The 72,089-nt window shown below is 48.2% G+C and overlaps 1 non-coding gene across 1 annotated transcript; it reads right to left on the bottom strand.

Moving 5' to 3' along the window:
* Positions 1-33,204: 33,204 nt before the first annotated feature.
* TRNAS-CGA (transfer RNA serine (anticodon CGA)) lies at positions 33,205-33,277 on the bottom strand. The gene has a single exon. It is a non-coding gene; the product is annotated as a tRNA-Ser (tRNA).
* Positions 33,278-72,089: the final 38,812 nt, after the last annotated feature.

The raw sequence follows: 72,089 nt of genomic DNA on the forward strand, positions 1-72,089 counted from the left end.
AATGGAGATCTGCTCCTTGAACTGAAAGATAAATCCCAATATGAGAAAATGAACGACTTGAAATGCATAGGCGATGTAGCGGTCACTGTGTCCGCACACCGAACCATGAACACGAGCCGTGGAGTAATCTCCGAAGACGACTTCATGGACCTTACTAACGAAGAGCTGCTTGAAGGTTTTCAGGACCAAAATGTCATCAAGGTAGAACGAATTCTAATCCGCAGGAATAACGAACAACTTCGAACAAAGCACATCGTACTAACCTTTGGTACCAGTGTGTTGCCTAGTACAGTGGATGCAGGCTATGTCAAAGTACGTGTAAGGCCGTACATTCCAAATCCTCGACGGTGCTTTAAGTGCCAGAGGTATGGGCACGGTTGCCAGACATGCCGAGGACGGCAGACTTGCGCGAAATGCAGCTCGAACGATCATGCATCAGACACTTGCGACTCATCTCCACATTGCGTGAACTGTGATGGAAGCCATCCAGCTTACTCTAGAACGTGCCCTAAATGGAAGAAAGAAAAAGAAATCATTACATTAAAGGTCAAAGAAAATATAACATTTCACGAAGCAAGAAAACGTCTGTCTTACTTGAATCACACGAGCTTTTCCGAGGTGGCGCGACGGGGGGCAGCGTCACAAATCCCTCGGGAGTCTACCGCGGTAACTGACAGTGGCCCGGTAATCACTCCGCCTGCCCCACAGGTGGCTGCAGCAAGTGGTGCTCCATCAACATCGAAAGTGGACCTGCCGGCTCCAGTCCCGCAGGTCCCAAAGCTAATCCGAACTCCATGGCCTGGGACGCGAGTTTCAGCGCCTAGTTCACGATCCTCCAGCACCTCGGAAAAGGTTATGGAGGTCGATCAAAAAGCCCCTGCGTCATCGACGCCGAAAGATCAGCGCTCTCAGGAGCGCGCTAGGAGAGAGAAAATTCCTGTAACAACTCAAAGAAAGGGACCGGTAACCTAAACGGTTACCGCCCTAGTATACATATCCATCTATCTTTATCACGTGCTCTTGAACACAGGCAACCAAAATCTTCCTCGATATGGCTACACAAATAATTCAATGGAATGCTAGGGGCCTATTTCGCAATCTAGATGATATCAAAGATCTACTAGCGGAATATCAGCCACGACTGTTCTGTGTTCAAGAAACACATTTAAACTCTACACACCAGAACTTCTTAAAACAGTACATAGTTTTCCGTAAAGATAGAAATAATGGTAATTCTTCTTCAGGTGGTGTGGCAATCATAGTCCAAAAGTCAGTTGCATGCCAGCATGTATCACTCCAGAGTTCATTTGAAGCAGTGGCTGTTCGGGCTATATTGTTCAATCATCTTATAACGATTTGCTCCATATATATACCGCAAGATGAACGGTTTGACACAGCAGAATTTGAAAAACTGATTGACCAACTTCCCGAACCCTATATAGTAATCGGAGACTTCAATGCTCACAGCACATTCTGGGGTGACTCAAGATGTGATGCGAGAGGACGGGCAATAGAAAACTTCCTTCTTTCTTCTGGAGCCTGTATATTTAACAAGGCAGATCCAACCTTTTACAGTTCCACACACAACACGTATTCATGTATAGATTTAGCAATAGGGTCAGCGTCACTTCTCCCACACCTGGAATGGAGAGTTATCACTAATCCATATGGGAGCGATCATTTCCCGACACTCCTAGAAACCACAAAGTGGCACGATGGACCAGCTTACCCCCAAAAATGGAGACTTCATGCAGCAGACTGGTGAAAATTTAGAAACATAAGTAAACTGTGCCTAGAAGAAGTGGACCATTTAGGTGTAGAAGAACTGGCTAGCTACATCACTGAACACATCCTCTGTTCCGCTCGAAAGTGCATACCTCAATCCTGCACAGATAAAGTAAATCCAAAACCGTGGTGGAACAAAGAGTGTGAAACTGCAAAGAAACTCCAGAACAAAGCGTGGAGTAGATTCTCACGCTACCCAACCACTGAAAATCTTATAGAATTTAAGCGGTGCAAGGCAAATGGCCGCCGTATTCGCCGAGTATCGAAAAGAGAAAGCTGGACACGCTACGTATCCTCCATAAACTCGTACACGGATGTTAGCAAGGTATATAACAGGGTACGTAAACTAAAAGGACAACGTCCAAATCCTTTTCCTCTCGTCAATGGCTCTGGTGAGTCAATAGAAGATCAAGCAAACACTCTTGGCGAGCACTTTGAGAGAGTATCAAGTTCGGAAAATTATTCCGAAATTTTCTTAAAGCATAAAAGAATAGCTGAAAATATTCCTCTACATCCAAAAAAGACATCAGAAGGGTACAATAGACTATTAACGTTCCATGAACTCAAGCTTGCCCTAGGCTCTTGTGGTAGCTCGGCTCCATGTTCTGACACAATAACTTATGAAATAATCAACAATCTGCCTCATGAGACCCTAAACTGCCTGTTAGGCCTTTACAATAAGATATTTGCTACTGGTCATATACCTTCATCTTGGAAAGAAGCAATTGTCCTACCAATACTCTAACACGGCAAAGACCCTTCCTTAGTTAACAGTTACAGACCTATTGCACTCACTAGCTGCTTACTTAAAGTATTTGAAAAGATGATTAACCGACGCCTTGTCTTCTTTTTGGAATATAATGGTATATTGGACCCTCGCCAATCTGGCTTCCGAAGAGCGAGGTCTACTACCGATAATCTAGTTCTCCTTGAATCATATATACGTGATGCATTTGTACATAGCCAATACTGTCTATCTATATTCTTTGATCTTGAGAAGGCATATGATACTGCCTGGCGATACGGTATTCTGCAAGACCTGTCATCCTATGGAATTTGTGGTAGCATGCTGAGCATTTTGCAAGATTACTTATCTCAAAGGAAGTTCCGCGTAAGAATTGGCAAAGTATTATCGCGCACTTTTATTCAAGAAAACGGTGTACCACAGGGAGGTGTGCTAAGTTGCACACTTTTTATAATCAAAACGAACTCTCTCCGCTCTGTTATACCACCAGTGGTGTCTTAATCTGTCTATGTGGACGACATCCAAATCAGCTTTAAATCCTGCAATCTGTCCATATGTGAACGCCAGATCCAGTTGACTGTTAATCGGCTCACGAAATGGGCCGACGAAAACGGATTTAGATTCAGTGCAGAAAAGACTTCCTGTGTGCTGTTTTCCAGACGTAGAGGGGTATGTCCTGACCCTTGTTTTACGATGCATGGGAAAAACCTCATAAATAGAAAAGAACAAAAATTCCTAGGTGTAATCTTCGATAGTAAGCTAACCTTCATGCAGCATGTAAAACAGTTGAAGCTGAAATGTCTTAAAACTATGAACCTTTTAAAGATTTTATCCCACCAGTCTTGGGGAACAGATAGGTATTGCCTCTTATCTCTTTTTAAAAGCCTTGTGTTGTCACGCATAGACAACGGATGTATTGTTTACCAGTCTGCTTCAAAGACAACACTTAAGGTACTCGATCCTGTATATCACTTAGGTATCCGTCTAGCACTTGGTGCCTTTCGGACGAGCCCCGTCCAAAGTCTATATGCAGAATCTGATCAGTGGCGGCTGGATTATCAACGTACATATCTGGGAGTCGCCTATGCAATAAGAATCATGTCACTAAAACAACATCCATGCAAAGCACTCATAAATGATCAGTCCACAAATCAGCTGTACTTAAAAAGGCCTTCACACGCCCCGCCGTTCCCGTTAGCAGTAAATTCTGTTGCAGAAAAACTTGGAGTAGATTTCACAGAACTGCAGGAAAGCGACTACTTTGAACCCATCCCACCTTGGGATGAATGTACAGTGACCTGTGATTTGTCCTTTACAGAACTTAACAAAAAGAGCTGTCCAAATGCCCTCATTCAACAACATTTCTTGGCCCTTGAAGACAAGTATAAATCATTGGCATTTTTCACTGATGCTTCAAAGTCTGCAACTTCGGTATCATGTGCAGCCCACGGCCCAAACTTCTCCAACTCTAAAACCTTGCATAAAAATAGCAGCATCTTTACAGCGGAAGCATACGGTATTGTGATAACTGTTGAGCATGTAGTACAACACAAAATACAGAAGTCTATAATATACACAGATTCTTTAAGCGTTGTTACAGCCCTGTCCTGTGGCAAAGCAAGCCGAAACCCAGTTTTAAACATGCTCCTGAAACACATTCACGTAGCGTATAAACAAAACCTAGCTCTTGTTGTATGCTGGGTGCCAGGCCACTCTGGGATCGCAGGCAATGAAATGGCGGATAAAAATGCCGGACAAGCGGCTCATAGGAATACCGTTGATGTAAGCAGAATGCCTGGTGTGGACATGAAACCTGTGGTACGAAAGGCGCTCCGTATTCATTGGCAAGTTGAATGGGACAAGGAAGTGGAAAATAAGCTCCACCTGCTTAAACCGCAGTTAACCAAACCTTTCCCACTGAAGCTTGATAGACACACCGAAGTCACACTGGCACGACTCAGAATAGGACACACTTATGGCACACACAAACACCTCTTGACTGCAACTGACCCACCGACGTGCACACGCTGCGGTGAGAACTTAACTGTCCTACATGTCCTCATACAATGTCCTGAACTTCACCGAGAGCGAGTGGCTCATTTCAGGGAACCTTACGCAAATCATGTACCCCCCCAGCCATCAATGTTTTTATCAGCGGATGCATTTTTTAACTTTCAGAGAGTGCTTAAATACCTTGCAGAAGTTAATTTTCTAGACATAATCTCATATCATCCCAACCATCAGATTGTGCCTCACAGGTCAGGAACGGTCTGATGTACAAAGTATGTCTGAGCTTTCTTGCACTTCTTGCGTAAGCAAGAATTGTACAGCAAGGGCCTCGGGCTATCGGCAATAATTTACTATGTGTGCCTATAACCAAGCATTTCAGGCTTTATATTTATCTTAATAATAATTTTAACATTCATTTACTGATATTTATAGATTTGTCTTACGTGTAGGCCTCTATACAGCCTCTATTTTAAGCCATAGAACTAAACCCACAATTCTACTAAACCAAACCACATGTCCTGGCGCTCTTTGGCCTTGATGCCCTTGCGCCACCAAACCTCAATCATCATCATCATCATCAAGACCTAACTGCAACGCCAGACAAAGAACCACCGACCTCGACGTGCTTCTCGACGGACACGCGGTTACCGCCTTAGTGGACACAGGGGCTGATTACTCCGTAATGAGTGGACGCATCGCCGCCCAGTTGAAGAAAGTTAAGACCGCATGGGAAGGTCCTCAAATTCGCACCGCTGGAGGACACCTCATCACGCCGACTGGGATCTGCACGGCAAGAATAACCATTCATCACCGAACTTACCCTGCCACTTTCGTTATCCTCCAACAGTGTTCACGAGACGTCATTCTCGGTATGGATTTCCTGAACCAACACGGCGCAATCATCGACCTGAAGTCACAGTCAATAACGCTGTCGGAAGATAAAGCGATACCGCCGGAGAGCCCTCGTAGTCACCATGCCTTGAGTGTGCTCGAAGATCAAGTGAGCATCCCGCCTCACTCCAGCATTGTTATTTTGGTCGGCACCGAAACACCCGCTGACGTAGAAGGCGTCATCGAAGGCGACCAACGTCTTCTGCTCGACCGTGAAATTTGTGTCGCAAGAGGCATCGCTCGACTGCACGGAGGAAACACGAAAGTGTTGCTGACAAACTTCAGCAAGGAGTTCAAGCACATCAACAAGGGCACGACCATCGCATACATCGAGGAAATTGTGGAAACCAGCGATGCCTTTGTCCACTCGGATTCTGTCGCATCTACCCCGACGACTGTAGTTCCCGAGCCAGACTTCGACATAAGTCCAAGTCTCCCCGTGATTAAGCAGCAACAGCTCAGAAGTCTGCTTCGACGATACAAAAGCTGCTTTTCGACGTCATCGAGGATTCGACAAACACCAGTCGCAAAGCATCGCATAATAACCGAAGAATGCGCTCGACCACTACGCCAGAGCCCTTATCGAGTTTCGACGCGGGAACGTGAAGCTATAAGAGAATAAGTCGACGAAATGCTGCGCGACGACATCATCCAGCCGTCGAAAAGCCCGTGGGCATCCCCTGTTGTCCTGGCAAAGAAAAAGGACGGAAGCCTACGTTTCTGTGTCGATTATCGTCGACTGAACAAGATCACGAAGAAGGATGTATACCCCCTCCCACGGATAGACGACGCATTGGATCGGCTCTGCAACGCTAAATACTTCTCGTCGATGGACCTCAAGTCTGGCTATTGGCAAATAGAAGTCGACGAAAGAGATCGCGAAAAGACCGCCTTCATCACACCAGACGGCCTCTACGAGTTCAAGGTTATGCCATTTGGACTGTGCTCGGCACCTGCAACGTTCCAGCGCGTCATGGACACGGTTTTAGCAGGATTGAAGTGGCAGACCTGTCTCGTTTACTTGGATGACGTCGTTGTCTTCGCCGAAAATTTCAACGATCACCTTAGGCGGCTTGCAACAGTACTCGAGGCCATCAAGTCATCAGGGCTCACTCTGAAGCCAGAAAAGTGCCGCTTCGCCTACGATGAGCTTCTGTTCCTAGGCCACGTCATCAGCAAGTCTGGAGTCCGCCCCGACCCGCAGAAGGCAGCTGCCATCGCAAAGTTCCCGCAGCCCACCGACAAGAAGGCAGTGCGTAGATTTCTTGGCATGTGTGCTTACTACAGGCGATTTGTCAAGGACTTTTCACGCATCGCTGAGCCGCTGACACAGCTAACTAAATGTGACATTGCGTTCAAGTGGGAAACGCCGCAGGCCGACGCATTTGAAGAACTCAAACGACGCATGCAGACTCCGCCCGTACTTGCGCACTTCGACGAGCACGCCGATACCGAAATTCACACTGACGCCAGTAGCCTAGGCCTCGGTGCCGTCCTAGTCCAGAGAAAAGATGGACATGAACACGTGATAGCTTACGCTAGCCGGTCGTTGTCAAAAGCGGAAGGCAATTATTCCACAACGGAAAAGGAATGCCTCGCCATCGTTTGGGCTACAGCGAAATTTCGCCCCTACCTATATGGCAGGCCATTCAGAGTGGTCAGCGACCATCACGCGTTGTGTAGGCTAGCTAACTTAAAGGACCCTTCAGGACGGCTGGCACGGTGGAGCCTCAGACTACAAGAATACGACATTACTGTAACATACAATTCCGGACGAAAACACTCAGATGCCGATTGCCTATCACGCGCCCCCATTGACCCGCCGCCGCAAGATAACGAGGATGACGACGCCTTCCTTGGAATAATAAGCGCGGAAGACTTCGCTGATCAACAACGAGGGGACACGGAGCTAAAAGCCCTTGTCGAGATTTGGAAGGGCACACCGACGTTGTCCCTAGGGCATTTAAGCGTGGACTATCTTCGTTCACGCTTCAAAAGAACCTACTCGTGAAGAAAAACTTTTCACCAGTCCGCGCCAACTACCTTCTTGTTGTTCCGTCGGCGCTGCGTCCAGAAGTACTGCACGCCTTACACGACGATCCAACCGCTGGGCACCTCGGATTCTCCCGGACGCTGTCGAGAATACAGGAAAGGTATTACTGGCCGCGTCTGACCGCCGACGTCGCCCGTTACGTTAAGATATGCCGAGACTGTCAACGACGCAAGACACCACCGACAAGGCCAGCAGGGCTACTACAACCGATCCAACCTCTTCGTCGACCATTCGAGCAGATTGGGATGGATTTGTTGGGGCCGTTTCCGACGTCAACATCCGGGAATAAGTGGATCGTCGTGGCGACGGACTATCTCACCCGCTTCGCTGAAACAAAAGCTCTACCGAAAGGCAGCGCAGCCGAGGTGGCGAAATTTTTCGTCGAGAACATCCTGCTGCGACATGGCGCCCAAAAGTCCTCATTACCGACAGAGGAACGGCTTTTACAGCAGAGCTCACCCAAGCCATCCTGCAATATAGCCAGACAAGCCACAGGAGGACAACTGCCTACCATCCGCAAACGAATGGTCTCACGGAGCGCCTGAATAAGACCCTCGCCGACATGCTAGCGATGTACGTCCACGTTGAGCACAAGACGTGGGACGCGGTCCTGCCGTATGTAACCTTCGCTTACAACACGGCGGTGCAAGAAACAACACAGATCACGCCGTTTAAGCTGGTTTACGGAAGGAACCCGACGACGACGCTCGACGCCATGCTGCCCCACGTCATTGACGAAGAGAATGTTGACGTCGCTAGCTATCTCCAGCGCGCCGAAGAAGCCCGACAGCTCGCCCGCCTGCGGATCAAGAACCAACAGAGGACCGACAGCCGATACTACAACCTCCGACGACGCTCCGTCGAGTACCAGCCCGGCGACCGTGTTTGGGTATGGACCCCGATACGCCGACGAGGACTCAGTGAGAAACTACTCCGACGCTATTTCGGACCCTACAAGGTCATCCGACGCATTGGCGCTCTGGACTATGAGGTCGTGCCAGACGGCATTTCGCATTCACAGCGGCGCCGCGCACGATCTGAAGTGGTCCACGTGGTGCGCCTTAAACCCTTTTACGGACGCTGACAAACTTCGCCATTTTTGTTCTTTTCTTTGATACGAGTGCTTTTGTTCATTACCTTCGTTTCTTTGCAGCATCGGGTCGATGCTTTTTAAGAGGGGGGTATTGACACAACCACGTTTCGCAGCCTAACAAAAGTAATCGCACAGCGTGGGACGCGCCTGTATGTACCGAAGTTTCTGGAACGTTATCGATGCTTCTATCTGCTGTCTGTTGTCGCTGAACGTTATGTTATCTGATTGCATCACTTGACGCGAATGGTGTAGAACTTTGTGGAAGGCATGCGGGTCCGAACGATTAGTCTTGAACATTCGATGACTGCTCTATAAAAGCCGACGCGCTTGACCCGCTGATCAGTTTTCCGACGATCGCCGACTGTGTTCGCCGCTATCGTTGTGCTTTAAGTGTAGCCTGTTTTGTGGGCACAGGTTCGCCCAATAAAAGCTAGTTTTGTCTTTCACAGTACTGCTACTGTGTTCTTTCTTCACCGTCACTACCACGTGACAATACGTTAGTCAAGAGAGCGCACCTGCCTGCATTGCCCCGAGACGATACCAAGATCGTGGTGAGACCACGGGGGGTTCTGAATATCAGCAAGGTCGGCCATATGGAAGTTGGCCGGGCCATTTATGCTGCGGCGGGAGTCAACAAAGAAGAATGGATCCGAGACGTGATATGCCCAAATTACCAGCAATACATCGTTCTCATTATTACTTCAAAGCGAGAAAATGCTAACCGGTACGTTGGAGTCGCCAAGATTGTCGTCCAAGGAAATGAGCACGAGGTCAGCGCCTATGAATCGGCCCCCCATGGCATGACCAAGGGAGTCATACGAGGCGTCCCCCTCGGAGACACTGTTCAAGAAATCGACGAGAACATCGTCAACGAATATAATCCCACTGCTGTAGAGGCCAACCGCATCGCTAAGACGACGTCTGTGGTGATCGCCTTCAATGGACCCAAAGTACCGAACTACGTTCGTTACGGGGGCCTACTCGCCAAATGCTCGTTATACAGAAAACAGATAGATATCTGCTATCAGTGCGGTCGCCTGGGCCACCGCATGGATGTTTGCCCCAATCCAACAGACCGGATCTTCCGGGGATGTGGTGCTCAAAATCCCGATGAACAGCACAAGTGTACCCCCAAGTGTGACCTCTGTGGAGGAGAACATTTGACAGCAGACAAGGTGTGCAGAGCTCACTTCAAGACCCCGTACGTGGTACGGAAACGCCGGTGGGAGCGGAAAAATACCAACTACACGCCTGCAGAAGCCTCCAAACCGCCACGTCGGGAGGGAGCACCTACGTCAGGGTACCGGAATCACTCTCTTTCCCGTGAAGGCGGACGAGGGCGAAGCAGCAGCTGCACGTCAAAGCCGGGCTCGAGAGCGTCGTCGCTGGGTGACGTGGCTGGCAGCAGCTGCAGCGGGCGCTGCCGGGAGTCGCGCTCAAGGTCTAAGACCCGGAGCCAGACACCGTCGAGGAACGCCGCTAAACAGGTGGGCTGGGCAGTTAGATCTCCTATCGCTCTTAGCAACAAAGATCTCCCTCCCCTTCCCCAGACTCCCAAGAAAGATTGGGAGGAATGCATGGAACTCAAAGCGCTTGTAGTTAAGCAAAATGAGCAAATCAGCGCGCTTCTTGCGCGCATGGAGGCATTAGAAAAATCGAAAAGCAGCGAGGATGTCACAAAACACAAAATTGCCAAGAGCGACGCTCAACCGGAGCCCCCGGTAACAGCAATGGAGGCAGAGAAAATTGAATCGAGTCCATCTGAGGAACCGGAGTGGGCCAAGCCCATTGAAGCCCTCACCGAGATGGTCACAAAGCTTGCTAGCCAAATCGGCTTGATAACGTCCAAGATGGCCAAGTTCGACGCGCTAGAAGCTAATGTCAACCAGCTCATACTAACCACTCAAAAAGCTAAAAAGGGAGCCCCGTATGGAAAACCGTGCATGGCGAGTAGTCTCACGACTACCAACCTTAGCCAAGATGGCGGCCAGGCGTAAAAATAGGAAGGAAGATACAACGATCTTAGCCCAATGGAACTGTCGAGGAATTAAGGGCAAAATAGGCGAATTACAGCAATACATAGATAATGCGGAACACAAACCGGATATCCTTGCAATTCAAGAAACGAACTCGCGACCAAAACTCGCGGGGTACGTCACATACACCGATCCCAGTGGGAAAAGCACAGCCATTCTAATCCGAAGCAACATAGCTGCAACGCAGCACATTACCAGCCAGAGAGGGTGTGAACACGTTCTCTTGGAAATTCACAGCAGAGGCATAGGAAGCAAAGACAACATCTTTATACTCAACGCATACTGTCGGCCCTCCAAGAAGAACCTCGACATAGAGGGCACATTACTCGACAGCAAGAGAGAGGCGGGCAGCCGACCCTTATTGATATTAGGACATTTCAATGCGCCTCACACAATATGGGGCTACAAATTTTGCTCCAAGAGAGGCAGGGTGCTGGCGAACCTCATGGATCTGCACACATTAGCCCTAGTCAACGAGCCAGACACTCCCACCCGAATGGGCACAAGTACGACCCGGGACACCACTCGAGACCTTACCCTGCTGAGTGGAACCTTGGACGTGTCGTGGCAGAACACAGGTGCGAACCTGAGGTCGGACCACGATATCCTCATTATTACGATCAGGGGGCCCGCGTTCAAGGCCCGAATGGGAACAACAAAGATAACTGACTGGGACAAACTTCGAAAAAGCCAAGCAGCCGATGAAGACGAGGACACGAACAGCACCAAACCGTATGGGCAATGGACTAAGGAACAACTCGAACTGGTAGAAAAATACACCCAGAAAATTGCGACCACACTGCAGACACCCTGTGTGGACGCAAAGCTTGCCCACCTTTGGGAAGCACGACACAGCCTCACCAGACGCTGGAAGAAACAACGTGATGTGATGGACTGCAGGGCACCCTTTCTACGAGGAAGACGTAGCGCCTCCTTCGTCACCTGATCGATCCTCTCGGCAGCAAGAGTGCCACAAATCGAAGCCTCACGCGCACCCTCAACAACTATACTGGGGGTGCCGACAAACTCATCAACGACCTGAAGGCCAAGTACCTGATAACGGAGAAGGGTGATATCGCACCTCCCGACTGCGCAGGACCTACCAATGAAGCGTTAGACAAGCCATTCCCTGACACCGAGTTGATCTCGGCGACCATCACCATCACCTACAAGTTACTTAACAACCTCGAGCACAAGGCCCGCAGACAGCTGCTCGAGTATATGAGCCGGGTCTGGGAGTCTGGAAAACTCCCACACGAATGGAAAGAGACAGAAATCCGCTTCATACCCAAGCCTGGGAAGACACCTCACATCGACAACATGCGACCGATATCCCTCACGTCCTGCGTGGGGAAGGTCATGGAACGTCTGGTACTTAAGAGGTTGCAGCGCCATCTTGATGCCACCGATCAGATGCCAGAGACAATGTATCGCTTTAGGCAACACCTGGGCACCCAGGATGTTCTCGTACAACTCAGCGAACTGGTAATTAAGCGAGCAACGAAGCAGGCGCCGCGAGCGATACTAGCGCTTGGCCTCACAGGTGCCTTTGATAACTTCACACATGAAAGTGTCCTCCGCAACCTGCGCAACACGGGTTCTGGAGTGAAAACTTACAACTACATCCGAGACTTTCTTCGTAACCGAACGGCAAGGATCGGAATAGGAGAGGAGACATCCCAACTGATCTCCCTGGGGGATCGAGGAACACCGCAAGGTTCGGTCCTTTCCCCCCTCCTATTTAACATGGCTCTCCTGCCGTTGCCCAAGCTTCTCGAATCAATTGATGGTCTGGGCCACGCATTATATGCCGACGACATCACCCTCTGGACTGCGAGGGCAGGGTCGGATGGCTGGATGGAAAACACGCTCCAAAAAGCGGCTGACACGATCAACAGCTATGTGAAGACATGGGCCTTTGCTGTTCGCCTCAAAAATCGGAGCTGACCGTTGTCAGACCACGTGCATCAAGGACACAAGCCGATAACATAGAAATCACTTTGGAAGGGAGCCGGATCCTCCCGGTACCTCAACTCAGGATCCTGGGCCTCTTGATCCAGGCAGACGGCAAGGCAACAGCCATGATTAGAAAAATCAAGCTCACGTCAGACCAAATCTTGAACATGATCAGACGAGTGGCCAACAGGCGGAGGGGTCTCAAGGAATCGGACACCTTGCGCCTCGTTGAGGCCTTTGTTATCTCACGGATCGTCTATGCAGCGCCGTATATGCAGCTCCTCAAGAAGGACGTCTTACAACTTGACGCAATAATCAGGAAAGCAACAAAGCAGGCCCTGGGTATTCCCCTAAATTCATCCACGACAAAATTACTTCATATGGGAGTCCACAACACAGTAGCCGAGCTCGTAGAAGCCCACCTATCCAATGAAAGGGTACGCCTTAGCCAGACCAAGGCGGGCAGAAGCGTCCTCCGCAAGCTAGGATGGCAAGAATCGCACTACACCCGCCACGACCAATTACCCGAAAAGCTGAGTGACAAGTTGGAATGCAAACCACTACCAAGAAACACGAACCCCACAAGGCATGCCGGACGACGCAACGCCCGGGCAAGAGCCATCTCCAGGACCCTGGAGGAAGACGACACTGTCTTATATACAGACGCCTCTCTATCGAAACGCTCCACGAGGGCAACAGTCGTGGTCACCGGGCTAGAAAAGCTGGTAACCTGCACATCAATCTACACTCCGTCTTCGGAGGAAGCAGAAGAAGCAGCAATAGCTCTCGCACTCCTGCAACCAAACGTCACCAAGATCGTCACGGACTCACAAGCTGCATACAAGAACTACAGATCTGGCTGGGTGTCCCTTGTGGCACTAAAAATTCTTGGTAAAGCTACACCTCCTAAACACGCAAACGAATTAGTTTGTGTCACGGCTCACTCCTCAGTTGAGGGCAATGAATATGCTCATCAACAGGCCCGAGCGCTAAACTCCCGGGCCAACGAGGAGGAGGCAAGTGGATGGCAACCTATCACAAATTACAGAGATATAGTCAAATATTGCAGGGACGGCAGGAAGACGTTCCCGCAACCCCACCACTCCTTGCCCAGAGCCGAACAAACAATATACAGGCAAATTAGGCGGGATCTTTTCCCCACCCCTGCCTCCAGAACAAAATATACCCAGAGAGATATAAGAACACATGTCCTCACTGCAATGCATTAGGCACCCTTCGGCAAGTCATAGGAGAGTGCAATTTTTCCATTGACCACCCCCCACCTACACCCATAACTAACCCCCCTGCTATCCCCACCCTTTACGAGCGATGGGAGATCATGCTGTCCAGCCCCGCCCTGGAAGATCAGCTCCGACTGATCCATAGGGGCCAGGCGGCCCTGGAAGCATATGGAGCCCACGAAGAGGGAGCCACCCCATCAGACGCTTCACGCGTTTACTTTCATAATGGACCAGTAAAGTTGTTTCTCTCTCTCTCAAGAAGGCTGAGCTTTCTAGGTCTTCCTTTTCGTAAGACATCGGGCAATACGCTCTAAGGGAGCCAGGCAGCAGTGGCCAAGAATCTAGCACTGCGACTCGAAGCTACCCGAAAGAGAAGTCCCGATGCCACCAGGAGCTTTTAAACTGACGCCGACTCTTTTGGAATAATCAGTACCTCGATGGCTTTACATTGACACGTGTACTTGTCTTTATCGGGCAACACGTTTCACCACCTAACAAATGTTATTTGACAGCGCAGGACACGCCTGCATATATCGGAAGTTTCTGGAATCTTATCGATGGTTCCATCCGCTGTCTGTGGCCGAACCTTGTGTAATCTGATTGCATGTGTGCGCGATGAGAATAATGTAGAACTTTTTGGAAAGCACGCGGGTCCAAGCGATCACTCTGGAACATTTGACGACTGATGTATAAAAGCCGATGCGCTTGACCCGCTCATCAGATTTTTCGACGATCGCCGAGTGTATTCGCTGCTATCGTTCTTTAAGTGTAGCCAGTTTTGAGGGCACAAGTTTGTCCAATAAAATGCTAGTTCCAATAATCAAAGTTTTGCTGCCTTCTTCACGTCACTACCACTTGACACTTGGTGGAGTTGTTTTGCGTTAATGTACCGGACGTCCCCGACAAGCCATAATCCAAGCCCGGACCGCAAGAACAACCCCAACGTCGTCCCGGAACATCGAGCAAGCTGCCGGCTACAGCAGCTGCCCCTGCAACACGGTCTCCTACCAGATATGACCAAGAAGACATCCCCAATGGCACCCACAGCGCCACCAATAATTCTCCAGCAGCCCAGGGAACCACCGATGCTCCGCGTTTCCCCATTTGAGGACCCGGAAAGCTGACTGGAGACGTATTAGAGGGTTGCTACGTTAAACAGCTGGGACAGCGACGACAAGCTGCGACATGTGTATTTCGCATTGGAGGACACCGGCGAGGCGTGGTTTGAGAATCGAGATGCCACCTTGACGACGGGGGACGTGTTCGGAAGCGGCTTCCTGCAAACATTTACAAGCGCCGTGAGAAAAGAGTGAGCGCAAGCTCTACTGGCGACCAGAGCGGAGCCGCCGAATGACACGATTGCGATCGTCACGGAGATGAGCCGTCTGTTCCTCCACGCCGACCAGGAAATGTCCGAGGAGAAGAAAGTCCGCCTACTGATGCGTGGTGTAAAGGAGCAACTTTTCGCCGGAATGGTAAGAAGCCCACCGAAGACCGTCGACGAGTTTCTTCGTGAGGCGACGAGCATCGAGAAGATACTGGAAATGCGGAACAGGCAATTCGACCGCTGCACCAAGTCAACAAACAACGCCCGAGTTCAATCACTGGCCTCCGACGACCTGCGCGAGATTATCAGGGCAGTCGTACGAGAGGAGCTTCAGAAGATCGTGCTTTCATCGCAATCTCAAGTGGCTTCAATCGTCGAAATCGTCAAAGAAGAAGTCCAGCGGTCGCGTGGAGTTCCCGAGGTACAACCACAATCATCGCAGCCCCAGCCAGAAGTGATGACCCACGCCGCCGTCACCCGCCGTCAAGGTCCCCCTCCACGACCGCGCCAGGTCCCTGTAACGCCGCAGTTCCGTCGACCACCGCCGCCACCGCCAGTACGCCCACCCGTCGCCCAGCGCAGCTACCCGAGGAAGACAGACGTTTGGCGCGCTTTTGACCACCGCCCGCTCGGCTAGCACTGCGGAGAATCGGGTCACGTCTACCGACGATGCCCATACCGGGAGATAGGACTGCGAGGGTGGGACTGCGGTGGGACTGCGGGAGATGGGACTGCGCCCACTTCAAGGTGAACGCCCTCGCACTATCCGTCATGAGTGCACCCATCGCCAACCAGCTGAAGAAAGTTAAGACTGCATGGGAAGGCCCTCAAATTCGGACCGCTGGAGGACACCTCATCATGCCGACTGGAATCCGCACGGCAAGAATTACCATTCACGACCGCACTTATCCTGCCACCTTCGTTATCCTCCAGCAGTGTTCACGAGACGTCCTTCTCGGCATGAACTTCCTGAACCAACACGGCGCAATCATTGACCTTAAGTCGAAGTCGATAACGCTGTCGGAAGGTCGAGCGATACCGCCGGAGAGCTCTCGTAGTCACCACGCCTTAAGCGTGCTTGAAAGTCAAGTCAGCATCCCACCTTGCTCTAGCATTTTCATTTCCGTCGGCACCAAAACACCTGCCGACGTAGAAGGCCTTATCGAGGGTGACCAACGTCATTGCTAGACGTTGAAATTTGCGCTGCAAGAGGGATCACTCGACTGCACGGAGGAAAAACTAAAGTGCTGCTGACGCACTTCAGCCAGGAGTTCGAGCACATCAACAAAGACACTATGATCGCGTACATCGAGGAAATTCTGGAAACCAGTAATGCGTTTGTCCTCTCGGATTCTGCCGCATCTACCTCGACGACCGCAGTTCCCGAGCCAGACTGACATAAATTCATGTCTCCCCGTGATTAGGCACCAACAGCTGAGAAGTCCGCATCGACGATACAAAGAGTGCTTTTCGACGTCATCAAGGATTCGACGAACACCAGTCGCAAAGCATCGCATAATAACCGAAGAGTGCACTCGACCACTCCGCCAGAGCCCTTACCGGGTTTTAAAAAAATTATGGGGTTTTATGTGCCAAAATCACTTTCCCATTATGAGACATGCCGTAGTGGAGGACCCCGGAAATTTCGACCACCTCGGGGTCTTTAACGTGCACCTCAATCTAAGTACACGGGTGCCTTCGCCCCCATCGAAATGCGGCTGCCGTGGCCAGGATTCGATCCCACGACCTCGTACACAGCAGCCTAACACTATAGCCACTGAGCAACCACGGCGGGTACTTACCGGGTTTCGAAGCGAGAACGTGAAGCTATAAGGCACCAAAGCAACGAAATGCGGCGTGACGACATCATCAAGCCGTCGAAAATCCAGTGGGCGTCTCCTGTAGTCTTGCAGAACAAAAAGGGCGGAACCCTAGGCTTCTGTGTCGATTATCGCCGTCTCAACAAGATCACGAAGAAGGACGTATACCCCCTCCCTCGAGTAGACGACGCATTGAATCGGCTCCGCAACGCTAAAGACTTCTCGTCGATGGACGTCAAGTCTGGCTACTGGCAAATAAAAGTCGACGAAAGAGATCGCGAAAAGACCGCCTTCATCACTCCAGACGACCTCTACGAGTTCAAGGTTATACCATTCGGACTATGCTCGGCGCTTGCAACGTTTCAGCGCGTGCTGGACACGGTTTTAGCAAGATTGAAGTGGCAGAGGTGTGTTGTTTACTTGGATGACGTCGTCGTTTTCGCCGGAAATTTCGACGATCACCTCAGGCGGCTTGCCACAGCACTAGAGACCATCAAGTCATCAGGGCTCACTCTGAAACCTGTAAAGTGCCGCTTCGGTTGCGGTGAGCTTCTGTTCCTAGGCCACGTAATCAGCAAATCTGGTGTTCGCCCAGACCCTCAAAAGACAGCTGCAATCACACAGTTCCCGCAACCCATCGACAAGAAGGCAGTGCGTATATTCCTTGGCAGGTGTGCTTACTACAGGTGTGCTTAAACGTGTTGTTGAGTTCAAGTGGAAAAGGGCGCAGGCCGACGTATTTGAAGAACTCAAATGACGCATGCAGTCGACAAGTACGCCGATACACAAATCCATACTGATGCCAGTGGCCTAGGCCTCTGTGCCGTTCTAGTCCAGAGCAGAAACGGAGTTGAACAGGTGATAGCTTACGCTAGCCGGTCGCTGTCAAAAGCGGAAGGCAACTATTCTACGACCGAAAAGGAATGCCTCGCCATCGTTTGGGCTACTGCTAAATTTAGCCCTTATCTATAAGGCAGCCCATTCAAAGTCGTCAGCGATCATCACGCGTTGTGTTGGCAAGCGAATTTAAAAGATCCTTCTGGACGACTGGCGCGGTGGAGCCTCAGATTACAAGAATACGACATCACTGTAACCTACATGTCCGGACGAAAACACTCTGATGCCAATTGCCTATCACGCGCCACCATTGGAAAATGACGAGAATGGCGACGCCTTCATTGGAATAATAAGCGCGGAAGACTTCGCTGAACAGCAACGGGCAGACCCGCAGATAAATGGCCTCACCAAGTATTTGGAAGGGCTCTCCGACGTCGTTTCTAGGGCATTTAAGCGCGGATTATCTTCGTTCACGCTTGAAAACAATCTACTCCTGAAGAACTTCTCACCAGTCCGCGCCAACTACCATCTTGTTGTTCCGTCAGCGCTGCGCCCAGAAGTACTGCGCGCCCTACATGATGCTCCCTCACCTGGGCACCTCGGTTTCTCCCGGATGCTATAGAGGTTACAAGAAAGTTATTACTGGCCGCACTTAACCGCCGACATCGCCCGTTGCGTCAAGACATGTCAAGACTGTCAGTGACACAAGACACCACCCACAAGGCCAGCGGGAATACTACAGCCGATCAAGCCTTCTTGCCGACCTTTTCAGCAGATTGGGAGGGACCTGTTGAGACCGTTTCCGACGTCAATAAGCGGAAATAAGTGGATCGTCGTGGCAACGGACTACCTCACCCGCTTCGCTGAAACTAAAGCTCAGCTGAAAGGTAGGGCAGCCGAAGTGACAACATTTTTCGTTGAAAGCATCCTGCTGCTACCTGGCGCCCCAGAAGACCTGATCACCGACAAAGGAACGGCCTTTACAGTGGAGCTCACCCAAGTCATTCTGCAGTACAGTCAGACTAGGCACAGGAGGGCAACTGCCTACCACCCACAGACGGATTGTCTTACGTAGCGACTGATTAAAGCCCTCGCCGACATGCCAGCAATGTACGTCGACGTCAAACACAAGACCTGGGATGCCGTCCTGCCGTACGTAGCCTTCACCCACAACATGGCGGTACAAGAAACAGCACAGATAACGCCGTTCAAGCTGGTTTACGGAACTAATCCGGTGACTGCTCTAGACACCATGCTGCCGCACGTCTGCGACGAAGAGAATCTTGACGTCGCTACCTATCTCCAGCGCACCCAAGAAGCCGTAGAGCTCGCTCGCCTACTAATCAAAAACCAGCAGCATACCGACAGCCGACACTACACCTCCGACGACGCTACGTTTGAGTACCAGCCTGGCGACCGTATTTGGGTATGCGCCCCGATACACTGACGAGGACGGAGTGAAAGACTATTGCGACGCTATTTTGGACCCTACCAGGTCATCCGATGTATTCACGCACTGGACTATGAGGTGGTGTCAGACGGCACTTCGCATTCACAGCGGCGCCGCACGCAATCGGAAGTGGTCCACGTGGTGGGTCTCAAACCGTTTTACGGACGCTGACGAACTTCCTTATTTTTTATTTTCTTTGCTACGAGTGCTTTTCTTTATTGCTGTTGTTTGTTTGGAGCATCGGGTCCATGCTTTTTAAGAGGGGGTATTGACACGTGTACTTCTCTTTATCGGGCGACACGTTTCACCGCCTAACAAATGTTCTCGCACAGCGCAGGACGCGCCTGCATGTATCGGAAGTTTCTGGAATGTTATCGATGGTTCCATCCACTGTCTGTTACCGAACCATGTGTAATCTGATTGCATGTGTGCGCTACAAGCGACTGCATGCGTCGTTTGAGTTGTTGAAATGCGCAGGCCTGCGGGGTTTCCCACTTCAACTCGACATCACATTTGGCTAAATGTGCTAGCGGCTCCGCGATGCGTGAAAAGTCCTTGACAAAAAATCTATGGTAGGCACACATGCCAATGAATCTACGCACTGCCTTCTTGTCGATGGGCTGCGGGAACTTTGCGATTGCAGCTGTTTTCCTCGAGTCGGGGCGGACTCCAGATTTGCTGATGACGTGGCCTAGAAACAGAAGCTCAACGTGAGCAAAGCGTCCCTCGTCCGGCTTCGGAGTAAGCCCTGATGACTTGATGGCCTCTAGTACTGTCGCAAGCCGTCAAATGTGATCGCCGAAATTTCCGGCGAAGACGACGACGTCATCCAAGTAAACAAAGCAGGTCTGTTCCTTCAATCCTGCTAACACCGTGTCCATGACGCGCTGGAAAGTTGCAGGCGCCGAGCACTGTCCAAACGGCATAACCTTGAACTCGTAGAGGCCGTCTGGCGTGATGAAGGCGGTCTTCATGCGATCCGTGTCATGGACTTCTACTTGCCAATAGCCAGACTTGAGGGCCATCGAGGAGAAGTATTTAGCGTTTCATAGACAATCCAATGCGTCGTCTTTCCGTGGGAGGGGGTGTAGGTGCTTCTTCGTGATCCTGTTCAGTCTACGATAATCGACGGAACACCTTATACTTTCGTCCATTTTCAACAATAAGAGACCAGGAGTTGCCCACGGGGTTTTATACGGCTGAATTGAGTCGTGCAGCATTTTGTCGACTTGTCTTATAGCTTCACGTTCCCGCGTCGAAACTCGGTAAGGGCTCTGGCGGAGTGGTCGTGTGCACTCTTCAGTTATTATGCGACGCTTTGCGACTAGTGCTTGTGGAATCCTCCATGGTGTCGAAAAGCAGTCATTGTATCGTCGAAGCAAGCTTCTGAGCTTTTGCTGCTTAACGATGGGAGATATGGATTTATGTCGTAGTCTAGCTCTGGAACTACGCTCGTCGGCGTGGATGCAGCAGAATCTGAGAGGACAAACGCATTGTTCATTTTCAGAATTTCCTCGATGTATGCGATCGTCGTGCCCTTGTTGATGTGCTTGAACTCCTGGTTGAAGTTTGTCAGCAACACTTTCGTTTCTCTTCCATGCAGTCGAGCGATCCCGCTTGCGACACACATTTCACCATCTAGTAGCAGATGAGCGTTCCCATACAGTCTCAACCTTTCTTCAACTGGGCGGCGATGGGTCCTCTCATGACGGAGTAGTCAGCTTCTGTGTCCACTAAGGCGGTGACTGCATGGTCGTCGAGAAGCACGTCGAGATTGGTGGTTCTTTGTCTTGCGTTACAGTTAGGTCTTGGCGTCAGATCATGGCTGCGTCGTGTTGAACTGAAGTTGGAACGTCACGTCGGTAAGCCGCTTTCCGTCGGTGTTTTCTTGACTCTATGGCTTCGTCGGGATGGCGGCGTCTCGTTGATGTATCGTAGAGATCGACTTTTTGGCGTCTTCATCGGCGGCAGCGGATCTTCATCAGTTCGACGAACAGCAACCACACCTCCATCTGTTGCTGCTTTTAGTTTTCCGGATGTGGGCTCATGGACCCGCCCGGGCTGGGCCAGTGTATGGAAGGAGCCGCGGCATCAGGTAGGTGCCTGGTGACGGCGAACGGCACGTTCACCGAGGGCTCCACTGAGTAGCGGCGAGGTAGTCAGCGATGTCACGAGGGCGTTCACCTTCCCTCGGGCACGCTGCGTTCACGGCGAAGCCTCGCAATCCCAGGTCACGTTATGGGCATCTGCGCTACACATGGCCGGCTTCACCGCAGTGGCAGCAGAGCGGGCGGTGGTCAGGGGTGCGCCAAATGTCCGTCTTCCTCGCGTAGGTGGCTGGCCGACGGGTGGGCGTTTTGGTGGCGGCGGCAAACGAAGGAATTTGGGCGTTACAGGGCCCTGGCGCGGTCGCGGAGGGGGAACTTGACGGTGTGTGATGGCGGCATAGGTCGGTGCTTCTGGCTGGGGCTGCGGTAATTGAGTTTGCATCTGAAGAACGCCAAGCGATCGCTGAATCTCATCTTTCACGATGTTAGCCATCGAGGCCACTTGAGGCTGCGACGAAGGCAAGACCTTGCGCAGTTCTTCGCGCATAACTGCGATACCTCTCCTGTACCCATGTAAGTGGGAAGGATATTTGTTTAAGAGCGACAAGTATGTACATATTACCACATACTAAGTGACCCAAATTGGTCTGATGGTTAGTTCCGAACCCTGTTCTCTCAACAGAGGAGCTTGTTGAGGTATTTATTAGACCACGGACTGCCAGTTGGTCAAGGCAGACGGGAAAACCCGTAGATGTGCACATGCACACAAACATAGATATGTAGCCTCCGGAAAGTGCACGAAGTGCTCAAAGAATGCTAACTCATTAAAGAAGGCACATGTATCGTGTCGTGTGTCTCCTCGATTCTCTCTGATTTTTATCTGACACGCATCGACAGAGTTCGACTGAAATAGGCGAGTCACGTGTGTTACACATTTTTCCGTTTGTCGGCGATTATCTCGTACTCTGTAAAACCGGGGAAGACGTCTATGTTGATATTTTTGGCTTTTCATCCCCATTAACTGAGTGTGCGCACCCCCTGGTCATTACTCACGGGCATCGGCACAACCATACAATTAGTTTTTTAGACTTATGGCTGAGCTTTTCCTAACGAGGTTTCTGGGTGCATGAGCCTAGAGGGCTTTATCATGATCTACCGTAATGGTCTGCGCGCACCAAACTAGTAAAAAGTGGCAATTGATCCTTGAGTAATGACTTGGTAATGCGCTAAAGAAATCCTGCTCGCACTTACTATGAGATAGCTTCTGCCTGCAAATTAAGCCTTTGATGCAGTTGGCTATCCCCAGGATACGATATTAGCTGTAGAGGGAGTGACACACCGTAAGACGAAAGAAAAGGTGCGCAAAGTGAGCAAAGCAGGCAGTATAAGTGGAACAAAATGTAAGCTAGAACACGAGCAACCAAACTGCAGTTGTTCCACACGTACATACGATTTCGCACAACTTGAAACCCATTAGTGAGAAGGCAAAAGTAAAGGTAGTCATGTCGATTCCACGTTGTCAGCAATTTCTGAATGACGCGCTCAAATGCTAAAGAGGAGTCAAAATGATCTACGAAGCATCGTGTCCGTTTTGTAAAGTGCGAAAAAGGCTTTGGTATACACTTTCCCTTGGTCATGCAGTAACCGATATGTGGGACACACTCGGCGTTGTCTAAATGATCGCCTCCGTGAGCACATTTACAACATCCGTGGGCGAGAACGTCCAAATTGGGTTTAACAGCTCTTGCTGAGCATGTTTGAGGAGCAGTGGCTGCCAGAGAGAAACATGAGGACTTATCGTCCTTGAGATCTCTCTTCGCCTTGGTACTGTGGCGGAGAACGTTGTTTGGTGCGTTTGTCCCTAGCCGAGTTGGCAGTACAGAATGCGCGACTGACGCGGCGAAGTCATGCCAGAGGTGAGTTTGTTGCACTTTATTGTGACGACTGCATCATAAAATGTCATACTCCCAGCGTGTTTAGAATGGAACTGATGCGTCTTCTTGGACGACATAAATCGCAAAACATTACATCGTGACAATGCACTCTTTATTGGTGTAGTTTGTGTATTCAACTATTCGTAGTTTTAACTTGAAAGTAAGAAAACTGAACGTCGCCATGCAATTTGCTAGCCGTAGACCATTGTGAAAGCTGCACAGCAACACTGATTGACTACGTGGTACAAATGGCATAGATAATGGAACGCGTACTTAATCCTTGTACCGATTCTGTATGCGGGCGCGCTTAGTTCGTGGGACAAGGGCTTAAATAAAGAAAGTCCCACCCGAGAACACTCTGAAGGCCGGCCAGCGTATTCAATAAGAGTCTTGGCGCTTTCACTATGGCAGGAGACGTCACAGAAGGTGCGCACGTGTGTCACACTATATACCTTCGTAGTCTCACTTCTAGTGCCCGTGACTTGATGTTCAGATAAAATCGCATCTTGTTGAAATTTGTCATTGCACAATTGACTGAAAAGGTTGTATTGAGACCTTCGCCCGATCCTCGTATTCAGCCTGAGGGTCTTATGAGGGAAGGAAAACCAGACAGGCACTGGTGCTTGGCGTCCACATATATTTTAGCCGAGCGCGCTCAACAGGGCGGAATCCCGATTCCACTGACTCCACAGCTCGCGCACCGTCAGAGTACTGGGCGTGTTCTCGTCGTCTTTCGCGACCGCACGATTGTGACGCGTAGTAGTGCGCTGCAGAGCCCCCCTTCTAGCGAGCAAGTGATCAGCCGGAGGAAGGGCGAAACGTGGAAGGCAGGGGTGTGAAACGCATGCAGCGAGCAGGACTGGCCTGGTCGGGAGTGAATGTGACAGCAGAAGTGGCTAAAGCGTCAGAGTCCAAGTAGGCAGGCTTCAGACGGTCGACGGACACTGTATTTTCCAGGCAATTGATGAAAAATGAAAGGTGTTTAGGAGCACGATTAAGTATTTTGAACGGACCATCATACGGCGTCGCAAGGAAGGACGTACAGCATATTGGCGCCTAAAGACGGGCATGCAGTATTCAAGGCTGGGCTTGACGTATACACGCCGGAAAGAACGTCGTTGTTGTGGGGAACGACAGTACGCATAGCGCTGCGTAGACGGTAGGCATGGAGTTCAGTGTTTGACGGAAGCCCGTCTGATCGGGATGAAACATCGTGAAAAGGTAGACTAAACCCGGGGCACAACGCCGACCAAAGTAAAATTTAAAAGAAAAGCAGACGTTTAGGCTACCCCACGGGCGACTTGTTCACAGGTAAAATCACAGGTAAAATACTTGCGAACAAGGTTCCCGTGTGGGAGCCGAAACGTCTTCATTTCTTTTAATTTTTATTTTGCGCGGCGTAGTGCCCTGGGTTTTGTCAACATTTTCCCCAGACGGTAGCGTAACGGAAACGCCAGCATGTACGCTGGCCGAGTCACTCAAGAATTCGCCAGGGACTCATTGAGTGGTGCCAAACGTAAACGTGGTGACGCTATTGGAAGAGTCACTGCGAAGAGCGGTGCGGGTGCCAAGCATAAGGAAACGAAGATACTCGATCCATGATGAAGGAGAAGTCGAAACTATGAGTGAAGCCTTTAGCTGGCTGTGGAAAAATTCTACTCTCCTATTGGATATCGGGTGGTAAGAGGTAGTCTCGATGTGAATGACGCCGAGCAGCCGAGATAGATTAGCCAACAATGTTCAATTGAATTGGCGACCACGGTCACTCGTAATGGTGGAATGGACACTGTAGCAGCAGATTAAGATCCTGGCGAGTGCTCGAGCTATAGACTCCGTCGTTATGTCCAGGAGGGGCATCGCTTCATGCCATATGGTGAATCTATGAGTGAAAGGTAACTTGTAGTGATGGTTCCCATAGAGAGAAAGGGGGACAACAATACGGATACGCATACGTGTTTATCTTTATCGGGTGACCACGTTTCCCCGCCTAACAAATATTATCGCACAGCGCAGGACGTGCCTGCATGTATGGGAAGATTATGGAATGTTATCTGTGGTTCCCTCCGCTGCCTGTCACCAAACCTCGTGTAATCTAATTGTATGTATGCGCGGCGCTAATAGTGCAGAACTTTGTGGCAGACACGCGGGTCCGAGCGATTACTCTGGAACATTCAACGACTGATGTATAAACGCTAGCCGACCCACGTGACCCGCTGATCAGATTTTTGACGATCACCGACTGTGTTCACCGCTATCGCTGTGCTTTAACTGTAACTTGCTTTTGAGAACACAAGTTCGCTCAACTGAGATTTAGTTTCGCCATTTACAGTCTTGCTACTGTGTTCCTCATAGTCCCTACTACGTGAAATATGGTGGAGGTGCTGGCGTCTTCATGCACCGAAGGCGCCCGCAAAACTGCGATCCAAACCCGAAACCCGACGACAGTGCCAACGTCACCAAGGACCAGCGAGCTAGCCGTAGGCAGCAAGGACTGCTACTTGAATACGGACCTCTTCCCGAGAAAACTAGAGGGATCAAGCCCAAGTCAGCAACCCCAATGGCTGTGCCAGCGTCACCCATTCTTCTGCAACAACCTCGGGACCCACCATTCTTCCATGGATCATCGTCTGAAGACCCAGAAACCTGGCTGGAGACGTATGAACGGATCGCAAATTTCAACAACTGTGACTCTGGTGACAAGCTGCGACCTACATACTTCGCCTTAGAAGACGCCGCCAGAACGTGGTTTCAGAACCGGGAGTCGACCATGACAACGTGCGACCTGTTACGTAGCGACTTCCTGCGGAACTATACAAGCGCTGTGCCCAACGAAAAGGCCGAACATATGCTAGAAGCCCGAGCACTACTCCCCAACGAAAACATAGCGATCTTCACTGAGGAGATGACACGCCTGTTCCGCCATGCCGACCCCTAAATGTCCGAGGAGAAAAAGCTTCGTCTACTCGTGCGTGGCGTCAAGCTAGAACTTTTCGCCGGACTGATACGAAATCCACCGAAGGCCATTGAGGACTTTCTTCACGAGGCCACAAGCATCGAGAAAACTCTGGAAATGCGGAACCGGCAATTAAAATGCTGTGCAAGCCCAGCAAATTACGCCCAAGTTCAATCATTGGGCACCGATGACCTACGAAAGACCATCGGAGAAGTCGTGCGAGAATAACTTCAAAGGATGTTCACAAGATCCTGATCACAGGCTGCCTCGATCACTGTTGTCATGAGAGACAAAATCCAGCGGTCACGGGGACTTTCCGAAGGCAAGCCGGAATCGCCACTGGCCCAGCCTGAAGCGATGACCTACGCCACCGTTGCCCGCCATCAAATTAACCCTCCGCGCCCGCGCCGGCGCACTGTAATGACGCACTTCCACCGTCAACCGCCACCGTCATCTCGCCCACCCATCGTCCAGCGAAATTACCGGAGGAAGACAGACGTCGGCCGCACTCCTGACCACCGCCCGATCTGCTACCACTGCGGAGAAGTGGGTCACGCCTACCGATGATGCCCATACCGGGAGGTGGGACTGCAAGGGCTCGCCGTTAATGCAGCGCGACCACATCTAGGCGAACGACCTCGCGATATCACCGACAACCTCGCCACTACTCAGTGGAGCCCTCACCGATGGTTCATCACCAGGCCGCTACCTGTCGCCGTAACGACTACCATACACTGGCCCAGCCCGGGGCAGGTCTCCGAGCCCATATCCAGAAAACTCAAAGCAGCAGGCGATGGAGGAGCGGTTGCTGTTCATCGAACTGACGAAGATCCGCTGCCGCCAATGAAGACACCAAAAGGGCGATCTCTACGATACATCAACGAGACGCCGCCATCCCGACGAAGCCATAAAGTCAAGAAAACACCGACGGAAAACGACTTACCGACGTGAAGTTCCAGCTTCAGTTCAACACGACGCAGCCATGATCTGACGCCAAGACCTAACTGTAACGCAAGACAAAGAACCACCAATCTCGACGTGCTTCTCTATGGCCACGCAGTGACGGACTTAGTGGACACAGTAGCTGACTACTCCGTCGTGAGTGGACCCATCACCGCCCAGTTGAAGAAAGGTGAAGACTGTATGGGAATGCTCTAAAATTCGTACCGCTGGAGGACACCTAGTAACGCCGACTGGAATCTGAGCCGCAAGAGCTGCAATTCAAGACCAGGCCTACCCTCCCACCTTTGGTATCTTTCAACAGTGTTCGCGAGACCTCATTCTGGGCATGGACTTCCTGAACCAACACGGCGTAATCATCGACGTGAAGTCGAAGTCGTAACGCTGTCGGAATATCAAGCGATACCACCGGAGAGATGTCGTAGTCACCACGCCTTGAGTGTGCTCGAAAATGAACTCAGCATGCGGCCCCGCTCAACGATTGTCATTTTTGTTGGCACCAAAACACCTGCATACGTAGAAGGCGTCATCGAGGGGGACCACCGTCTGGTACTAGATGGTGAAGTTTGTGTCGCAAGCGCGATCGCTCGACTGCATGGAGGAAAAACGAAAGTACTGCTGACAAACTTCAGCCAGGTTCTCAAGCACATCAACAAGGGCCCGACGATCGCACACATCGAGAGAATTCGGGAAACCAGCAATGCGTTTGTCCTCTCGGATTCTGCCGCATCTGCGCCGATGAGCGTAGTTCCAGAGTTAGACTTCGACATAAATCCAAGTCTCCCCATTGTTAAGCAGCAAAAGTTCAGAAGCCTGCTTCGACGATACAATGACTGCTTTTAAACATCATCGAGGATTCGACGAATACCTGTCGCAAAGCATCGCACAATAACTGAAGAGTGCACTCGACTATTCCGCCAGAGTCTTTACCGAATTTGGACGCGAGAACGTGAAGCTATAAGTCAAGTCGACAAAATGCTGCGCGACATCATTCAGCTGTCTAAAAGCCCGTGTGCAACTCCTGCTCTCTTATTGAAGAAAATGGACGAAGTCTAAGGTGTTCCGTTGATTATCGTAGAATGAAAAGGATTACGAAGAAGCATGTATACCCCCTCCCATGGATAGACGACGCATTGGACCATCTCTGCAATGCTAAATACTTCTCGTCGATGTACCTGAAGTCTGGCTACTGGCGAATAGAAGTCCATGACAGGGATCGCGAAAAGACGGCTACAGACGGCCTCTATGAGTTCAAGGTTATGCCACTTGGACTGTGCTCGGCGCCTGCAACGCTCCAGCGCGTCATGGACATGGTGTTAGCAGGACTGAAGTGGCAGACCTGTCTCGTTTACTTGGATGACGTCGTCGTCTTCGCTTAAAATTTCGACGATCACCTTACGCGGCTTGCGCCAGTACTAGAGGCGATCAAGTCATCAGGGCTCACTCTGAAGTCGGAAAAGCGTCGCTTTGCTTACGATGAGCTTCCATTCCGGGGCCACGTCTTTAGCAAATCTGGAGTCCTTCCCAACTCACAGAAGACAGCCACCATCACAAAGTTCCCACAACCCACTGCGAAGAAGGCCTTGTGAAGATTCCTTGGCATGTGTGCCAACTCAGACGCTTTGTCAAGGACTTTTCACATCTAACTAAATCTGATGTAGATTTCAATTGGGAAACACCGCAACGCGGCGCATTTGAAGAACTCAAACGGCGCATGCAGTCGCCACGGTTACTTGCGCAATTCGACAAGCACACCGATACAGAAATCAATACTGACGCCAGTAGCCTAGGTGTTGGTGCCGTTCTAGTCCAGAGGAAAAACGGACTTGAATGGGTGATAGCGTACGCTAGCCGGTCGCTGTCAAAAGCGGAAGGCAATTATTCTGTGACCGCAAAGGAATGCCTCGCCATCGCTTGGACTTCTGCAAAATTTCGCCCTTTCCTATATTTCAGGTTGTTGAAAGTTGTCAGTTACCATCCCGCATTGTGTTGGCTAGCGAATTTAAAAGATCCTTCAGAACAGCTAGCGCGGTGCAGCCTCAGACTACAAGCATATGACATCACTGTAACCGACAAATCCGGACAAAAACACCCTTACGCCGCTTGCCTATCACGCGCCCGCATTGACCCACCGACGCAAGATGATGTGAATGACGACGCCTTCCTTGCAATAATAAACGCGGAATGCTTCGCTGAACAGCAATAAGCACACCCGGAGATAACAAGCCTCGTCGGGTATTTGAAAGGGTACACCGACGTTGTCCCCAGGGCCTCTAAGCAAGAATTGTCTTTCTCCTCGCTTGAAAGCGACCTAATAGTAAAGGATATCGTCAGAAGCCAACAAAGAGTGACACCAAAGACAGCATAGGGGAATTTACTTGCGCTTACTAAATGAAATAAAGAAACGTCAAATTAATGGAAATGAATGTGGATGAAAAAACAACTTGCCGCAGATGGGGAACAATCCCACAACCTTCGCATTTCGCGTGCAATGCGTTACCAATTGAGCTATCGCAGCGCCGTTTCCCCACCACTTTCTCGAGTATTTATGTTTCCTAGTAGAACCCTGGGAGTGTTAGCCAGCGCCCCCACTCACAAACCTTGGCGGCGGCCGTGGAACATCGTTTCGGCCGTAGGCGTCACGAGAACGTGATCTTCTTGCGTGAAGGCAGCCGGTCAATAAACCCACACTTGTTACCTCTGTCGCGTTACAGAGTCACATCAATCGCCTTGTCAAGCAAGGTATTGCGCCATCTAGGTGTTACTGTGCACGCGATGGCTAAAAAGCAGATTCTTCCACATTACAGTGTACCATCTATCACCTTGTCAGGCAAGGATTTGCACTACCTAGGTGTCACATGTGTACGCCAAGGCTGACAAACATATTCTTTCTCGTTACAGGGTACGACCTGTCTCCTTGACAAACGACGAATTGTTTTATCTAGGTGTCACTGTGTACGTGAGGGCTGACGAGCAGATTATGGCGTGTTACAGTGTACCATCGATCACGTTGTGAAGCAAGAAATCGTGCTTCCTAGGCGTCATATGTGTAGACGGAGGCTGACAAAAATATTCTGTCGCGTTACAGGGTAGGATCTATCACCTTGTCAAACCCCGAATTGCGCTATCTAGGTTTCACTCTGTACGCGAGGACTGAGAGACAGATCCTGTCGCGTTGCAGTGTACTATCCATTACGTTGAGAAGCAAGGAATCGCGCTACTTAGATGTCATATGTGTAGGCGAAGGCTTACAAACATGTTCTGTCGCGTTACAAGGTACAAGCTATTGCCTTGTCAAGCAAGGTATAGCGCTATCTAATTCGCGAGAGTTGACAAACACATTCTGTCGCTTTGCAGTGTACCATCGGTTGCCTTGCGAAGGAACGATTTGCGCAACCTAGGTGTCATATGTGTACGCGAGGGTTGACAAACATATCCTGTCGCGTTAAACGGTATGAGCTATTGCCCTGGGAAACCACGAATTGCGCTGTCTAGGCGTCACTCTGTACGCGAAGGATGACAAACAGAATCTTTCGCATTACAGTGTACCGTGGATCACGTTGTGAAGCAAGGAATTGCGCTACCTAGATGTCATATGTGTAGGCGAAGGCTCACAAACACATTCCGTCGCGTTATGGTGTACAAGCTATCACCTCATCAAGGAAGAACTTGCACTACCAAGGTGCAATATGTGTACGCGAAGGCTGCCAAGCCTATTCTGTCGCGTTACAAGGTACGACTATCCGCTTGTCATGCAAGGTATTGCGCTATCTGGGTGTCACTGCACGCGATGGCTGACAAACAGATTCTTTCGCATTACAGTGTTCTATCTGTTACCTTGTCAAGTGAGGATTTGCGCTATTAGATGTCACATGTGCACGCGAAGGCTGACAAGCATATTCTGTCGCATTACAGGGTAGGACCTATCGCATTGTGAAACCACGAATTGCGCTATAAAGGTTTCACTCTGTACGCGAGGACTGCGCAACAGATTATGTCGCGCAACAGTATACCATCGATCAACTTCTGAAGCAAGGATTTGCTCTGCCTAGACGTCATATGTGTAGGCGAAAGCTGACAAACATATTCTGTCGCGCTACTGGATAGGAGCTATCGCCTTGTCAAGCCACGAATTGCGTTATCCATGTTTCACTCTGTACGCGAGGACTGAGAAACAGATTCTGTCGTGTTACAGTGTACCATTGATCACCCTGCGAAGCAACAAATTGCGCTATCTATGTGTCACGGTGTACGCGAGGGCTAATATACATATTGTGTAGTGTTAAAGTGTACGAGTTATCCTCATGTCAAGCATGCAACTGCGCTATCTAGATGTCACTGTGCACGCGACGGCTGACAAAGATATTCTGTCGCCTTACAGGGTACCATCTGTCGCCTCGTCAAGGAAAGATTAGCGCTTCGCAGGTGCCACATGGGTTAGAGAGGGCTGACGAAGAGATTCTAGTACATTACATGATGTTTATGAAGTTTTAAAGCAAAAATTGCTCGCCGAGCTCGAGGCACTTTTTCGTGCTTATCTGACCTCTAGCACCAAAAGTGTCTAATGTGAATGGCACCATGGTAGGAGCCATGCAGTGAATAAATAATTTCCAAATTTAACGTTTCGAGCGGAGAGTTTCGCGCAATAGTTTTTATAGGGAACTTTGGCGATATTATCTACGAGAGCTGAAAGCAGTGGCGATTCAGCCAGCATTGGAATGAAATTGAGTCCCTTGATTTGCCTTAATATTTGTCCTTTCAGCTTCACACCTGCTTTTTAGATTTCATTTCATTTCATTTCATTTCATTTATTGAAGCCTTAAAGCCCCGGAGGCAGTACATAAGGCGGGGGCAAACAAAGTATGAGGAACTCTTCATCACGCAAAGGAGGGAAAGGAGGAAAGAAAGACGGACGAAGAATAGAAAAGGAAACGAGGCTCAGGAAGGAACCGAGCAAGCGGCACTATCATCAAAATTACTGTGTAATAAAAGAAAAAAAGAACTACTACACACAGCTAAACACATTCTACATGAATACTTCTAAATACATACTACGCATGAGACTGAATGAATAACAAATAATTACTGAACAGGGGTCAAGTAGCAAATTCATTTTTAACAAAACATTCTAGGTGATGTGGGTTGTTAGTTCCTCACGGAAAATTGTGTGGTCGGCGGAATCAGCAATACAGTCGCGAAGAGTGCTGCACAGCACTATTGCATTTGGAAAAAAATAACCCTTCATCAAAGACGTCCGGCACTTAATGTGCGCTATTGGACAGTTGTGCTTGAGGCGGGGGTTGTAGTCGAGGGTGTCTGGCGTGATAGTGGAAAGTGTGAAGCATGCAGAGGCGCGACGTGATTGGAGACTGGATAGATCGAGTGTGTGTTTTAGTGCAGGTATGCTGGTTTCACTGGAGTAGTTTGACATGATAAAGCGTGCAGCACGATTCTGAATGGCTTGTAATTCGCAGTCATATCATGAGAAGCCAACAAACACTGACACCAAGGACAACATAGGGGAGATTACTTGTGCTTAATAAATGAAATGAAGAAACGATAAATTAATGGAGATTAAAGTGGATGAAAGAACAACTTGCTGCAGGTGAGAACCGAACCCACAACCTTCGCATTTCGCGTGCGATGCTCTACCAATTGAGCTACCGCGGCGCTGTTTCCCCATCCACTTTCTTGGGTATTTATGTGTCCTAGTAGAACCCTGGGAGTGTTAGCCAGCGCCACCACTCACAGACCTTGGCGGCGGACTTGGAACGTCCTTCTTGCCGCAGGCGTCACGAGAACGTGATCTTTTTGGGTGAAAGGCAACTGGTCAATAAACCCACATGTGCTACCTGAAGGCATCAATGTTGCCAGATTCGAGGCCCTCGTTATGTAATAAACGAGAAGAAAGGGGGTTAACCGAGGGGCCCGATTTTTATTAGTCATATCATAAGAAGCCAACAAACACTGAGACCAAGGGCAACATAGGGGAAATTACTTGTGCTTAATAAATGAAATGAAGAAACGATAAATTAATGGAAATTAAAGTGGATGAAAAAACAACTTGCCGCAGGTGGGAACTGAACCCACAACCTTCGCATTTCGCGTGCGACGCTCTACCAATTGAGCTACCGCGGCGCTGTTTCCCCATCCACTTTCTTGGGTATTTATGTGTCCTAGTAGAACCCTGGGAGAGTTAGCCAGCGCCACCACTCACAGACCTTGGCGGCCTCCAACTTCACTGTGAGTTGTGACGTCTCTCTCTTCCCCGCCCTTAAAGTTGAGAGTATAGTATGCTCGTCGGGATCCCTCGCCAATGCGCATCAAAAATGTTGCGGCCTGAAGTTTTCGGACGGCAGAGTCAGTCCCGTCGCCATTGCAACTAAGTCAAAGTTACTTTTTCATACGGTCCAATTATGACAGTGCCTCCAATCGTGCCTAGTGTCATCGGTAGCTGCACGTAAGCTGTCACCAACCTTGTCATTGCTCATTCTGGGTTGCTACCAAAGGGATCATGACACACTTACTATCGGTGCATGCGCACCAAGAGATATATATGCAGCAGAGGCAAGGCCTGCGTGCCTCAAGGTTGGTTGTCTGGCCAGCTGCGCGGCACTCGTGTTGCTTAAGTAAAGCGCTCTTGTTCGAACTGAGGGCCCTGGTCTCTCTTTCTACACACCTGCGGACAAGCCACCAAACTCGCTTGCAGCTGGTGCGTAGGTTCATTCATACTAGACACCTGGTCGTAAGAAAACGAACCGCTGCCCCACTCTTGGCGCCATGTCGAGCAGCAGTAAATAACAAGGAGGCCCACTCTAACACTGCTAGCGATCGCGCTGGTTTGTGTTCCATGATGTCACTTTGTAGTTCGGAACCAAAGACGAGAAAGATGAGAAACGGCATACGAAAGTGCTAACTTCCAGCTTAAGGTTTATTTCTGATACAATAAAATTCATACATGAAAATCACGCGCATGAGTCAGTATACACACGCTTAAACTCACAAGAACCTAACCAACAAGGACCACCGCACATTATCAAGCATAAAAAGCGGGCACACTCAACTCTAGTTGACACCTACGTAAATCGAAGCATTGTTGTTGCTTGGCTCATGAACTACGAGTATGTGTGTGTGTCTGTATGAAATGTGATGTTCGCAGTATAAATATTGACATGGAACAGCAGCATTGCAGTGGATGTTACACAAGATGTATGCTACATACACATATTTACATGCAGCGTATCATATATATATATATATATATATATATATATATATATATATATATATTGACACGTGTACTTATCTTTCTCGGGCAACCACGTTTCGCCGCTTAACAACTGTAATCGCAGAGCGAGGGACGCGCCTGCATGTATCCGACGTTTCTGGAAAGTTATCGACGCTTCTATCCGCGTGTCTGTTGTCGCCGAACCTTGTGTTATCAGATTTCATCGCGTGACACGAATGGTGTAGAACTTTGTGGAAGACACGCGGGTCCCATCAGTTAATCTGGAACATTCGATGACTGATCTATAAAAGCCGACGCGCTTGACCCGCTGATCAGATTTTCGACGATCGCCGAGCGTGTTCGCCGCTATCGTTGCGCTATAAGTGTAGCCTGTTTTGTGGGCACAGGTTCGCCCAATAAAAGTTAGTTTTCTTGTTCACAGTATTGCTACTGTCTTATTCAACGTCACCACCACGTGACATCTGGTGGGGGTGCTTGTGCGTTCATGTACCGAACGCCCCCGCAAAGTCGCGACCCAAGCCCGAAGCCCGAGGACAGAACCAACATCGCCGAAGACCAGCGTGCTAGCCGCAGACTGCAAGGACTGCCCCCAGAGCACGGACTTCTTTCTACCTGAGACGACAAAGAAGATCGTGGTCAAGACAACGCCAATGGCTGCCCCGGCGTCCCCTGTTATCCTACAACAACCCCGGGACCCACCAACCTTCCATGGAGCAGCGACTGAAGACCCGGAATCATGGCTGGAGACCTACGAACGAATCGCAACATTCAACAACTGGGACTCCGACGAGAAGCTGCGGCATGTCTACTTCGCCTTAGAAGACACCGCCAGAACTTGGTTTGAGAACAGGGAATCGACCTTGACAACGTGGGACCTGTTCCGTAGCGGCTTCCTACGCACCTTTACAAGCGTCGTGCGCAAGGAAAGGGCTGAAGCTATGCTGTACGCCCGAGTGCAGCTACCAAACGAGAACGTTGCCATTTTTACGGAAGAAATGAGCCGTTTGTTCCGCCACGCCGACCTGGATATGGCCGAGGAAAAGAAAGTCCGCCTACTGATGCGTGGGGTAAAGGAGGAACTTTTCGCCGGGATGGTAAGAAGCCCACCGAAGACCGTCGAAGAGTTTCTTTCTGAGGCGACGAACATCGAGAAAAAACTCGAAATGCGGAACCGGCAATTCAACCGCCGTACAGGCTCTACCCACTACGCAGGAATTCAATCGCTGGCCACGGACGATCTGCGCGAGACCATCAGGGCCATTGTGCGCGAGGAACTGCGGAGGGTCTTGCCTTCGTCGCAGCCTCAAGTGGCCTCGATCGCCGACATCGTAAAAGAAGAGGTGCACCGATCGCTTGGAGTTCCTCAAGTGCAACCAGAACCACCGCAGCCTCAGCCGCAAGCGATGAGCTACGCCGCCGTCGCCCGCCGTCAAGGTCCCCTTCCACGACCGCGCCAGGACCCCGTAACGCCGCAATTCCGTCGACCACCACCGCCGCCGCCAGCACGCCCACCCGTCGCCCAGCGCAGCTACCCGAGGAAGACAGACGTTTGGCGTGCTCCTGACCACCGCCCGCTATGCTACCACTGCGGAGAAGCAGGTCACGTCTACCGACGATGCCCGTACCGAGAGATGGGACTGCGAGGTTTCGCCGTCAACGCGCCGCGTCCACAGCTTGGAGAGCGCCCACGTGACATCGCCGACTACCTCGCCGCCACTCAGTGGAGCCCTCGACGACCGTCCCGTTCGCCGTCACCAGGCCGCTACCTGTCGCCGCAGCGCCGACCGTACACCGGCCCAGCCCGGGGCCGCTCTGCGAGCCCATATCCGGAAAACTAAAAGCAGTAACCGATGGAGGTGCGGTTGCTGTTCGTCGAACTGACGAAGATCCTCCGCCGCCGACGAAGACGACGAAGAGACCATCTCGACGACCTAATGACGACAGGCCGCCGTCCCGAAGAAGTCGGGAAGCCAAGACTACACCGACGAAAGACGACATGACGACGCAACGTTCCAGCTTCAGTTCAACACGACGCAGCCGTGATCCGACGCCAAGACCCAACTGCAACGCCAGACAAAGAACAACCGACCTCGACGTGCTTCTCGACGGCCACGCAGTCACTGCCTTAGTCGACACAGGGGCCGACTACTCCGTAATGAGTGGACACATCGCCGCCCAGTTGAAGAAAGTTAAGACCGCATGGGAAGGCCCTCAGATTCGAACCGCTGGAGGACACCTCATCACGCCGACTGGGATCTGCACGGCAAGAATAACCATTCATGACCGGACTTACCCTGCCACCTTCGTTATCCTCCAACAGTGTTCACGAGACGTCATTCTCGGTATGGACTTCCTCAACCAACACGGCGCAGTCATCGACCTGAAGTCGAAGTCAATAACACTGTCGGAAGATCATGCGATACCGCCGGAGAGCCCTCGTAGTCACCACGCCTTGAGTGTGCTCGAAGAGCAAGTGAGCATCCCGCCTCGCTGCAGCATTGTTATTTCGGTCAGCACCGAAACACCCGCTGACGTAGAAGGCGTCATCGAAGGCGACCAACGTCTACTGCTAGACCGTGAAATTTGCGTCGCAAGAGGGATCGCTCGACTGCATGAAGGGAAAACTGAAGTGTTGCTGACAAACTTCAGCCAGGAGTTCAAGCACATCAACAAGGGCACGACGATCGCGTACATCGAGGAAATTCTGGAAACAAGTAATGCGTTTGTCCTCTCGGATTCCGCCGCATCTACCCCGACGACTGTGGTTCCCGAACCAGACTACGACATTAATCCAAATCTCCCTATGATTAAGCAACAGGAGCTCAGAAGTCTCCTCCGACGATACAAAGGCTGCTTTTCGACGTCATCGAGGATTCGACAAACACCAGTCGCCAAGCATCGCATAATCACCGAGGAATGCGCTCGACCACTCCGTCAGAGCCCTTACCGCGTTTCGCCGCGAGAACGCGAAGCTATAAGAGAACAAGTCGACGAAATGCTGCGCGACGACATCATCCAGCCGTCGAAAAGCCCGTGGGCATCCCCTGTTGTCCTGGTGAAGAAAAAGGACGGAACCCTGCGTTTCTGCGTCGATTATCGTCGTCTGAACAAGATCACAAAGAAGGACGTATACCCCCTCCCACGGATAGACGACGCATTGGATCGGCTCTGCAACGCCAAATACTTCTCGTCCATGGACCTCAAGTCTGGCTATTGGCAAATAGATGTCGACGAAAGAGATCGCGAACAGACCGCCTTCATCACCCCAGACGGCCTCTACGAGTTCAAGGTTATGCCATTCGGACTGTGCTCGGCGCCTGCAACGTTCCAGCGCGTGATGGACACGGTTTTAGCAGGATTGAAGTGGCAGACCTGTCTCGTATACTTGGATGACGTCGTCGTCTTCGCCGGAAATTTCGACGTTCACCTTAGGCGGCTTGCAACAGTACTAGAGGCCATCAGGTCATCAGGACTTACTCTGAAGCCGGAAAAGTGCCGCTTCGCTTACGAGGAGCTTCTATTTTTAGGCCACGTCATCAGCAAATCTGGAGTCCGCCCCGACCCGCAGAAGACAGCGGCCATAGCAAAGTTCCCGCAGCCCATCGACAAGAAGGCAGTGCGTAGATTTCTTGGCATGTGTGCCTACTACAGGCGATTTGTCAAGAACTTTTCGCGCATCGCTGAGCCGCTGACGCAGCTAACTAAATGTGACGTCGGGTTCAAGTGGGAAAAGCCGCAGGCCGACGCATTTCAAGAACTCAAACGACGCATGCAGTCGCCGCCCGTACTTGCGCACTTCGACGAGCACGCCGATACCGAAATCCACACTGACGCCAGTAGTCTAGGCCTCGGTGCCGTCCTAGTCCAGAGAAAAGATGGACATGAACACGTGATAGCTTACGCTAGCCGGTCGTTGTCAAAAGCGGAAGGCAATTATTCTACAACCGAAAAGGAATGCCTCGCCATCGTTTGGGCTACAGCGAAATTTCGCCCTTACCTATATGGCAGGCCATTCAAAGTCGTCAGCGATCACCACGCCTTGTGTTGGCTAGCGAATTTAAAGGATCCCTCTGGACGGCTGGCACGGTGGAGCCTCAGACTACAAGAATACGACATCACTGTAACATACAAGTCCGGACGAAAACACTCAGACGCCGATTGCCTATCACGTGCCCCCATTGACCCGCCGCCGCAAGATGACGAGGATGACGACGCCTTCCTAGGAATAATAAGCGCTGAAGACTTCGCCGAACAACAACGAGCGGACCCGGAGCTTAAAGGCCTCGTCGATTATTTGGAAGGGCACACCGACGTTGTCCCCAGGGCATTTAAGCGCGGATTATCTTCCTTCACGCTTCAAGACAGTCTACTCGTGAAGAAGAACTTCTCACCAGTCCGCGCCAATTACCTTCTTGTTGTCCCGTCAGGACTTCGTCCAGAAGTATTGGACGCCCTACATGACGATCCGACCGCTGGACACCTCGGATTTTCCCGGACACTATCGAGGATACAAGAAAAGTATTATTGGCCGCGCCTGACCGCCGACGTCGCCCGTTATGTCAGAACATGCCGAGACTGTCAGCGACGCAAGACACCGCCGACAAGGCCAGCCGGATTACTACAGCCAATCGAGCCTCCTTGCCGACCATTTCAGCTGATCGGGATGGACTTGCTGGGACCCTTTCCGACGTCAATAACCGGAAATAAGTGGATCGTCGTGGCGACGGACTACCTCACCCGCTTCGCTGAAACAAAAGCACTGCCGAAAGGTAGCGCAGCCGAAGTGGCGAAATTCTTTGTCGAAAACATCCTGCTGCGACATGGCGCCCCAGAAGTCCTCATCACCGACCGAGGCACGGCCTTTACAGCGGAGCTCACCCAAGCCATTCTGAAATACAGTCAGACAAGGCACAGGAGGACAACGGCCTACCACCCGCAGACGAATGTTCTTACGGAGCGGCTGAATAAGACCCTCGCCGACATGCTAGCGATGTACGTCGACGTCGAACACAAGACCTGGGATGCCGTCCTGCCGTACGTAACATTCGCTTATAACACGGCGGTACAAGAAACAACACTGATCACGCCGTTCAAGCTGGTCTACGGCAGGAACCCGACGACGACGCTTGACGCCATGCTGCCGCATGTAACTGACGAAGAGAATGTTGACGTCGCTAGCTATCTCCAGCGCGCCGAAGAAGCCCGACAACTCGCGCGCCTACGGATCAAAAACCAGCAGCGTACCGACAGCCGACACTACAACCTCCGACGACGCTTCGTCGAGTACCAGCCCGGCGACCGTGTTTGGGTATGGACCCCGATACGCCGGCGAGGACTCAGTGAGAAGCTGCTGCGACGCTATTTCGGACCCTACAAGGTCATCCGACGTATTGGCGCACTAGACTATGAGGTCGTGCCAGACGGCATTTCGCACTCACAGCGGCGCCGCGCACGATCTGAAGTGGTCCACGTGGTGCGCCTTAAACCATTTTACGGACGCTGATGAACTTCCTTAGTTTGTTGTTTTCTTTGATACGAGTGCTTTTCTTTGTTACTTTCGTTTGTTTGCAGCATCGGGTCGATGCTTTTTAAGAGGGGGGTAATGACACGTGTACTTATCTTTATCGGGCAACCACGTTTCGCCGCTTAACAACTGTAATCGCAGAGCGAGGGACGCGCCTGCATGTATCCGACGTTTCTGGAAAGTTATCGACGCTTCTATCCGCGTGTCTGTTGTCGCCGAACCTTGTGTTATCAGATTTCATCGCGTGACACGAATGGTGTAGAACTTTGTGGAAGACACGCGGGTCCCATCAGTTAATCTGGAACATTCGATGACTGATCTATAAAAGCCGACGCGCTTGACCCGCTGATCAGATTTTCGACGATGGCCGAGCGTGTTCGCCGCTATCGTTGCGCTATAAGTGTAGCCTGTTTTGTGGGCACAGGTTCGCCCAATAAAAGTTAGTTTTCTTGTTCACAGTATTGCTACTGTCTTATTCAACGTCACCACCACGTGACAATATATATATATATATATATATATATATATATATATATATATATATATATATATATATATATATATATATATATATACGCTTCTGATGCGTTGGTTTCCCCAACTGCAACTGCGGATCGAACAGCGCCAAGCGTCTGAACGCGCTGACTTGTGCGCGAAGAAGGGTGCTAGTGCCGCTCGTCGATACATTCATCCTTGGCGTGATGCTTTCAACATCAGCCTTTTGTGCTGGGCGCCTCGTGTTCGAATACTACCATCGGAGTAGTTTATGAACGCTTGTAATTTTGTAACACGGTACTTTGACACTGGCTTATCAGAAAAAAACTTGCATATCAGACATACGTTTGGCCGAAACTGGTGTACGCATCGCCTATCGGCACCCTTCACAAGCATATCTCACCTACGAATTACAAACGAGAAGAAAGGGGGTTAACCGAGGGGCCCGATTTTTATTAGTCATATCATAAGAAGCCAACAAATACTGACACCAAGGACAACATAGGGCAAATTACTTGCGCTTAATAAATGAAATGAAGAAACGATAAATTAATGGAAATTAAAGTGGATGAAAAAACAACTTGCCGCAGGTGGGAACCAAACCCACAACCTTCGCATTTCGCGTGCGATGCTCTACCAATTGAGCTACCGCGGCGCTGTTTGCCCGTCCACTTTCTTGGGTATTTATGTGGGTATTCTTGGGCATTCTGCCACTGAAATCCTACTAACACCATGTCCATGACGCGCTGGAGCGTTGTAGGCGCAGAGCACAGTCCAACTTTAATGAATTTCTATTTGGTTCACAGACACCAGCAATTCGTTTACTGACTGACTCACAGGACGACCCTTTCTTGCAAATACATGCCATTCGGAGAACCAGAATAATGGAGGGCGTCGTGGACAGACTTGCTAAAAGAAACTGCTCGTCGAAAAACCCTTGCGGAGAAAATCAGGAGAAATTTGTCGGGTGCCGGAGCACTGCTGCCATTTTAGCCATTTTGTCGGCAAAATTGGTGACTTAATTGTAACCTGAGTGAAATTCTTTTTCTAGTTAGCGACTGGCGAGATCTTTTTAGACGCTGAATATTTGGCGACATTTTAGTGACTTCAAAATTAGGAGAGTTGCTTTGATGGTGGCCTTCTGGAATGCCTTTTGTCATATTTAACAGCTGCATGTAAGCTACACGTAAGTGGCTGAAATTGGCTGTACATCGCGCATGCTCAGTGATCATGATGGCGCAATGGATCCCACCACAGCACAGCAGGCACCAGCGCTGAATGGTATCCGACCTCAGTTGAACGACGTAGCAGCCGTGGTCTTGCGGTCTGGGGAATATACCTATCGGCGGCGCTACATTGTCGCGTTGGCCTTAGGCTCTAACATGCTAGAAAATATTCAGTCAAGTTTGTTAGCTGAATGCCACTTCACTTTCTTGTTCGCTATTAACACAGGACGGCGGAGAACACCAGGCCTTGCAGAGAGACGGTGAAATGTTTTGTGTCCATCAAGCCCTTCCTGTCTTGCTTGAACCACATGCAATGCCCTGTTTATAAAGACGGTGAAGTAAGTGGTACACATTTTCGCTACCCAACTACTGTGCCGACGCTAACTTGCCGAAATAGAAAGTTTTTATTTAGGCTGCACAAACCTATAGATATGGCAAATACTGCCTTCAGATATATGGTGCTTTAAGAAGTAGGAATGGGCGTCCTCGCTATGAAGCAGCAGAAGTTCTTCGTTGCCGGTAATGACGATTGAACGGGAGGAAATGACCACGCCGAAGAACATAGGGAGGCGGTCGTTTCAATGGAGATGCGGCTTAACGGTTCCGACCGTTACATTCATTCTTGTTTGTGGGCAGGAGGCCATCAGGCGCGGAGGCATAATGGGAATACGACGCACACGATGGAGATGCTGGCTCGTAACTCGCAGACCTCGTAATGCAACCAAACAATAAACGGTACAGGGGCTGTGATCAAGCTCGTCGCTGTTAGGCTATGACTGTGAATTTAGTACAAGAATTTTCTCCGTAGGCGAATCTATCTAATGGGAAGAAAGAAGTGCCCTTAAGAAAATGACCAGGAACGTAGGTCGTTGATGAGGTGAGCAGCCGGAAAATAATGCATTTGCGATTGAGCCCTCACGTTACCTAGAATCGAAAAGATAAAACGTAGTACAAGAAGAAGCACTGTTATGTCCCGCTTTTCTGGGCGAACCTGTAGGCATGAGTAAGAGTTGTGGCGCTCTATACCGGCATAAAAACATGCTCAGAAACAAAGATGTTTGGAAAAAACAATGGGAAGACGCTAATCGTGACTGACAAAACTTCGAAGAAACAATAGAACCGGAATCGCCTCTGCTCTCTTCCACACAACGAATTGAACTGTGGTAAATAAGACCTTAGCAATGCTGTCGCAAACACATTGATGTGGAAATCGCGGATCATTTGTGTACATGGGCGAGTAAATTACTATCGCTTATTTGCGTTACATACCTTATTATCATTTATTCAATACTACAAACCTTGTACATGTCCAAGCAGGGTGGGTAAAATGACAAACAAAGAAAATATCAACATAGGTCAAAGGTATAATAGTGTTACGAGAGACACTAAAGAACCATTCCAATCCGTTACAGTACGAGAAAAAAAATGAAATCTTGAAAAAATCTTTTCGTGCAAAATACGGTGTATGCAAATTAGAATGATGGTGATGAGTATGCGTTCATGTTGAAGACTATTGATAGCGTGATGGGTAATTGCTAGGTCGCGATTCCGAAGTAAGAAAAGATATTGCAACTTCAAAGTTTTCCTTCTCTTTTCAAGACATGAAATGCCATTAGCCTGCATTCTTTCAGAGGGTGAGTCATACGGAGAAAATTTTGAACATATCAACCTTTCCTCCGCACCTTTTTCAGACGGGTAATATTGTGTTTAGTAAGCGGGCTACAAACAATGCATGCATATCGATGTCTCTGTCTAATTATTCCGTTGTACGCAAGTAGTTTTACACTCTGGGGTGAATTATTAAGCTTAGGCCTTAAAAATATAGTTTACGTAACCCAGAGGAGCTCATATGATTTATATGTAAGTTGCAGGATAAAGTATTTGTAAGCGTAACACCTAAGTACTTGTACTGAGTCTCTTCTGGCAGTGGTGACGAACCCAACCAGTACCTGAATGAAAGCAGAGCTTTTTAGCGAGAGAAGTGAACAAAGACGGTCTTATAATTAAGCGGCATATTCAATGTTTCGCACCACCCAAAATGTTAACGAGAGCCTAGTTAAGACGGTTCTGATCGTTAGTTGAAGTGATTTCTTCAAAGGCATGCAATCATCAGCAAACAACCTGATTTGCGTGTTAGGATCAATTGCAGTGGCTATGTCGTTAATGTAAAGTAAAACAGTAATGGTGCTCCTTTGAAGGACGCCAGAGCCGACCAAAAGACAGCCCGACTGACGCTACAAACTGCTAGCGCTTTGCAAGATTGTGCGTTATCCATATGATCAAAATTTCCGCAAGTGCAATGTGCCTGAATTTTTGTATTAGTTACTCATGTGGAACTCTACTAAGAGCTTTGCTGAAATCTAGGAATATTACATCAATCTGACCGTTCTTATTAAAGGAGGAAGCAATTCAATGTATGGAAGAAGAAAATGACGCCAAGTAGGTCGGACGCGCTCCGATCGGCTCCTGCTTTTTCTAGATATCTTGGAGGTTTATGAAGTGGTGGCCCGTGAACTTTGCGCGCATTATTTCAGTGAAGTTCTACCGAACACGTGGATAGCAGTTTTTTGGAGGTGGGTGGAGTTTCTGAACATTTATCGCCGATCTTGTGCCGACCACGCCGGACTGAGTGCAAGCCCTACCGCTAAACGCAACGGCACCGGTCTCGACGAGACGCTGGGCTGCTGCCGCTGGCCTGCGTTAGCCTGTAGGCTCTAGTTCACCGCTTTTCTGCGATGGAGAGTGACGACGACGGGGACGATTTAGCCACCGAAGGCTTTGGGAAAGATTCTGGCTGGGTAACGGTCGCCAAACGGCGCGTTTGCAAGAACGCTTCCAGGCGTCTTGGCGCAAGTTCGTCCGCGGCCAACCCTGACGGCCAAGATACGCTGCCGGACCGAAATAGATATAAAGAAGTTAAAAGCAAGATTATCCGGGGCAGCAAGATGCCACCACTACCAAAGGACGAAATGAAGATTGTGGTCAGACCCGGAGGCGGACTGAGTATTACAAAGGCAGGCCCAACAGTGGTCGCAGAAGCCATATGGGCTGCAACGGGTATCAGTACGACGGAAAGAGAATGGGACACTATGTGCCCCAATCTGATGCAAAATGTGATGGTGATCAGCACATCTAGTCACGAACACGCGGTTCGTTACGCCACTGTGGAGAACATTACAGTCGCCGGGAAGCAGCATGAGGTGAGCGCGTATGTTGCTGCGCCGCACGCCACTTGCAAGGGGGTAATTCGCCGCATCGCAATCGAGGACGGAACTGAGGTCATTGACAGGAAGATCGTCAACCGGAGAAATCCACTCGCGCTCGATGCCAAAAGAATCAAGAATACTGGAACTGTGGTGGTGTTATTCGAGGGATATAAGGTCCCAAATTACGTTGCGTATGGGGGCACTCTGATCAGGTGCACGCTTTACCACAAACAGATGGATGTTTGTTACACGTGCGGACGCCTTGGACACCGCTCCGATGTCTGCCCGTCACCAGAGGAAGTGGTATGCAGGGGTTGTGGAGCAACCAATCCCGATGAACAACACAGCTGCGATCCAAAATGCAAGTTATGCGGCGAGGCCCACCTGACCGCAGCTAAGGAATGCAAGAAACGCTTCCAGACGCCGTACGTAGTTCGACGCAGAAGAGGAGAACGCGCTCGCAACGCTGAGCGGGAGGAAAGAAGCAAGCCATCACCACCCTTCAAGGAGGGGCAACACTTTCCAGCTATCGCCGGTGAATGGCACCCACGCTCTCAAGAATCGGACTCATCGGCCCCATCAGGCACCCGAGGCCGTTCCTAATCCAGAGGGCGATCCAGATCCCGGGGGCGCTCCAGATCCAGAGGACGGACAGCGTCTAGAGGGATGAGAATACGCATCAATTCCGGAAGCCGCGTTAGGCCCGACAGCCGCACCAGGTCCAGTTCCAGACCCAGAGGGCACCAGACAGGACCGGTTCCTGGATCGTCGAGACCAACCACCTGGGCTGACATTATCCGTGGAGGACAGGCAGAGGTGAGGTCAGGGGCATCCTCAGAGCATGTGACAGGAAGCGCGCATAAAATAGCACAACTTGAACGCGAGAATGCGATTATGAGGGAGGTTATTAAAAAAATGGCTGTGGCTTAGCTAAGGTTAAGCCCAGGATGGGAAGCATACTAGCCTTTATTTTAACGCGACAGCGTTAAGGAGCTCGTGTCGCAGAAAAGCCGCTGTCGTCGGCGTCGGCTCAGGCGTGCGGCGCCTGCTCAGGCGCACATTTCGGTGTCGCGCCGAACGCTGCGTTGCTCGACGCTCACCGTGTCCGATGCGGGGGGCGACGCCGCGAGCGACGGCGCGAGTTGGAGCCCCGTTTATCCTCTGTCGTGACGTCACGGTGTCACGTGGTATTGAAGGCGACACCGCCGCGCCTGAGGAGCTGGGTTGAGCTCTCGTAATATGCTTCGCATAAAAGCTTACGTCCGAAATCGCGGAGATCAAACACGCGAGAGGAACGCGTCCTCCGCCTGCGTCCGCTCCGTCGGAAACACCCCAAGCTATGGAGGTTCCTATAGCGGAGGGCGAACAAGATGAGGCAAGACCCTCTAAAAAACGAGCAGTGGCTTGTGAGCAGGATAGTCTTCCGGGACGCGCAAGGTCAGAAATTCGCGAAATGTTTTCAGTGCTAAGCGACAGCGTAAGGCAACTGGCGGAGAAGGTCTCCCAGATACAAAGCGAGATGGCCTTTCAAACTGAAAGTATGAACAAACGTGTGTCCAAAATAGAATCGTTCCTAGAGAGCGTAATGTTGCCAATCCCTGGTCCTAGCGTCAATGTCGTACCACATACTACCATTGGGTCCCCTATAACTGGGGACAATTCATACGCAGAATATGGGGACAAAAGTAAAAAACAACAAGATGGCGGGCTCAAATGAATCTTTTCGCATTTGGCAATGGAACTGCAGAAGCTTTCTTAAGAAGAAAGCGCCTCTGCAGCAGTACATTCGCAGCAATTCCGAAAAACCACATGTAATCGTTATTCAAGAAACTCTATCTGCTGAAGTCAATTTGTCGGGATATCAATCGATTCTTGGTCAAACTGGGAGGAGAGGTGTATGCACCCTTGTAAGTCGTAAGCTCACATATATCACTCACGACCTGGGGATGGCCACCTCTAAGGCAGAGCATGTGATGATAGAAATCATACCAGGCCGATTGAGCCGCCAGAGCGTTTTCATTCTTAACGTGTATAGTAGCCCCAATGACCTTCGCCAGCGTTTCAAAGCGCTTCTAAGGAAGGCAATCAACCTCGCCGGGACTAATCCTTTGGTGATAGCCGGGGACTTCAATGCCCCGCACTACGCCTGGGGCTACATGTACAACACGGTCAAGGGAAAGGAGTTATGGCAGAATGCTACAGACTTGGACCTTACGCTCGTCACTGATAAGTCTTTTCCGACCAGAATGGGAACATCTTCGTGCAGGGACTCGACTCCGGATTTAGCGTTCGTCGAGAATTTGTCAAAGGCGCAATGGACTAACACTGCTGTTGATCTTGGCAGCGATCATTATATCCTCGCTACACACTTTCCAACAACACCTAAGAGGCCGAAAGAGTTCTTCTTCACGGATTGGGACAAGTTCCGCAAGATAAGGAATGAGCGCCAACCTCCAACCACCAGACTGAGCCTTGAACAGTGGATGGACCAGATCAGGGAAGATATCAAGTGTAACACTCACAAAATATGCACGGACCTTCCCGTGGAAAAGATGGATAGTCGCCTAGCCCATCTACTGGAGGCTAAGCAGTCACTCCTCAATCGATGGAAGGGCCAACGGCTAAATCGCAGACTACGCAAAAAGATTGCTGAACTCAATAGAACCACAGAAGAGTACTGCCACACCCTCTCAAAGCAACAATGGGACGAGGTGTGCAACTCAGTTGATGGTCAAATGCGCAATGGTCGAAACTGGAATCTTTTAAAGCATCTTCTGGACGACACCAACACAAGGTCCAACCAGCAGCATGTGATGGCAAAGCTTCTGCATACAGCCACACGAACCAAGACCACGGAGGAAGTCCTACAGAGCCTGGTGGCGAAGTACCTCCCTGTTGGTCCCCGGCAAGGGACATCGGTCGCCTTGGGCCACCCAACTCCGAGCTGGATGCAGACATCAGCACAGAAGAGGTTAGGAGGGCGCTGCATGAGCTTAATAGCAAGTCTGCTCCTGGTCCCGACGGCATCACAAATAGGACCCTCCGTAACCTGGACGATCACTCGATAGGATACCTGACAGAAGTCATCAACGAGACATGGAAGGAAGGCAAGGTCCCGGAAGCATGGAAGCGGGCACTTACAGTACTGATCCCCATACCTGGCAAATCATCAAGCCTGGACAACTTACGACCAATATCGCTCACATCTTGCGTTGGCAAGGTCGCGGGACATGTCTTACTCAACAGGCTCACGAGGTTCATCGAACACAAGGAACTCTACCCCCATACGATGATTGGCTTCAGGGCAGGTCTGTCCACACAGGACGCCATGAATCTCATCAAGAGTCAGATAATCGACAATGACACGCGGGATACTCGGGCCATCCTTGGATTAGATTTGGAGAAGGCTTTCGATAAGATAGCCCATCAATTTATACTGCAATCGATATCCGAGCTTGGTCTGGGCGTAAGATTCCATGATTACGTCAGGTCATTTCTGCACCGAAGAAGAGCGACTCTCCGCGCAGGAGACATGATCGCGGAAGAGGTGGAGCTTGGAACAAGGGGCACTCCACAGGGCTCGGTGATCTCGCCCACTTTGTTTAACCTGACCATGATGGGCCTTTCCAGAACACTCTCACGAGTCGAGGGCATCAGGCATACCATGTATGCGGACGACATTACCATTTGGTGTGTTGGAGGAAGTGACGGACAGGTTGAGAGTGCGTTACAGGAGGCCATCGAGGTCACGGAGGGCTATCTTCGACCCACGGGATTAAACTGTTCGGCTAAGAAGTCAGAGCTTTTACTATACCGCCCCTTAAGAAGAGGTCGTAAGCCCATGGGCTGGAGACCACTGTCTGACAGCACCATTTGTCTTCGCACGGGCAAGGGAGACAAGATTCCTACGGTTGACGCAATAAGAATACTCGGCATGGTAGTCGAATCTACTGGCTCTTACGCGCAAACGATAATCAAGCTCACGACCAAGACGGACAACGCAGTACGTCTCATCCGAAGGGTGGCTAACCGCCACCATGGCCTTAAAGAAGACAATCTGTTACGGTTGATCAACGCCTTTGTGCTTTGCCACTTTGCCTACGTAGCGGCTATGCACAGATGGCAAAGAGCAGGGAGGAACAAACTGAACACGTTGCTCAGAAAAATAACTAAGCGAGCCCTGGGTATATCGATCTTCACCAACACCAATCGCCTCCTCCAGCTAGGTGTGCATAACACTCTGGAGGAGATTGCAGAGGCTCAGGAAGGAGCGCAACTTGCCAGACTATCCACGACCGCCGCCGGTAGGAGGATATTACAAGAGCTCGGCTACCCACCATCTGCAGAAGCACCAAGAAAATGCGAGTTACCACGGGACATAGGAGATTTGATCTCCGTATCGCCGATACCAAGAAATGTACACCCTGAATATAACAAGGGTAGAAGGAAAGCAAGAGCTTCAGCCATACTCAAACAGATCCAGACAGAGGGGCGTAGAGCCTGCTTTGTTGACGCGGCCGCATATCGGAAGGGGTGCTCCTTTTCTGCAGTAGTGGTGGATTCCAAACAGCGGCTCACGAACTGTGCATCTATACGAACCGGAGATCCGGCGATAGCCGAGCAGGTGGCCATTGCCTTGGCGATGCTTGATGACACCAGCGACGTCATCTACAGTGGCTCACGGTCGGCCATTAGGGCATTTCAGTGTGGTGTGATCTCAGAACAGGCTTTTGGGCTGCTTCGTAAAGCAGGTCCGGATAGAATCAAGTATCACATGCTTACTTGGTTCCCAGCCCACGTTGGGCACATGTCGGGTGTCCCCACGAACCTCAATCAGACGGCCCACGCTGCCGCGCGTGCACTGACTGACCGCGCTGGCGCTGTAACGGCCGAAGAGAGAGTTACGCATGGTAGGGACGCGCCTGCCACTTATAATGCACTTCTTAAACACTTCTATCTCTCGCGGCGACAATACCCTCCTCCTCACCCCAAGCTCACTAGGCCTCAGGCACTGACATTCAGACTGCTGCAGACAGAAACCTATCCCAACCTGTTCACGTTACATGTGATATATCCGGAGATTTACACTGATGACGCGTGCCCTGCTTGCGGGGACAGATCAACACTTTCGCACATGCTCTGGGGATGTATCTCTATAGCAAGCCCTGACCTCAGCTCAGCTAGGTGGGAGGCGGCCCTCCGCAACCCACTCCTGGCTGAGCAACGTTGGGCTGTCCAGCAGGCCCACGATGCGGCTGGCAGGCTAGGCCTGTCGGTCCCGACGTGGGAGCGGCCCGCGACGTGCTAATACGCGTTCTGCAGGACTGTAAAATAAAAGTTACTCAATCAATCAATCAATCAATCAATCAATCAATCAATCAATCAATCAATCAATCAATCAATTGAATGTATTACATTAACTAATTGTGTAATTGTCGAGTAGGATTTTATAAACTCGCTTTGGTATCTAGAGAGGATTGAGTGTTCGTCTAAAAATTCATTTACCTGACTGGTAATAATATTGTTACGTGCGGAAAAACTCAGATGAAAGAGGCTATGTACAGGGTATTTACACTGGAGCCAGACCACCAGGCCGACACTCGCCCGCGCCAAGGGCACAGACCCACTTCGTCGTCATTCTCGCGGCGGCTGGTCCCTTGAGCATCGCTCGATGATATCGTAATAATATGTTCAATTAGTTTAGAGCATGATTATGCAAGTGAAATCGGATGGTAATTTTGTAGTAGGGCCCGATAACCTTTCTTGTGCACATACACAACTCTGGGGCCTTCCAGTTATCAGATAATTTTCCATGAAGCAATGAAATACGACAAACAATAACAAGAAACATTGCAATGAACTCAGCATATTGTTTCAGAAACAAGTTAGGAAAGATCAGGACCACATGATGATTTAGTCTTTAAATTTAGTAGCACAGAAACTACGTCAGAGTAGGAAATAAAATTCACATCAGATTGACGAAATACGTGCCATGGGATGGACAAATGCCAGAGTTAGAAAACACACTGTGAAAGTTCTCGCTGAATTGACACGCAATATCACCATGATCGGTAACTATAAAAACACTAAGGAAATTTGTGGCAATGGAGTATTTTTTTTTGCTTCCAGAATTCCTAAACGTTTTTTTATGCCTCCTCTACAATAAAATACAGCAGCACTGTATTAAAGTAGTGCTCTCTCGAAGGCTGCACCGCATGCAAGGTAAATATACCTGGTAACGAAGCTTCCATAGGAGCCCATACGTTCAAAACATGGCGGTCCATCGCCGGTTCATGGGGCTTAGCGCCATCTGTATGTGGTGGGAACACTTCCGGCGGAAGAAAAAATAACGTGACGCCATGTCCGTTAAAAACAGAAGTGACGTCATTTTGTTTTCGAAGGCGCGAAATTTGTTTTGTTCTTTCTTTGGAGCTATACATTCAAATGCCCCGCCATTCGACTTGATGGGCGTTTCGAGCTTTCAGCATGGAAAGCGATGCAGGAAAAGGCCAGCCGTAGGGTTGTCGAAATCGCATCCCTGCACAGAACATACTTTCTTTTGAGGCCGACGAAAGCTTTAGGCGTAGAGTGCTGATCCTATTGTCGGATGCCAAGCCCGTCGGCCAGCGCAGTCGCACGAAAACAACTACACAATTATCTGGCGGTCGTAATTCACTACTCTTGACTGAACGATTAAGAAGCAATGAAACTACCCGCGTCACCAAATTCAAACAATCTTCGACAAGCAAGAACGCACAAATTGTGAGGGGGGTGTATTTCAACAGGTGATACGAGTGCGCCTTTCTGCCCAGTCCAAGACGTGCATTGCACTGCGAGTCAACGCCCCCTGTAGCGATGGGCGCTGAAAATAAATGCATTTATTAACAATAATAAAATAAACGTATTTTCTGAACTCATCACGAATATATAAAATTGACTAGGAATTTTATTTTCGTTGAATGAATCTAACTGCGTCTCGTTTGAATTAAAAAAACGCGTTTTTCTTTCCCAATGTTTGTTCCCTCCAAACATAGTCGCGCTTCAATCGCTGCTCCCATAACCCCCCATGCTGATGTCGGTGACAATCTGTACTGAACCGCTTTTCGCCCGAAGCTTCACGACCTATTTGGATCGACCTTGCCGCATGTGCAGGGTTTTACTTTGCTTGGTTTAGATGACTGATATGCATGCGCCATTTCTTTAATCTTCTTATCTTTAGCTTCAAGTGGATTATTTCACGCGCCATCCACGGCTCTGTCGATGAACTAGTTTACATTTGCTCGGCATTATCTATACAGTAATGGCACATATATTTGAAACGACCATGTGTGTACACATCATCATCGGTAAAAGCAGCAAGGCCTGTTTGCAAATGATGCATGATAGATGCATCCTATGCACGTGAGTAGTCCTAGAAAGAGCACTTTACAAAGTTTCTCGATTTGATTAAAGTAGTAACGGATAAGCCAACATTAACAAGCAAGTGATCAGAAATCTTGTTGTGAACCTTAATAAAACGTACAAATTGAAGGTCATACTGGTCTACACCCCTACACCCAGTCATGATGATCAGGAAGTCGAAAGCTTCTATGAAGACGGGGAATCGGCAATGGGTAAAGTCAAAACAAAATACACTATACTGATGGGCGACTTCAATGCCAGGGTAGGCAAGAAGCAGGTTGGAGACAAGTCAGAGGGGGAATATGGCATAGGCACTAGGAATAGCAGGGGAGAGTTATTAGTAGAGTTTGCAGAACAGAATAATATGTGGATGAGTACCTTCTTCCGCAAACGGGATAGCCTAAAGTGGACGTGGAGGAGCCCGAATGTCGATACTAGAAAAGAAGTATTCTTTATATTCTGCGCTAACCCTGGCATCGTATAATATGTGGACGTGCTTGGCAAAGTGCGCTGCAGCGACCATAGGAGGGTAAGAACTAGAATTAGCCTAGACTTAAAGAGGGAGCGGAAAAAACTGGTACATAAGAAGCCGATCAGTGAGTTAAGTGGTAAGAGAGAAAATAGACGAATTCCGGATCAAGCTACAGAACTGGTATTCGGCTTTAACTCAGGAAGAGGACCTTACACTATTAAAATTTTCGCACCCTAATGGATGTATTGCAGGTGTACTTATTTTTTCACCCTCGTAAACACCCTTGTAAACACACTTTCTTAACGGAAAAGGGTGTTCAATAAGAAAACACCCTTGGAACACCCAGTCTTTCTAATTTATACCCTAATTATAAGGGAGTAAGTGAACAAGCTTACAGTATATGATAAATGAACATTGGCAGTAAAGGCGTTTTTATTGGCTATACATGTAATGCGCGCTACCTGCGCTTGAATCAGGTACAGTGAACTGTCACTTGAGTGAATTTCAAGGGCCCGAAGGAAATAGTTCACTTAACTGAAAGTTCACTAAACTGAATAGTCACTAGACCAACATAAGACATGGCATACAGTGGAAAGTTTGAAGTGCAATCCATGGAGCAAAAGACATGGCATCCATAGTGTTAGAAATGTGTGAAATCGAGTTCTAACTTGAGCGAACTTCAAGGGTCCGAAGGAAATAGTTCACTTAACTGAAAGTTCACTAAACTGAATATTCACTAGACCAACATAACACATGACAATAGTAAAAAGTTTGAAGTACAATTCATGAAGCAAAAGACATGGCATTCATAGTGTTAGAAATGTGTGAAATGGAATTTGTACATATCAACAGGGTTGATAACAAGGTTAGTACAAGGTTCATAACAGTTTTAATGCTGCGTTTGTGTGCATACGCGGAACCGAAGAGATTGGAAAGAAAGAGACGACGACCATGCCACGACTAGCCGGTCGGAAAAAAAAAAAACACACCACGTGGTTTGTGGTGTGACAGATCGCCGCTTTGCTCTGGAGGCGTTGTAAGCGCCAGCGGTAGTACATTGTTCATGGCCTCCACGATTACATGCTTGCTCGTTTTGTGCGGGTGATCTCGGAGGCCATGCCTCGTTGCCGTTCGTTTGCCTCGCCGCCGCTTTGCCCCAGGGGCACTGTAGCGCCAGCGGCGGTTTGATGAGGGTGGGCATTGGTTGCGCTTGCAGTGCAGGGCACAAAACTCCGTTAAAATAAGCCTTGGTCCTCTGAGCGAGTGCATTAAAATGAATATTGACTGTTCCGAAATTCGTTTAAGTAAAAGATTTTTGCATAGAACCTATGAGAAAACTGCCGGGGATTTTCAAAACGTTCGTTATTCTGAAATATTCGATAAACTGACGTTCGTACAACTGAGAGCTTACTGTAGCTGGAATGATTAGATCGGGGCATCTAGGCAGCAGCGCACTGATTCCGAACTGCGGTCAAAAATGAAGTTTCCTACGATTGCTGAGGCTTCGCATGATCAATGGCAAAATATTTACAATGCTATCACTGAATACTTAAAGGTGTGGAACCAGTTAGACTGGGAATGGTTAGGAGTGAGGGCTAACGGTAAATAGCTCACCAGCTAATGGTTTGTAGATGACATTGGCATACTAAGCAACGCTGCAGACTATTTGCAACAAACGTTTGAGGACCTTAGCGCAGAAAGTGTAAAAGTCTCATTGAAAGTTAGGATGCAGAAGAGAAAAGTAATGTTCCACAGCCTGGCGAGAGAACGAAATGTCATGGTCGGCAGTCAGCCTCTAGAACCTGCACAGAAATACGTTTATTCAGGGTAATTACTCGCAGAGGCCTCTGATCAAGGAAATTAACAAAAATAAAAAATTAGTTGGAGAGCTTACGGCAGGCATTACTAAGTCATGACCATGGAGCTTACTGCTAATCATTGCTTTCTACCGTTACTAACGTATGGGGCCAAAACTTGGAAGTTATCAATGAAGCTTGGGAAGACATTGAGGACCGCGCAACGAGCGATGGAGTGAAAAATATTAGGCGTGAGGATAATAGACTGTAAGACCGCGATGTGGCGATGTAGATTAGAGAGCGAACGGGGATAGCTGATATTCTGGTTGACATCAAGAGGAAGGAGTCGTGCTGGGCAGACATTGCATTGCGCAAGGGACAGAACTGCTGGTCTATTGGAGTAGCAAAATGGGTGCTAGGGAAGGGAAGCACAGTTGAAGACGGCAGAGAATAAGGTGGACGCGATGGAATTAGGAAACTTGAAGACACATGGAAACCGTTGCCACAAGACAGGGTTGGAGATCGTGCGAGAAGCTTTCGTCCTGCGATAGACATCAAAATAGGCTGCTGCTGATGATGATGATGTCACGACATCCATGCCAGCTTCGCGGCATGTCATTCATGTTATGGCATGCATGCGCGTCATGCACGTTCTGATAGCTCGATTGGCTTCGATTGCGGGAGGGGGGGAGGGGGCGAGTAGCGGCGTAGCCAAGGGGGGCACGCCGGGCACTTGTAACGCTCACTAACAGTAAATTTTTTACTACTATGGCAATGGCCCCGTGAATGCCCCCTCCACGGTCAATTGGACCCCCCTCCCTTCCTCACACTAAAGATTTTCTGGCTACGCCACTGTGTGGAGGGAGGTGTAAGATTGCTCTAGACCCCCTCCCCCTAACTTGTCAACGGAAATGGGGGAGGGGAGCTGTCGCCAGGCCGCAAACCTTAGGCAGCCCAATTACCGGCTGCATTTCCTTTTGGACGTGAATACAGCTCTAATGTCATTACACAGTAGGATTCATGGCGGTTCGAGGGCATGCGACAATAAAAAAAAACATACAGCCATCAGCCATGTCGTTGTCAATGTTATGAAACCGGATCCGACGAGTATATAAGCGACAGCGCTGCGGCGACACGAGCTGCTATGGTCGGGGGCGCCAAGTGAATGGCGCAAGCAAAGTACTGCAGGTGGCGGGACCAGGTGCGCTAGTGACGTTCCGTTCATTTTGAGCTGTTATCGCTCTTTAGCACTTCTCATCCGCGCCGAACCATTATCAAGCGTTCTCCGGTGGCGGCTACCATATCTTGAAAGCAAACTGCAATGCGGACGGAGTGTGCCCACTGCTGAAAACTTCACGCGCGGTGTTTTCACCGTTTACTTCGCTGTGAAAACAGACGCGCGTACACCTATCTTGAAAGTATAGAAGTGCTTACGTTATAAAAAATCGCAGGGTTCGCGAATTTCGCGATAGCAACCAACACCAACCTACTCCTCCACCCCCTGCTGAGCGATGCCGTCTTGGTCGCCCCCTCCCCACCCCCGGGAAAAGCAACACTACGCCTCTATCTCAGTAGAAGAAATGATGATGAAACGTCAACAAGGACAAGAATGGCGTATCCTTTACGCGTTGTCCCATGGCCTCCGAGATTTGCATGCGAAGCTGGCGCAGGCTAATCTAAAAGACCATAATTGACCGCTTAATCGCATAAAAAGACAAAAAATAATGCCAAGTGACGCAGTAAAAAAAATATAAACAAAGCACTGATCTTAACCATATTGTTCGGGGAAAAGAAATAAAATTTGACAGGCGCCACACGTGACACTAAAGCCAACGCCGCCGGCATAACGTTGGAACCAACAGTTGGCAACATTGGTTCACCGCTACACCATGCCCCGAACACTCTTAAGTTAAACAAATGGCTATAAAGGGCGAAAAAATTGACCGCGCAGCGTTGCTAAAGAGACAGGCATAGTATACCAATTAAACATGTTCCCCGTTGAGCGCATTATCTCGCGCTAGAGGCACCGTAGTAAGCGCAATTTTAACGTACAAACTTTCTTTAACAATAACCGAAGCGTTTTTATTACATGACAAAGAGTACAAAAATTATCATTCCTAATTTATATTGTGCTCTTTATTACCAACTTTGTTGCTTTTTGCCATTTTAAACGCAAAATAGCGCTCAGCATCATCGACCTCCCACGTGACCTCTGGCCTGGATTAAAAATTTTTACCGGTATGTTCGCGTTCCCGGCAGGTACGGATTCTTCGGTTCGTACATCGGTTGGTTATGTTGTGCTAAAACCAGTTTATTGCGCTTCGATATCTGCCGTTATTGAACTTGGGGTGTAGGCCCGAAAGCTAGGTTTCACTCGTGAGCCATGTGGAACACGTCTGCATCGAAATGCGAGCCGGATCCTGCTACGACTGGGGACAGCAATACCGGTGAGTCGTTTAACATCGCTGTTTCAATCGCTATGTAATTTATTCGTCTCGTTAACTTACAGGCGGAGGCAAGTGAATGAACTAGATGCTGCATTACATATAGATGGTCAGGACCCTCCGCTGCTGTTTCCGAAATCAGCTGCGAGGCCATCATTATAGACACATTCACGAAAGAGAAAGCAATATCGGAACGTGCGTCAAATTTTTCATCTCGTTGTAGCTGGAGCCATGGGTGACTGATTAGCCTTATCGATATATTTTTTTTCCAGTGCGCCAGCAACTTCTTTCGTTCACAGGACCGAATGACCCTTTGATAAACGGAAGCTAATGTACTGAATTTAATGTATTAAACAGTTGCACGTGTAATATTTCATCCATATCTTGTACCTGTTGGTTACAAATGTTCTTGCTGTTCAGTTTGGGTTACCTCAGGACGTTTTTGCAGTGGTTAAGCGGTGCATCACGTTCATGCACAAAAAAAATGCATCATTTCTAATAGCTTCACGTCTTTCATCAATTTGCGTGTGAAACCAGCAGTGTGATCTCTTCTACTGTATAAACGAGCGCACAAATGTTCTCATTTGTGATTTTAATAATACTTAAGCTGTTGACATGCATTGTAGTTATGCAGACATCAATTTTATGTAGAGTAACAATATTTATTTACCATGCTGCTTAAGCACCCAAGAACAAACAGTGTACATTTGCTTGTGTTCTGTAGTCACAAAACAGTACAATATATGTGCTGCAACTTTTCGCATTTTGTGTTGCAAAATTGTGCTTATTCAATTTCTGACGCGGTCAAAATTTCTGTTTCAGACATGCAGTAATGAGGATGGCACCAGTATAAAGCGACACACTCCATGCACTAAACAGAAGCTTCTGCCTGCCACAACAAGGTCATTGTGTGCACTTTGGCTTCTACTACAAGGTAAACAACACCTGGTTCAGAAATAAATATGCTTGATATATGCTGTATTGACTTGCTAGTCTTGAGATACATGTTATTTGTTTGTAGCAGATGATATGAATGTTTGTTGATGTTTACAGTTCAGTATAATTGGTTAAAACGTAAGAGAAAACACTACATTACTTTCGATAATCTCTGCTGTATCTTATGTGTCACTGTTCTGCCCCAACAGTCTGTGCCAAGCACATCTTGGTCATCACGGGAGCCCCCTTCTACACCAACAAAGAGGGGTCGAAGCCGAATTCGCAAGGCTTTACACCACAAACAAAGAAGTCGTTCCAGAAGTATTTGGATGTGATATCAAGTCTACAGACTACTGTGTCATTGCACCAGCCCGGATATTGGCCAAGTCATCCAGGTACCTCAACCACAAAAATTCTGCGTCTTCAGATGTACCTCCAACCTCTGAACAAGCACAGATGACGCTGGCCAAGAGTGTTCCGTCAGCTTGCCCTTCCTTAGTGAGCTTCCTGGCCTTGCCAATTCGTGCCAAGTATAATTTTGTTTCAATGAATGTAAGCTTTTTCATTCCACATTTTTGTTAGAGATCATTCCTCTTGCTCATTCAAACATTAAAGGTGAACCAATTCTTTGCTCATATTTAATCCCAGTCACTGTCTAGAAGCAAACATATCTGTAGCAGTATTTTCTAGCGTATGTTGCCACGTCCAATTCCTATCCTGAAATAACTGACGCGGCATTGGCGTGTCTCTTGCATTCACCTTTACATTGTGTGCGATGTAGTATTTAACTTTTCTTAATGTCTTTGGCTTTCAGTGCTTGCAAAGTAGAGTGGCTTCTTTCTTGAATGCAAGCTTTCTCTTTCCCATATTGAATTCCTAGTCTCATTCCGGATTGCTATTCTTGCTCGACAGCCTGTGTTCTTGTGCAAGCTACATTGAAGTGATTGATTGCAGAATCTGGTTTCGCTGCTGTCCGACTTCATATTGATACTTGTTGTGCGCAAACAAACAGGGACGAAGAATAGGGGCAACACAAGGACATGTGTGTTGGTCTTTCTCACCCCGAGCTGGAAAACCGCTAATGAACTATGCCTCAAACCATTCCAGGCTTGTGAAGAATGGAATAGTCATTTCGTGTTTCCGGTCAGCGTTGTTTAAGGCATGCCACCACACTGTAAGGATTGCATTCTTTGAGCAAGTTGACAGGTTGAGAAAGGCTGGGTACCCGCTCGCTGTGATGCTGGCGACGTGCGCTAGACTAATGAAAGAACTTAACAAGGATAAAGGACAATGCACAAAGAATCAAAGGCAGAAGGATGGAGGTTCCAATGTTTCAGTGATTCCGTATGTGCACAGCCTTTCACACAGACTTAAAAAAGTGGCTGGTAGTTATGAAGTAAAAGTAGTATTTTCGGCAAGAAACAAAATAGGTAGTGTGTGTTCCAAGGTTAAAAAGAAGTTTGAAAGTAAGGGTGATGTACAGAAAGAATGCACTGTTAAACATCCGCGCAAGAACCAATTTGTTGCTTGCGCGAAGAACATTGTTTACCAGATTCCTATGACGTGTGGTCATGTGTACGTAGGGCAGACTGGGAGATGCATTAACACTAGGTTAAGGGAGCACTTGTCTAGCCTTAAAGGTCGCCCTAGTACGCATTTGGCAATGCATTGCCAAGAACATGGTTGCTCCCCTTGTCTTACTAGCACAGACATTTTGTACAGGCATAAGAATCAAACCGCTAGGGAAATCGTGGAAGCATACTGGATTGAAAAACAAAAAGAAAAATGCATCAGCCATCCTTCTGTTTCATTGCTAGATAAAGAAAATTCGCTTCTATCGTCACATCTTTAACGCATTTTTATTGTAAGTGGTTGTTTTTATGCACTTTGCTGTTTTTAGTATGACCGGGTGGTTTTTGTCCACGTCTTTTTTATCACAAGTGTTATATGTAATATTGACGTTGCTCTTTTGACTTGATGGCGCAGATCAGCGGGTATCATATGCGCTGTGGGTGCTCTGTTAACTAGATCGCGCAGTTCTGTGGGTATTTAAGTAAGTAGTTCTTCAAAAATAAAACCAGTTGTTAGAAAGCGCTCGTCCTTGTGTTGCCCCTATTCTTCGTCCCTGTTTGTTTGCGCACAACAAGTATCAATATGAATATGTTCCAACTAGGCCGACTCGCAGTTATGCTTCTGTGCGACTTGGTACTTGTCACCATGTTGCGTTTCTCATATGTGGAAGCCTGGTCAGTTGCATTTGGAAACAGTCTCTCAAGGCAAGCACCTGCTCCTACAGTCAGCACAGTGACATAGACTACGAATTTACACGCGCCGTTGTTGGTGCTCCCCGTTCCGTCCTTTCCTGCTGCTGCCGTGTGCAAATTTTGCTTGTGGCCTTCCATAATTTGGCGCCAATGGAGACCTCATACATGATTACATGGTTCTAAGTGTATGAAGTTGATATCCACATGCGTGGAAAGGCCTGCAAAAGTGGCTGCAAAATGGTGATGTCCACAAAACCGACCATGCCTATATTTAGAGAATGGGGGGCACCAAGTGTGAGTTACGCATTAGTGACATGCGAAAGAACAAAAAGAAACATGCAGATTGGAAAGGTGGTAACGCTAAAATGCCGAGCACTCCATGTCGCTGTGTTGGCTGCAGCAGATCACCCGATTGCTTCGCAATGCAAGTTGCTCATCTCCAACGGCGACTGTCGGTGCGAACACGTGGGACACGCTGTCCAATGTGCTTGCGCTGCTGGTTGTTGCTTGTTACCAGATTACCATGTGCGACGAAGGCAAGCACTATGCCTACGGTCGGACGGTTGAATGTGCCGCAAGCTACCCGTGTGGGTTCATGCTCACTGTTGTCATGTGGATCGTAGCCAATGTATAGATTGAGCGTTACGTGCTGAAGTAATTTGATTGCAGAGTCTTGTTTCAATGTTGTCCCACTTGGTCATGGTTGCCGTGATACATTTCTCTGATGTGGCGGCCTGGTCAGTTGCATTAGCCAGCGGTCTCTCGAGGTAAGCACTTGCTCCTGCATTCCGCACGGCGACACGAACTCCCATTTGCAAGTACTGCGATTGGTGCTCCCTGTTCTTTCCTGCTACAGCCGTGGGTAAAGTGTGCTTGTGGCCTTCATTGGCTGTGATTTGGCGTGAATGGAGACTATGGCAGCAGGTGCCTGCGTCGCCCGATTGATTCGCAGGGCAAGTTACGGCGACTGTCAATGCAAATAGAGGGTGCACTGTCCAATCTGCTTGCGCTGCTGGTTGTCACTTGTTACTAGACCGCCATGTGCGACGTAGGCAAGCACTGTGCCTGGAGTCGGATATCTGAATGTGCTGTAAGCAACCTCTATTGCGTGAATGCCCACTGTTGTCATGTGAATCTTAGCCTATGTACAGTGTATTGTCTGAACCTTATGCGGTGATTGAATGCTCAGTCTAATTTGATAATGGTCGCCGTGTTATGTTTCTTCGATGTGGCGACCTGGTCAGCTGCATGGGCAACAGTCTCCCGAGGAAACCGTTTGCTCCAGCAGTCCACACAGCGACTCCCAATTTACATGAGCCGTATTTGGTGCTCTCCCCATTCGACCTTTCCTGGTGCGGCCGTGGGCAAATTATGCTTGTGGGCCTTCATCGACCGTGATGTGGCCCATATTGAGAATGTGGGGCACCAAGTATGAGTTACATATTAGCGGCCTCCGAAAGAACAAAAAGAAACGTGCAGGTTGGAAAGGAGGTAACGCTAAAATTCGACTAGGCTATGTCGCTATGTTAGTTGCGGCAGCAGATGCCTTGCGTCACACGATTGCTTCGCAATGCAAGTTACGGCGACTGTCGATGCAAACAGGTGGTGCACTGCCCAGTTTGCTTGCGCTACTGATTGTCGCTCGTTACCAGATCGCCATGTGCGACGATGAAAGTGAGCAGTTTACGAGCTCGCGTTAACGGCTTCAGCGTATCTGGAAATGCAAATTTTTTTTCTCCTCTTGTACGAGAAGGTGCACTGGTTTTCTTCTGCCATTAAAGTCGCACGTCCTGTTCACTCACTTGTGGCTTGTTTGTATGGCGTCAGTAGAGACTCTTTAGTCTCCTGGCGATTAAAACGCGGCAGCTGAGGCATGCCGCAGAGCCAACGAGGCGAGCACGGCGCGTACCCTGCGTACGCAACCGGTATAAAGCAGTCATATTGGATATTGCACTAAAAAAAGGCATTTCCGCTTCCTGTGTAAGCAGCGCCGTCTGTCGGGCCCCCCGCTACGTTCCATGCGCTGTCGCTTCTTATTTTCGAACCACTGTGGAAGGTACAGTTTCCCTTCTCTAACGTTGTTTCTTTATTCTATGGCTACACCCATGCTACACCGCTGCTTCGTCTCCGCAACGAGAGCCGCCATCTTCTCGCGCCTACGTTTTGTATGGTTTTGTTCTCTGCAAGTCCGCACACGCAGCTCATCGGTGAATGCACGGCTGTACGGCGTCGCAATGCGGCCTGCGTCATTTTCTCGTGTTCGCATAATTGGTATGAGACATGTCGCATTGGAAATGTTTGATGGAAGTGTCTCCCGTCCAAGTGAAGCGGCCGTACGGGGTTCGGAAGCATCGACGTGTTTCCGGCATGCGGATTTCAGGTACGTGCAAATGCGTTTCGCCCTCCTATTGTTGCTCTGGAACAAAGCGTGCAATATTTCATGTGAAAGATGCAGTCACCGTTGTCATGGTGTGAATTTCGAGCGGCAAACGAGAACTGCGGCGCTTAGCGAGCCCACACCGCGGCTGCTAAGTCAGCGTGGAAATTGTTTTACGTTACCGTAATATGTTGCTGTTAGTCTAACCTGCGGTTTGTGCACAGCTAGCCCATTGACTTTTGCTTGTGGCAGCGATAGGTATGTAAATGGAAGCGGTAATAATTTTCGAGAGCAGACAGTTGTTTCGCTCGATGTTTGTTCGTGTTCATGGTGCTATGAAGGCTAGAAAACTGTCTTGATGGTGCTTAGTTCTAACTCGAAGAGGCGTAACGTTGGCGTAGTATGTGTTTGTTTTCCGTGCCGCGAGTACCACTTTCACGCTTTTGTTGCATGATAGGGGTAGCTGCTACATGCCACCTGTGCAGAATACAATAACAGCAATTTTCTCACTTTCATACGTATGCAATGTGACGTAACAAAAGTTCCAGCGTTTTATTCGGAGCGTAAATATGGAGTATAGTTAAGTAGGCAACTTAAATTCTATCTTAGCTTAGTAGGCGTGACACAAGGGAAACTCGCTTTCCTTTTTGAATTGTTCACCCAACCTGCACCACCCGCAGATGCGTCATCGGGTATTTGACAGTAGCTTCTCTACGTGAGTTCTTTTATGCGCAAATATTGTCCGGTTAAGTGTCCTGTTAATTTATGCCGACGCTCGTTCATCTTAATTTTAAGCGATTACTATCCCCGAGTACCGGACGATGCCAAACTTGATGTGAGTTGTAGGAAACGCGGGAAATTCAAAGTGGCGAGGCTGCAAGTTCCTGTTTTTACATTTCTTGCATTCAAAGCCAACAGACACACGATCACTGATTTATTTCCATTTCTGCTGCACTTGATTAATATAATGTGACAACTGTATTTGCTCTTTAATGTTCTTCATTTATTGTGTATTCAGCTTGGCTGCCAGAAAATGCTCGAATTTTTTTCAGTATCCAAGTGACGAAATATTTTACTGACGGCCGTGTGTGAAACGCACAAGATGACAAAACTGGTAGCAAAATGATATGTTTCTTTTATAGAGTTCGGACACGACTTTTGTTGAGGATGTCGATCAACCTTGGGCCTGGTGACAGCACACTGGACATGGCCAAAGTGCAGCCTGTCAGTTGAGTGCCCCCGAATGGGCCATCAACATCGGAAAATGAAGCAGAGCCAGGTAGGGGCAATTTTCACTTTGGAACAGAATACTGACAGCTGACATTTTTTTTAAGAACTGAATAACATATTTATAAAACAGTCCTTTCTCTTGGCGCAGCCTACATAGAATTGTTTTTTGCTGGTTATGCAGGTCTTCAGAAAGCAGCCCTTCTGAACCCTTTTTGCATGTACAAATAAATAAAGAGTGCACTTTCTGAAGAAATTTCTGCACTAAAATGTGCATTCGGAACACACAGAGATGCAAAATAACCGAAAGTTTAAAGCGGTAAAAACATTGGTTTCAAAGTTGTTCTAACATCCTAACCCGCCTTGGCATACGGAAAGAAATCTAACTGCAAGAGAGGTGCACGCAGAGAAGTGTTTGTAAATGTTGGCAAGGGATGAAGATTGTCTAAGAAATTGTTTTTATTTACTCAGAGCTGTTTCTTGCCATTGCAGTGCAGCAAAAGCTCAAGATTATGCCCCTGCTCCTAAGCAACAGCTTTAGATTTTAATGTAAATTAAAGGCTCTTACATTCCAAAGTTACAAGATGAAGTTTTGGGAACCTGGGCTTCTTTAATGTACACCTGAATTTGAGTGCATAAGCGTTATGGCATTTTACCCCCATTGGAGGGCAGCGGCCATGGCCTAGATTGAAGCTGTGACCAGCATGACTGAGCGGCATGGCATCATAGTAACTGGGCTATAACACCAGGTCAGAATGAGAAATACTGCTTAAAGCTACCAACTTCCTGGCTCTCAAGCACTTTGCACTAAGTTAAAGGAGTATGGCGAACTGACAGTGACCATTTATGTACCAATTTCTTTTTAGGCTGTAGACTCCATTATTAGGGTGCGAAGCTTCAATTAGCCAAAACCAGGCTAAATTACAGAACAAGCTCAAAACACGCACAATCTATAGCTGGATCTGGACATGAACAGGGAGTCAATTCATGTTGCCGAAAATGGAGGTGACAGTCACACCATTTCATGCATTTTGCCTAAAACATTGTCAATAATAATGAATCAATTTCTGAAATATTCTTCTCAAAAAGTGTTTTTTTTTTCTAGCATGAAAGCAGGAGCCAAATGGTCTTCAGATGCACGAGTGGTTAGTTGCACAGCACTTCTTGCATGTATTCACAGGTTTCTTTCAAGCTTGAACAAAAAAAGTTTGTATTGCATCTATTGAGCAGCAGAAAGCTGGATTGGGAATTTCTCAGGATGCTCTACGATTTTCGCACTGACACTTTTACTATGAATATAATATTTTAGCAGTTAAATAATCCTTAATAACTAATTACCTTATTAGGAAAAATGCAAAAAGTGGTTTCACTTGCTCAAAACGATGGCCAACGATATTACCTCGGTTCTGTCCAGCTACGTGGCACTTGTACATATTTAAAGCTTGCGCAAGTCACACAGACCACCTTGTACTTACAAGGCATATATAGAAGCGGCTAAGTTGTGTGAACCAGCCATCTGTAGCAAATTATGAGAAAGCCATGTTTCTTTGACTTAAGGGCACGATGAGATTTACATGCTTGATACCTGGTATCCGCGTGTTCTAGGCCTGTTCGTAGTTTAGCTGCTACCTAAACAATATTTTGCCACATGTAAGCTCATATGCATCTTTCAAGTATATTGCAACGTGTTTCTAAAATAAACCATTCTCACACTTCCTTCATTATGTCTTCATCTGTTCCTGTGCTAAATTTTTAACATGCGACTGCACAAATGTTCATCAAGTTTTTATATTTCCGCGTTCTTTCGTGGCTTTATATCTGAACAAGTTGTTTTCTTTAAACCATGTTGCACACAGCAGTACGCAGCGTTGCTGTCTAGAGTGGGAATTGTTTTTTTCTTTTAGATTTACATGAATACACCTTGTCTGGGCAATGTAAGGCTTTCTACGTAATACGGCCCTGCAATAATGTTTTATACTGCATTCCAACATCATGCAAAAGCTGTTTACTTACCAGATGAGAATATGTATGTGTTGGAAGTAACAGAACTGGAAGAAGCCAGCAGATTATGAGGCCAAGGAAAGCATACAGAACATGTCTTAAGTTTTTTATATGAAGTATAGAAATGATCAATTCAAGGGAAATGAAAGTGGATGAGAAGACATCCACCTGTGGGTGGGGAACGGACCCATAACGTTCACATTACGCAAGTGATATACCAACCACTGTGGTACTACGGCCGCGTTCGAGCGTCGACAATCTGAGGGGCCATTGTGGATGTTTGAATGCTGTCTTTGTAGCACAGTGGTTAGTGCATTGCATACCTAATGCAAAGGTTGTAGTTCTTTCTCCACCCATTGCTGGATGTCTTTTTTTACCATTTTAATTTGCGTTTATCATTTCTACATTTAAATAGAAAATTAGAAATAAGTTTCCACGTGCCTTCCCTGGCATCTTCCAGCTGTGATTAAGAAAAATTTTGAACCTCAGTTCTCTTCTCGCTTGGAAGAACAGGAGCTTCATTTCAAAAATAACAAATTCACCTTGTACAGCATCTTAATGTGGTCTCAAAGAAATGTTATGACAGCATGTGTATTACTAAGTGAAGTTTTTCTTAAGATGGTGATATAGCATGGGACCTAATTCGTAGTCTTTGTGTACAGAGACATATGACTACTTTAATAAGTAGGAGGATTTTAAGAAGCACTGCTAACATGATTTCAGGCATAACTCTTGCCCCTGAAGAATATTTGGATCATCTGCATTGGCATTGTTTTTAGGGAGCACCAATACTGCGTTCATTGAAGTAGCCTCGTGGAACATGAAACATCGCTTCTTGCTGAGTCAAGGAAATATCTGCATATCTGAGATGCATGTCTCATTTGCTCGAATGCTGTTTAAAGGCTGGTAATAAGAAAATACTTCGCTAGTCTTCCAGAGACTGCTGAGATTGCTTCAGTAGTCTATGCTACTCGATCATAGCCAATTTACCAGAGTGAACGTACACCACAGTTGGCTTTGCAATTTTTATTATGCAAAATACCACAATTGACTACTAGACATGTGACTGCACTAAAACTGACCAGTAAGATTTATGGGACAGCAAAAGTTAGTTTATTACTCCAGAACAAAATGCCAGGCACTTCAGTTATTTCTGTCATATAGTTTCTCACAGTAATTACTAGAGGGAACTCTGGTGCTGCAGTCGTTGTACCACCATGGGAATGATGGGAAGCACATGGATTTGTCTGATCTTCGTGCTTGTGAATTCAAACGTTCTTGTGGCCTTGTATATTATACGCTATATAAATATTATTGTTGTAAATTTCAGCGCAGTCTATACTCTTCAAAGTGCAGAAGACGCCGCCAACACGCATAATTGCTATTAATTGCAACGATTGAGCTTGTTCAAGTGACCAAATTGAAACGCGCCAGGCGTGTCAAGGCACTGGTATACCCGCGATAACTTGATCAGGGCGTTGCACTCGCTTGTCCTTACATGCCTCCGTGGCTTAATGTTTTCAGTAGCAGACTTCTGTTCTAGAGTTCCTGTGTTCGAATCCTGTCGTCGGACGGTTTTAATGACGTTGATTTATCTATTACACAGTATATTGTTGAAAATGGCTAGTTTATAAAGTCACAAAGCCGTTTTAAGCCAAATAGACGAAGTTGGGGCAAATCCATGTACTTCCCATAATTCTCATGCTGGTACAACCGTTCTTGTTTCATCTCCTGTAGACACTAGCATCAGAGTTCCCTGTAATTATTGTATGAAACTCTATGATTTCTGCACCTCGCTCGTGCAGAAGCAGCACCACACCAGCTGCGTAAACATGCACTACCTTTCGGCCAAGTGCCGGAAATGCTGCGAACTGGCCCTGTACAAAGCCTGCACTAAGTAAAACACATCACAACGTGCAGTTGCTGCCATGTTGAACTGGTGGGACGAGTAGTGAAATGCAGCACCTCCGGAACTAGTTCAGAAAGTGCAGGTTAATCGAGTGGAGATTATATAGTAACGGAAGTTGAGTGATTCTGCTTTACATTCACGAAATATACTTCATGATACCTTTCTATTTATTTATTAAGAATCCCTTTTGCATTGTTGGACAAAACTACAGAATGCCAACATATTTTCTAACATTTACTGATAGCCAACATGTCAAAACTTGTTGTAGTTTCTGGATTGCCGCTTTACCCGTGAACCCCCAAGTAAATTCCGGATGCATGCAACAAATTTTCCAAAGTCTTTATGTACTCGTTTTTTCGGTGTCATTCTCATTCTAATGATATATTACTTCATTGGTCTCTGGTTAGGAATAACACAAAAATAAAAGCTGCTCTTGAGTGCTGCTTACCCTCAATGCTGACTGTAACTCATCTTTGACAATAAAAGCAGCTTAACATCGGGCAGAAAGAGTGCGTCTCGTCATCGGCGATATTAGTACTACCTCCAGTCACTAGTACAGCTGGGTATGAAGGGTTAAACGTTGCGACTTCATTGCTGCCCAATTTCAATTCTGCAGCTGCTACACTTGGGTGTAGCGTGTGTATGTGCGTGTGCATGCATTAAAATGATTTCATGCTAGAGCAAAGCAACTGTAGTGCAGAGAAGCTTCAGTCATCTTTTTATATTTAGTTTGTAAAGATGCGCTAAGTTTATCTTTTGCAGTACAGACTTGGCGCTCTGTGGCCAAACATGCCTTTGTGCTATTAAAACCTATCAATAAGCTTTTTGCAGTAGCAGATGCTTATTCCTTTGCAGGATCGGTGCACTAGTTTTAATTTGTTTTTCTTGAACTGTGCAATTCCCACTCACAGAAATGCATGTCATCTGACGTGTTCCTTTTTCAATCAAGAATGTTGAGGTTGTCTTTGTGAAACTCGATTTCTTGCCTCAAACGAACTTGTACAAACTGACCAAGCTGATAATTCTCCCTGCTTATTTATGAAATATGTTGCGGTTATGAATCCTTATAATTATTGACACATAGTACAAAAAATTTATGTATTAAAACAATTTCATGAAATTTTTGGTGTTTTTCGCGTTCGTGTTGTCCACTACTCTACTCTTGTGTCCTGTCTGCACACCTCACCTCTTTTCTTGCATAATAAATATCGTCTAAATTTAACCATGCTTTCTTTACCACAATGTAGGGAGAAAACGTTCCGGTAACACCATGCATTCAGTATGGTGGCCCAGACGTGTATGCACGCATCCTCCTTCATGTAGATCAAGAACCACTCTTCAGTGCCTCGCAGGCTTCCATGCGAAGCCATCAACATTCTCGTCTCACTGGAATGGCTGCTCATCTATCAGCGTGTTCATTACCAAAGCTGCCAGTTGTAAAGCTTCTGAACCCCTTTAACAAAGCTTAATGATGTTTTTATTTACTTTTCACGGTTGGCTGTAGAATCTGAACATTTTTTGTATTTCTAACATTCTTACCTGGCACAAAGCGGTGCAATAACTTTAAACCACTGTAATGTATTTGAGTGATGCTTACTTTAATGCCTATCCCGTTGTGTTAGTGTTTAAGAAATTTTAATGTCTGATGAGGTAACAGCATTCGACATTGTCACCGTGGCTCGTTTCAATAAGCTGCTAGGAAATAAGACTGAAAACTTACCACACGCCAGTTGTAGAATTTTTGTTTTCATGACTACACTATACACGTTTCAAAAGATGGAAAGTGAGGAAAAAATCCTCGTGAACATAATCATCCTAGGATTGTCTTGTCTTTACAGCTCTGCAATAACTAATGCCTCAAACATCTTGGGAACACATGGGTCGCAATGCCTGCAGGTATATTTGATAAGAGAATAGCTTACACCCAGATTTGCCACACAGTTGATGGCTGATGGTTTTTTGATGGTTTATGGATGTATTCAATATTCGTGAAATGTAAAGGGCACTACAGGCACTGAAGTACCAAATGGCACTTGCATTTCAGGGGACAAAGTGCCCAGCATGCCTGTCACAAAATGTGTTCTAGGGGTTACCTTGCCTCTATAGGTAAATGGACACCAGATGCTCTGTGTAAAATGTAATCGGTGTACTTGTCTAGAGTGCTTGAAATATATGCTACGGGCTGTACTGGCACTGTCTGAAGATAATGCATGGTTCTAGAAAGCCTGCAGCTGAGCATCTGCTACTGTACTGAAGGAAGTGTCCTAATTTGTTTTGTAGATGGGGTTGAAATTTAGGAGCTGCAATGAATAGTTGTGACTGTGGCATTGCTAGCGAACTAAAGCACAAATTACACACCGCGACTCACGCAGTGTACTCTGAAAGTTTTCCTATGTGGTATCTGTTTGCTGCCTGACCTAAAGACACCTTTACGAGCCGTCAAAGGTGATTGCAGCTGCTGAGGCTTTATCAACTGGCAAGGTGAAAAAATGCTGTGCCACGAGTCTGGCTGCGCACTCCGAGATGCAAGCTATCTTGAACTAGGTGTTCGGTAGACGGTACCTGTGCAGCCAAAACATTTCGTTTTGAGTCCTATAGGCAACTGCATTCACAACTGCACACAAGTGTGCTGTCACAGCAGAATGTTGAGAACAAGCAGCATTTTTACCGGTGTTTCTCCAAAACATTAGTGCATGTCATTCTTTCACCAAAACTGGTAATGATGCATAGGTAATGAGAACGGCATTTGCAACGCATAAGGGGTCATGCGCCTAAAGTTTATTTTCATCAGTAATCTATGAGATGGAATTATAAAAAAGTATACATTTCACTGGTCTGATGGAGATACATGACCATTTCTGGCAGTTTAGGTTTGACTTTTTATGTCGAAATTTGGTGTGCATATTGCAACTATAACTAACAGTCAGTGCGCTGTCCTGCCCCGTTTTTAAGCTGTCTGTGATATTTGCAACATTCTGCAGTTTAGCTGAGCGAAGTATCTGTCTTTACTATTACTAGTTTTCATGTTCAACTTTTGTGCAGTACTCACTAGTTATTACTAGCCATGTTTTGTTCACATGCCCTTGGATTGTAGCGCGAAGTGACACGGACACAGACAAGAAGCAGACAGGACGCGCGCTAACTCTCAACAGACTTTTTATTCAAACGAAGAACATATATATATATATATATATATATATATATATATATATATATATTGAGAGATAGAGTGATGATTGCAAAAAACCGCAGCATAAGTACATGACAAGGTGTGAAGACATCCGTTAAAGATATCAGGAAGCAGGGAAGTCAAGAAAGGAAACAACAAAAAGACACTACTTCGTATTGACACAAGTGTTGTGAAGATACTGAAGTGCGCATTCTAACAGAGACAAAGATGCGTGGCTAACGCGAGTCTCTCCTAATCTTTTAATGTGGAATGCCTCAATTATTTCCCGTCTGGTTTGGCATTTGTGTCTTGAAAGAATTTTTATGTCGTCAAACAAAGGCTTACAACCACAGTTGAAACAATGTGACCCTAGATGTGAAGCATTAGGGTTGGTAAGTGAATTTTTGTGTTCTTTTAGCCTTTTATTAATGCACCTGTGGCTCTGTCGAATGTAAGTCTTACCGCACTTGAGAGGAATCTGATAAACTATGCTAGTGTTACAAGGCACAAAAGGGGACACATGTCTAACGCCGCAATCATCCTTTCTTTTTTTTGCCACCCTGTTCAAGTTTCCTAAATAGGAAACCTGATAGACACAGGGCACATGATAGACAACTTGTGGGGGCCAAGAAAACTGTATCGACGTCATATCTATTGGCCAAGTTCCGTGAACCATGGAATAATCTTTGTACCTAGGGCACCACAGCAAACCTTATTTTTCTGTTTTTCTTGTTTCTTAGCAGGGCTCTTTGCCCATTTTAAAAGCTTTTCGCAGGTTAGTGATAATAAATGCACAGAATAACTAGCCTTCTCGAGCCTACGTATTTATTGTGAAAAACTTTGTTTCATATTGTGTGGACATGACTTAGTAATGGCAGACTTAAGAGCTGAGTAAGCTAATCATGTCCACACAATATGAAACAAAGTTTCTCACAACAAACAGATAGGCTCGAGAAGGCTAGTTATCCTGTCAATTTATTATCACTAACCTGCGAGAAGCTTTTAAAATGGGTAAAAAGCCCCGCTAAGAAAAAAGAAAAACAAAAAAGAAAAAAACGTTAGCTGTAGTGCCCTATGTACATAGATTATCCCATGGCTTACGGAATAGCCGATACATTTTACGTCCATGCAGTTTTCTCGGCCCCCTGCAAGTTGTCCATCATGTGCCCTATGATAAATAGAAAACCTGAACAGGGTGGCAAAAACGAAGAGATGATTGCAGCGTTAAACATGTGTCCCCTTTCGTGCCTTGTA

Source organism: Dermacentor albipictus, chromosome 9, assembly GCF_038994185.2.
Source record: "Dermacentor albipictus isolate Rhodes 1998 colony chromosome 9, USDA_Dalb.pri_finalv2, whole genome shotgun sequence".
NCBI lineage: Eukaryota > Metazoa > Arthropoda > Arachnida > Ixodida > Ixodidae > Dermacentor > Dermacentor albipictus.